The sequence below is a fragment of the Podarcis cretensis genome (genome assembly GCF_951804945.1).
Source record: "Podarcis cretensis genome assembly, chromosome: 1".
Taxonomy (NCBI): Eukaryota; Metazoa; Chordata; class Lepidosauria; order Squamata; family Lacertidae; genus Podarcis; species Podarcis cretensis.
This window is the reverse complement of record NC_137170.1, coordinates 89,864,271-89,920,132: the sequence shown is the minus strand read 5'-3', so window position 1 is coordinate 89,920,132 and position 55,862 is coordinate 89,864,271. Positions and strand designations below refer to the sequence as shown.

The window sequence follows — 55,862 nt, the reverse complement described above, 5'->3', positions numbered from 1 at the left end:
TTCCCCACAAAGGATCCTGGGAACTGTAGTTCACTCCTCACAGAGCTCCAGTTCCCAGCATTCTTGACAAACTGCAGCTTCCTGGATTCTTTGACGGAAGCCATGTGCTTTAGATGTATGTTGTGGATGTGACCAACAGAGCTTACTTCTCGGGAGGTGTGTTTGGACTTGAAGCTTCATTTATCCTCATAAAATCCTGGAAGATTATTCATATTCCATTATTTGCAGATGTGGCTGACTGTAACTTTTTCAAAGCCAGCAAAAGAGTTCCTGGATGAGTAGAGATTTGAAAAAGCCCTCCCTTTGCCTGGCACTAGGAAGGACAGCCTGGTCTGCTTTTGTGTCTCTAATGCAGAAACCAGCAAAAGAAACGTTTCATGGCACAAGGGTAACATGACCATTTACTAATGTCTGCAAATCAAGCTGCTTGAGAAAGGCACAGGAGAAGGGACCACTTTAAAAGTTGGCAGTCCTGCCCTGGGCCTAGGCTTTTGCAATTGACTTGACCCATGTTTTTAAAACAAAGTGACCTTAATTTGCACTTCTAATAAATGGATTGGAATGTAACCATTCCTTGGATTTCATGCTTCTCCAAATTTTGTGTCATGACTCTTGCCCTAAAAAGCTGCATCTTAGGATAGAGTACATTCAGAAATGTGTGCATTGAGATAAAATATGTTTTAAAATGCATATTTTGAGTTATACAGTGGTACCTTGGTTTATGAACTTAATCCGTTCCAGAAGTCCGTTCTTAAACCAAAGCATTCTTAAACCAAGACACGCTTTCCCATAGCAGCAGGGGACTCAATTCACAAATGGAACACACTCAACATGAAGCGAAACATGTTCTTATTCCAAGGCAAAGTTCACAGACCAAAACACCTACTTCTGGGTTTGCAGCTTTCTTAATCCAAGTTGTTCATAAACTAAGCTGTTCTTAAACCAAGGTACCACTGTATATGTGTGTGTGTTTATGTACAACTCTATATATTTCAGTCTGACTTCTCATACAGAGCTTTTTTAAAACACACACATGAATGACAGAACAGACTTGAGAATATCACACAGGTGAAATTGAGATGGACTGGAAGAAACAGACTCGAGTACAATTTGTGGCTAAGTGCTCCTGCTCACCACTAATGATGGAAATGAGCCCATCAGTGCCCATCTGCTCTCTTTGTCAAATTTGCTTCTCTCACCAGTAGCAAAGAAGCAGTTTTGCTTTAAAACAGCAGAAACCAGAAACTGGTTTGCAACCAATTAGCTTCTGTTAGCTGTAATAGAATTTACTCCTAACAAGGATCTTATTTTTCTGGCATTGCTTGTATTCTCTTCGTACCAGCTGCTAAATGATTGTCTTAAGTTCTCTCTCATGCCATTTCCAAAAGGGAGGGGGGAGTAACGGAGAGGAACTATCCAGCTACCACCTTGTTTCCAAATTTCTTCCTCGGGTAAGTTACAGGAGCCTCTGGTGTGGTCCAGCTTCAGAACCTCCTGGATGACCCTGAGCATCTGGATACATTTCAGCCTGGGTTCCAACCAGCTTGAAGGACTGTCTTGGTTGCCCCGGTGTCAAGATTCAGGGAATTGGTTTCCTCCCCGCTTTGGCAGTAAATATGCAGAACAAAGGGAAAGGAGTCCTCTTACCAGTTAGAAACTTTAGCGATCACAGTGAGAGAACAAGGAATCCATTTCCTAGGAATGAAGGTGCTCCCAATTAAGGGTTCCACCCACTTCCTCCCTAGTCACCCACGTCACTTCCACATTTTGCAACCTGATCTGCAACCACTGTGCTTTCTGTGTTGCCACCTTATCTGCTCTTCTTGACCTTGGGCTCAGTGGATGGACACTTTCCAGAGAAAGTGAGTCTGTTAACTCTCTCTCTCCCAGTTCTTCTCTTCCCCATCCAGTACTTCCCAGCTTCTGCCTTCTGAACTATGTCCTCTGCAAACCACTGTTCCAAATCTATACTGTCTTCCTGCTCCTGGGAAGATTCAGGATCCTGATCAGGAGCAGGGGGAGAGGGAGGCTCCCACCATTCCTCCTCAGTGCAGCCCTCCTCAGCACAGTCCCTGACACCCGGTGAATGACCTAAGGCAGCAGAAAGGCATGGGAAACGTGACACTCTTCATGCTCCCGCTTTCAACAGCACTGTCCGTGGCATCTGTGGACAGCTTTCTGGGATGGTTGTCTGGGCTTAGAACTGAAGGCACCATATTGTGTTGGTTCTGTTTCTAGTACCTAGGGGATTTTTCAGAATGCAATGCTGAAATTTTTTTGCTCCACCTGACAACAATTGCTATGTGGCTGTGCCCACATGGTTTCACTTTGCCTCCCATGCTGTTTGAGATTTATATCCAACCACTGAGGGAAGCTCATCGGTGATCACAGCACCATCCCCATCTAATCAAGGTGAGGAGTTATATGTTCTGGAAATGATCAGTAATAGATAGGGCGAGGGCTAACAAACTGAAATGCATTCCAGAGAAGATTGAGGTGTTGTTGCTGCAGTTTACTTTGGAGTTGGTGCTTGGCTTGTCCTAGGTGGAAGTGCACTCCGCTTCCTCTAGAGATCAGGTGGGCAGCCTAGGCATTCCTTTTGGCTCTGCTCCTAGATTCTCAGGTGCCACCCATGATCAGAAGCAGCATGATCCACAATCTGCTTTGGTAAGTGTTCCAGTTGAGCCCATACCTGCAGAAGGATGATCATTTGCCAACATCCATGCATCCATAACAGACAGTAGCCTTTCCATGGGACTCTCTTTGAAAAGTGTTCAGAAACTACAGCTCATCCAGAGTGAGGCAACCAGATAGCTACCTGCGGCTTATTTCAATGAACACAATATGTCTGTGATTAAGAACATCACTGAATTCCATTTGCTTTCTGGGTGCAATTCAGGATTGTCTGCTTGAATATGAATACTCTAATCTGCTGAGATCACCATCAGGAGTCGTACCTGTTCTAGGTTCTCCCACTCATAATAGGGATTTTTCCATACTGGCTTGGGGGTAGGATACCTGAAAGATTGCCTGTCCATCTGTATATATCTGCCCAGACCATGAGATGAAGCCCTTCTCCAGGTGTAAAGCAGGTGGTTACTAAAGAGAAGACTTTTTTGGTGGTGGCACCCTCATAATGGAATGCCTTTCCCAATGATACCCACTTGGTGCCTTCACTAAGATTCTTTATTCACCAGATATAGTCCCTGTTTTCACATATTGTTTCGATAAACACAAATTAGGTGAGTTTGCCTATAAATGTGAAGTTAGTCTAATTTTTCCTCCATCCTTTTTCACTCTTCAGTGGCCTTTGGTCCAAAAAGCGGTATATAAATAAACCATAATGTACCATGAACCACTCAGAGGTCTTGGTTAATTTGGCAGCCAACAAATATTCTCCATAAATACATAATGGTGCCTGGGTTTTGGAATTCTCTCTGCAAAGGGAGCCACATTCTCTTCTTTTTCTGTAGGAAAAAGTGCCAGATATCTTGTTTATGCAACTGCCTTTGAAGGAGGCAGCAGATAAATGGCTTTCAGAGGTTGTTTGCTGCTTTATATTTCTGAGTTTTCATTTATTATATTTCTGATTGGTATATTCTACTTCTGTGATTTGAATGTTTGGCTTCTGCTAGCTAATATGGTCACATTTTAAGTGAGAATTTAGAACAGAAATATTTTGATGACATAGGCAGATAGATGAAATGCCCATGTTGTGGATAGCCAGTATGTTTTAAATCGGCGTTCTGCTACAGCTGGCTTCTAATATATACCATGCTAGTGCACTGTTGTCTTTTAATAGTTTGTTTTAATTGCACGCTGCTTCAAGCATTTCTTTTAATAGAAACGTTGCCCATAAGGTTTTTAAAAATAAAAGATGATGGGTAGGTTTTTTGTTTGTTTGTTCTTGTTGTAAGATAGGCACTTACATTCATAGAATCACTGTATGCCATGGCAGCTTGGTCTTAGCAGACAGCAGCCAAATCGGATGCAATTTAGGGCACCCAATATTTTGCAATTAGCCCCCTCCCCCTGCTGCAAAAGCTGCTCCTGAGCTTTGGGTGGTCACTTAAACATCACCTCCCTCTAAAGAGGTGCAGTGGCTGCCTATTAGCTACCAAGTGAAGATCAATGTTTTTGTTTATATTTAAATCTGTATACAGTTTCAGACCAAGATGCCCAGCAGGCTGTTTCCCAGTACAGAACAAGCCGATCTAAACTCTTCCCAGGAGGCCTCACAGGTTGTCCCAGCAGGACCAGCCAATGACAGTGCAGAAGTGGGCCTTCTCAGCAATAGCACCCACCTTCGGGGATGCCTCCGCCATTGCAACTTGTGAGGCAGAGACAGTAATGACATTTAAATACCTCTGAAAAACACATTTTTCCCCTGTACTCTGACTCTTAATTTTAATGGATTTTTATTTTTTGCTTTAGTTTACAATATAATGTTGGATTTTGTTTTTCATCTCATTTTTGGTTGGGTATTTAGGAAATTGTACTGAATGTTGTGTTTTTATTGTTTTTATGTAAACCACAGAGATTTTTTAAAAAACGTATTAAGCAGTATATTTTTTTAAATAAAAACACACACCACCACCATGCTATAAATAGAAATGCACCACTTCTCACCATAGTGGGGGAAGACTGTGGCTGGGTGACCCACATACCTGCTCAGTCCTCTGTCTAAGTACCATCCATGGATGGGGAACTTCAAGGCCCCTGCACTTTTATCTTTAAACCAGACTTTGACCAAACAGCCTTTCAAAATGGAGGACTGCTTTCCAAAGGAGGACACAGGGCCACCCTGACAATGACCCACTTTTGTGCTATGAGACCCTCCCCTCCTTAGCCCACCCAAGCAGCTAAACCCCAGCAGGGATTGGGTGAGTCACCTCATGGCTCAGAAACCATGGAGATGCCACTGTCATTGTTACCATCATTTGGTCTGAAAGGTCCTGCCTCTCCCTTTCTGAGAGTTCTTTATACCAGATTTGGACCAGCCCACCTTTCAAACTGAAGACTGTTCTCCATAAAGTGGGAAGGACTTGTATAAGCAGAAGCACTTTCCACTAAGGCAAAGCCACCACTGGATACAATCCAAAGGCAACCTTGGCTCCTACTTTTGTTATATTCCCTGCGCCCCTCTCTATCTCTATCTAATTTCCCAGGGGAGAGCATATGGAGTTTGCGTTCAAATTAGCCACAGGCTTCAAGTGCAGCCTAGATGCTTCCACAATTCTTAACCTTGCTTGCCACCTTGACAAGCATGAGCAAGGAAGGCAGGACTCTCTCTGCAAGGGACCAGAGGGAATGTTGAGGTGGTGGTGGTGGAATGGGTGCACAGCGCAGAGGGCTACAGACCAATCCAAAATTTGTCTCATTTTAAATCGGTTCAATTTTGAAATCCTAACTGCGAGCCCATTCTTCCACCCAGATGCCTGAGCTCCACCACCTAGGTCATAAGTCCAGATGCTGTGTACCTAAATACAGCTCTGAACTCACTCTCTCACTATCATCTATCATCTATCTATCTATCTATCTATCTAGGAACTGGGAAGGAAGTGAGAGATATCCTGTTTGTTGAAGCACCTATTGTCCATTGACTGTTTCCAGTTTATAGAAAGTTGAAACTGCTAATATGGGCTGCATACACAAGTAATGAAACCCAAGACTGCTGATCCAGGGTGCACAGCCCCATAGTTTCCACTTCGACCTTCCTGAGCAGAAGAAACAAGCTAGAAAGCCACAATTAAGCTCAGCTTGCTGTGATATCCAAAGGAGGGCTTGTGCTTGTCAAACAAGCCAGGATCCATAAGCCAACAACAAACCATGGTGACCTGGGCTTGTTAGGGAGAAACAACCCAGGATCCTGGGCTGGGATGTCACAACAAGCCACGTTTAATTGCTGCTTCTCATTTTGCTTCCCCCATTCACTCTGCGGAAGGAACAAATCTGGAGTAAGCAGGCTGCAACCATCAGTACGCTGCTCTTTCCTGATAAATGGCGATAAGCCAGCAACACAAGGCTATAGTGACATGAGAATGTGGCCTCCGTTCACCATTATTTTCCCCACGACAACAATTTATTCCTCTTGTGACCATAAAAAGGTAGATTCGTGAGGTTCTTGGGACAAGGTATGAGATTCTGCATTTGATATCACATTCAGCATACTCTGTATCACAGATGGTCTGTTCATTGCTGTAGCTATGGGTAAATGGCTGATGTTCAGTACACCTCATCTGCTCTGGGCTCCACAACTAACTCCAGGCTGTAATGCATGAAAGTGTCAGCTTTCCAAACTTGAGATGAAGGGCTAGAGCACATGTCTTCTAGACTGTTTGGCCTGGTTTGTGTACTCTGCTGCCACTGGACACATCACACTCATTGCGGGGCACCCAGACAGGCCAATGGATGACTCACGGATAAAGAACTGGCTTTATTTGGAAGGGATTCTGTCCAGTTAGCTTGGTAAATGGAAAAAATAATAATAAATCCATATTTTAAAAGGTTTTGCTAAGGAAACTTAAATTTTACAAGCTCAAAGAAAAAGAAAGAATAAGTTTTCGTGCAATTAGAAAGAATGGCAAGGATTAAAGTTCCCTGGGGATTTATATTTCTCCACCCTGAAATGCCAGAGCAGAATGCCAGTGTGTGCTGGTGAAAGAGGGGATGAGGACAGGAGAAAATAAATAAGAAAATGGCTTGGCCAACTGGAATCATTTAGCTAAGCTTGATGAATGGGCAAAAAGAAAGAAAGCAAAATGGTATTTAATTTCTTTCCTTTTGGGATGTTTAATGAATGTTTTAAGGTGTTTCATATATAGAGCATCCTCCTTTTACCCAGAGATGAGCAACAGCTGGAAGGCAGTGTGTTGGCTAGTATCCCTGACCACTGGCCATGCTGGCAGTGGCTGATGGGAGTTGGAGTCTAGCAACATCTGTAGAGCATCACGACGGCCACTCTTGTTCTTACCAGTGAATGCATGTTGTGAGAGATGTAGCCAAAATATAAAGGTCATTCAGTCCAGGTCACATTTAAAGGATATCAAATTAATGTGACCCCCCCACCTGCAAACTAAGGAACACAAATCATGTATTGTTTTGAAGGTCATCAGAAGTGTATGCAGACAGTTATTTATACGAAGCAATGGGAGCAATTTCCTCCTTATCACTACACTGATTGCTGTGATCCAGCATTAGCAGTTGTTTATAACTATACAAGAGTCATGGAAAGGGTGAGGAAATTATATAATTTCCCTGATTGCAGCCACTTCCCCATGTCTCTTGCAAGTCAAGGGAATGGTGAAGATATTTGGACCAGATCACACAAGCAGCTTCTGGCCTAGTCCACTTGAACTCCTAAATGAAAATCTAACAGGGACAACAGCAGATTGGAGCGTGGCTGAAAATGAAAGGTAGCTTTGCATTGTTTTATATGGAGCACCTGAAAGGGTTAACTTGAGGTTTGCGTCAATATGTGAATAATGTCTTACCGCAGTGTACACATGTCTATTGCAAGGCCATGCTTCTTAGGGGCTACTTTTGACTTTCTGGTTATTGCTTCAAGCGCCACAAAAACTGGTTTGACCAGAGATTATAATGGGATTTATACACACAAATGAATGTGTGCTATTGGCAACGACTGCTTTGCAAAGCTGTGTCCAGATCTCTGAAAATGCTTCAGGCTAAGCCATCTGATTAAGAGTGAATAGCTAGTCCTGTTCTAGGAGGAGTAACGGGATGGGAATGTGGGGAGGTGAGAGTCTTGCTGCCAATAGCATGGGATAGTAACTCAGGGAAGAGCTGCATTTCCCAGGTATGCAAATATTACGCATCCAGTCCTGGGAAACTGGAGTGTCAATGCAACAGAAACATAGCTCAGAGGGACATAGCTCTAGACATACAGATGGTTAACACCTTTGCATTTATTGATTGTCTAGAAAGGTCTTAAAATGCATTCTTTGAATTGCACAGATGCACAAAGCAATTTATATGGGCTGTGATGCAAAGCTGAAGAGGTTTTCTGATATGTGCATGGTGCTCCAGGTGTGCAGGGATAACCCTTTGATCTGCACACTTGTTCCAAAATGCATCCTGAGTGAGGGGAGCTGCTTCTGCTTCTTTGGAGCTCTGGGTCCACATATTGTGCCCTTATGTAGGTACCAACCTGCAGGCTGGGTACAAACATCTCCTAAAACTATCATCAGGAATGAGCCTGTTCTTTGCAGAGGAAAAAAAGAGAGAGATAGCTCTACAATTTAGATATGGGATCAATTAAACAATTGCAAAGATGTCTCCAATAATCCTCTTTACACCCTGGTTGAAAAAGCAGCATGCAATTTCCCTGACCATACACATTTTGCTTGCTGTTTAAAAGAGCATAAAGCATTCTTGCATTCTAGAAAGGTCAGTGCCTTTCACTGCCCCCCCCCCTTCTTATTATATGCTTGAAGCAAACTTGAAAATATCTGCCTTCTGCAAGCCTTCCCTTTGCAACACTGGAGCATGAATAGGACTTTCTTAGTGCAATGGTGATGCTGAGAGCTAGGGGGCATAGTGGATTCACAACTGCTGCAGCTGCAGCCCAGTTCTCCTTCAACCTCCCTGCACTATGGTAAATCCAGTTAGGTCTCCACAAAGCTGTGTTCTGCATGGCTACAAGCAGACGCAGCAGAGCAAGCTGTGATGAAGACAGCAACAGTGCTTGGGTTACTTAATGTGTCTCCTGAGAAGTGTCAGCTTTATTGCTACATGCATAATTAGATTCCTCCAATATTCGATCAATGTGTACACACTGATGTTTGTGCTTACTTGCACCATGGGATCACTTCACCCACTGTTCACTGTGCAGTTTGGACACTCACGCAAGTAAATAAAACAAGCAAATCAGTGGGAGTTATTTGATTTCTCTTTTAACTCATTCTTAGAACAAAAGATAGGAAATTGGGATTCTTCTGACCCAGTGCTCTGTTGGTAGAATGTGAGAAGTAACGGTATGCTTCATTGAGAAAAGAGAATACCCATCTTTTCTTGGAGACAATGCCACCATCTTTACTAGATCTATTGTTCAACACACCTATTCCCAATATTATGTTACAGTGCTGCCTTTACTGTGCAAGGGAATCAAATCATGCTCAAACACAAAGGGTGGTAGACAACTAAGTTTTACTTAGTTCCTCCCAATGTGTTCCTCCCAATTTTTAGTAAGAATCTCTTTCTTGTAATTTTGCTTTAAGCCATACCCTCCAGAGCAGGAGAAAACAAGCTTCCTCCAAACCCTTCAGAACTGTGAAGATGCCTGTCATATCTGTTCTCAGTCTCTTTTCCAGACCACAGGTTCCCCAACTCTGATTTAGCTTATTATCATCTCCACCAGGAATGAAGAGCTACCGGCCCATTGGCCCAATTAGGCCCACCAGGCCTCCCCATTTGGCCGAGAGGCCATTTCAGCTCAGCCACGCCCACCTGCTTTACACCAGACATAATATATGATGTCAGGTACGGGGCAGGGAAAGACCTGACTCAGCAGAAAGGAATTTATAGGCTCTGCCAATCGGCTGATCAGTGCTTGCAAACCTTTCTACCAAAGGCTTTGCAACACTCAGCAACTGGCTGATTGTCACATCTTACAGACTGCTTTGCAATGGACTTTGCAGGACCCGAATGGTCAACTTATTACCGTAAGTCCCTTGCTAGTGCTTTGTAAGAAACGGCAAGCACCTGGGTATTGTGGAGTGCTTTGAAAGGTGTTTTGTGGGCTGTGCATTTGCCTACACAGTTTGATTTCAACCACGTATGTAAAAAACGATTTCACTCGATATTATTATGTCAGGTGACTGATGGGTGGGTGGCTCTGCTCACTTGACAGATTTGGGTGGGGGACAGGGAGGCATCCAGTTTACACTGATCAGCAGTGGCTCTCCATATTTTCAGAAGGGGGCCTTTTCCAGCCCTACTTCAGGATACTGGAGATTGAATTTGGGGTGCAACTGTGTTGCAATCCTGTCTCCTTTTCAAGGCACTTTGCTAAAACACACACACACACACACACACAGAGAGAGAGAGAGAGAGAGAGAGAGAGAGAGAGAGAGACCCCATCTAAGGGGGAAATTGTTTTGTGCTTATCTGTATCTCCACTAGGGATGGTAACAAAGTTCATTAAAAGTGAGTAGAAGACTGAGCTTCCATGGACCTTGTACGTTTGTGCATAAACTGGTCACTTGTCTCACATGTGAGAACTTGTGAGCAATTTTTGACATAGATTTGTTTGATAAACTTTTCACCCCCAAATTCTTGTCACTGTTCTCAATCTCCAGGTTTAAGCTTGTAACTCCTTTTGACTCACTGTCGGTTTCTGCTGTTCCTGTACAATACGATGTGATTAAATGTGTATTGGGACTGTCTGTGCTCAGCCTGTTACATTTAGGTGATGATTTATTATCCGGTGCCTTGCACTGGCATTACACTGGCATTTTTTAAATGCAGATCTCTCCACTGGTGATGTGACTGTCAGCAATCAGCAGCATGCATTGTTAAAGACAGAAAATAAATGAGATAAGCAATTTGTCTGAGCAGGGGAGATGGGGTAGGGGCAGTGGGTGGGGTTGATTTGCCATGTAATCCTATCAAAGAAGAAAAGGCAAAATTGAGGAACAATGAATGCTCTTTGTTCTGATGTCTGTGCCCAGTAGGCAAAGGAAGGATCTGCTGGTGAGGTGGCTGGCTGAGGTGAAGGGGACTGGAGAGGCAGGGAATAAAAATAATATACAAATATTGAGTCACATGATCACTTGGTGCTATCAGTATATGCAAATGTCTGGCTCATTTAAGGATGTATAGAATCTTTATTCTCTATAATGATGGAACTCACAGGTGGAGAATACTTTAAATTTTATAAATCTTTATTATTTGTAAAGGAAATCTTTTTATAATATAATATAATATAATATAATATAATATAATATAATATAATATAATACTTTATTATCCCTTCGGATCTGCACTGTACCTTTGTTCTTCCAGGTTGTGATGCTTTATGGTTTAAATTTTTGATTCTTTGTTTTCTTTCTTTTTGTTTGGTTTTCACTTTTGTGATTATTAACAAATCAATAACATTAGATAGATGATAGATAGAGATAGATAGATAGAAAGATAGATAGATGATAGATGATAGATAGATAGATGATAGTGTGTGGGTGACAATAAAACAATACAATTCATTTTTGTGGAGGGGATATTAACAATCTTAAAGCAACTCAATATCATATTATAGAATATACAATATAGAATGAAAATTTAAAAACACACACAATTTGCCTCTGTGCCATTCTAGTGTCCCCTGGGGTTGCGTTAGAGTCAAAATCAGTCACTATATTTTTGAGCTAAAGCCTGACATTTTTGGATCGCTCAGCAGCAAGGTCAAGTTTGCAGTCGATATACCTGCTGTGGACCAAGCCCATACTGCTAAAGCAGATTAATAAACTTAGATGGTGGCATGAGAACTATGAGCGCTAAACAAGCAGAGCCATAGTGCAGAGTCCCATCCCTAATCTCCCCCCTCCTTTTCCCACCATGAATTAGTTCTCTCTTGATTGCTCTCCAAGGCCAGGCAGAAGTGCTCCTTATGTTTTCAACTGGTGGGGAGGGGCTGGGAGAGGCAAAAGCGAGGCAGGTTGAGCGCATCTGCTGAAGCCGCAAAAATCTCCATCATTCTCCAAATCATATTCCAAAAGGTGACCAAGGCACAAACCGGGGTTGGAATTGGCAGTGGAAAAGGGAAAGCGCTTGCAGCTGAAGAACAGAAAACACCTGCAGCTAATAAAAGCAAATGAAAGCCATCATCATCAGCAAACAACAAAGAATTCCAGTAAAAGGGAGGGGGGAGAGAAGTATAAATCCAGCGTTGTCTCATGGAAACACGCTGAGCAGCTGCTGTGCAGTCTTGAATCCTGTAGCTGCTGTGCAATTATTTGCTTTGCAATGCAGTGAAAATACAAGGGACTGGGCATGGGCATGGGCATGGATCTGGGTAGTTTCTGGGCTGCAGGAGAATGGGATATGAGAGGAGGAGAACTGCAGAAACACCAGGATGGACAAACAGTTACTGAATGAGCCCCTGGTAAATGAATAAAGAACCTTCGGGCTCGTACAATGGGCTCCTTTGGCTTCTCAATATTGCTCATTCATTCTTCACAACCTCAATCCCTACCTATCCTGGAGGGATGTAAGACTGGAACAAGGACAATGTGAAATGCATTTGTTAGCCTGAGATCGAAGTGGAGTCAACCACATGCACCATTTTCAAATGCTTTGGGGATTAAAAATAACTCACAGTATTTTGGTGATTTGAAGCTTAACTCCCTCTCTCCCAACATTATATTTATGATATTTATTTACAAAGCAGCTCTCACCACATTACACTCCACATGATGCAATAAAAGCAATGAAATCTATAAAGCTTAATTTCAAAACTTTTGATTCCTCCAAGGCAAAGTGTCCTAACAGTTTGGTTGCACTTGGGAAAACGAAAACCATTAAGAGTTTGTGTGTGTGTGTATGTGTGACACTTAGGTATACATATAGTTCCATATACTTGAATGGCATTAACTGTATTCTACTATATCTTATTTCATTAGTTCTGTAAAAACATTTTTTTTAAAAAAAATAGTCACATGAGCAAACATGAGGCCTCTGCTCCAAGGAGCTCACAATTATATTTCAAACGTGAGGGGAAGAAACAGAGAGAGAGAGATGAATCACATGAGTTTGGGCTATGGGGATGAGGAATAAGTCGTGATCATCTTCTTTGGTGATCACTCATAGCTGAGTAAGATTGTATTGTGGTTTGGGTTTGGGATGGGTTTTTGGAAGACACCTGTGCGTGAATTTGTTTTATGTGTGTAGATCAGTGCACGCTGACCAACACACAGTTTTCACAGTAAGGCTTTGTTCCAATGGGATGAGTAGTCACGACGACCAGTAGATTCTTATCTGCTGCAGCCTTCATCTGCCTTCACAGCCATTTTAACATACCGCTTGTTATCATCCGCTTGTTCTGCCATTGAGGACTTCTTGGATGATTCTTTGTCTAGCTCCTTCCCTTTGACCTTACCGCTTCTCTTACAAGGGACGTAGCATGCAAGCCCACTCACCACAACAAGGTGATGATCTAGCGAGTGATAAGCCATGATAAGAAGGACTCCTGTAAGGCATGGTGTATGTTATGAAAGTCACAAGTCATTGGAACCTTCTTGTTTGTGCAGACACCTGTAAATAGCGAATATTTCAGGGCAATGCCCAGAATTGCTTTGTCACCTCACACATTGTTACTTCTTTCCTCCTGACGGATAAAGGAAGTGAAGCAAAGGAAATGTAATGCCTTGATTATTTGCTTAATTTCTGCGTCCCAAATCTTACTATTTTCCATTACATTCCGGTCATAATAATAATCCCTTATACAACAACTGCAATATTGATAACTTCTATTTGTGCTGACACATTAAATGATTTATAAGACTACAAGTGCGGAACTCAAACGATATCCTTGTTCTTCCTGTATGTGGCAATTATTCTGTCTGCGATGTTTCTTCCTGTCCTTGTAAGATGTTATGCCTTTCTTTCCCCTGGTTGTTGCCCCTCCCTGGGGTGGGAGAGGGGAGGAAATCCTAAAGGGAGAGTAAATCTCCAAACAGTGAATTGAGGCCAGAGTGTACTCAGTGTCCATTATCCTTTTGCCTATATTCCTCATATAATGACAAATATATTTGGGGGAGGGATCAGTTTTGAGTTGATTCATATGCATCTTGGCCTCCACCCTGCCCACTGACCAGACAAAATTAAGTATAGAAAAGGAGGATGCAAGGAAAGTGGTAATAACAAAAGCCAGCTTTTGAATATTTGCTGAAGTGGTGTTGCTATCACAGCATGGACTGAAATCTCTCTTGGTGTCAGCATAATCTGATAAGCATTCCTTACTGCATACTTGCATCAATCCAACTGCATAAACATCTGTCCATCAAGTTTTATAAGGAAGGATGATCTTTCCAGGAGCCAGTGAAAGTGAGGCTTTAGGCAAAAGAAATGTGTACAATAAAAATGTATGGTGGCCCATTTGGAGGCATCCATGTCCACAATGTGGATGACAGGTTCGGTCACATTACTGCATGCATGGCCAAAAGGGTATGGTCCTGCACGTTAGCCCTGCATGTGGAGAATAATTTAGGGATAGGGCCAGTGCTATTAGAATGGCAATGGTGCCCATCTGAGATGTGCCGGAACTGAGTTCTAGTGAGTTCCCACTGGAGAAAAGTTCTGGATAGGGCCAAGTTGACACCTCCTTTATGGGATGAAAGCATCCAAAATACCAATCAAAGGGTTAATGCTCACAATGATGTCATACACCTCCTGCCAGAGGCAGTTATGTCCGTTGGTACAGTCAGAGCAGGTATTAACAGTCTTTTGTGTTAGAGCAGCTGAGCAGTATATCTGTTCTGTTGTGCTGCTGCCTGCCTCAGAGTTGGTTGGTCTGTAACAGTTTTTGTCTTAGATATAATCAGGCCTTTTTCCCCATCTGGAACTCACCAGAACTCAGTTCTGGCACCTCTCAGGTGAGTGCCATTGCCATAAGAGAACAAGGGAGGCGTTCATGGTGAATTCCAGCACCTCTTTTTCTAGAAAAACAGCACTGGATACAACTCTATGTAATATGTATTCGTAACATAAGTAACACCTTTCTGTCTTGTATGTTTAATCTAACAAGTGCAAGTACACTGAGTAAAAGTTATTTGTTATTTAAACTTTAAAAGAGAGTGTCTTGCATAATTTTTATATGAGGCAAAAGGGAACTAATTAAGGGGTTAAATGACCCAGTCTCTTCATTTCGCATAGCTCTGTAAATGGGAACTAGAGTCTAATTTCCACACTTTCAAGGTGTATAACCCCATCAGTTCTGGAAACTTTCCCACAACAAGCTGAAATCAGTGTGTCCCACATTTGAAGTTTCAAACCCTTTGGCCATAACCATGCATCATGGAAATGTGTCAGCACTGCATCCACAAGGAGTTTTGTTAACTGGAAATCTAGAAATTCTAGAATCTGTTGGTAAACGTCACTTAAACATGCAGGTCTGCAGCAAGCGAAGGACCTGTGTGGTCATATAGTAGGTTCAAACGTCAGTCCCTCCCCTTCTGTACTGGGCTTATGGGGTTAGCAGTGGCCCAGCTTTGTGGAGTCATAGAGCCTTCAAGAGTTTAGGCAAGAAGCCATAAGCCTGTAACGTCAACCTGTCATAAAACTGTTTACAGCTACAATCTTTCTTTACTGTAAACCTGCCATGAAGACTCGGCAATTTGGCAGGATAACAAGTGTGGAGGCAGATGTGAAACATCTGCAGCTTTATGCAAGATAATAATGTACATGTCTGGTGCTTTGCACTTGTTGAGGAATCTAGAGAGTTGACTTCTGGATGGATGAATATATACAAGTGAATGGGGAGAAATGACAAACAGGAAGAATGGGAAAGACCTGGATCAAACGTGAGCAGTAAAGGAGTAAGGAAGAGGGCACTATCCAGAAAACTGCATTTCTGAACCAACCAAAGGAACACACCTAAAGCAAAATCGCACATGGCTCTTCTCTGTTTAGGTTCCTGGGATGTTAATAGTTATCTAGCCCATGCCTTCAAGACTGCCAGTTGGTGATGATTAAGGACCTGGGCATTAGGGAGACATGCCCTTACGTTTGAGAGCGGTGCTTTGCAGCTAGGAGCACAGTGGTGTAGTTTTTATTTAATCAAAAAGATTTATTTAATCAAAAAGAAATGCATAGACTATTAAACATATGTTTACTAGGAAGTAAGTCCCACTATGTTCAATGAAGCTTACTCACCAGTTAAGTGTGTTCTGGATCGGAGTCTTTGAGTACAGTCGTATGCATGTCTATTGAGAAGAATGTCTCACTGAGTCCAATGGGGCTTACCCTTATGAATAGAATTGCAGTCTTAGAGAGCCTCAGCAGTGGACTGATCTTCCAGTTTCAATGTATGCCAACTGGCTTTGTCATATAGGAAGATTACACACACACACACACACACACATACACACACACTGTGGCAAAAAGGTAGAGCATCTTTAAGAGTTCCTGGATGACACAAATTATCTAAATTCACTTCAGTCTGGATTTAGGACTGGTTTCAGAATGGAATTAGTCTTAGAATCATAGATTTGTAGGTTTGGAAGGGATTCCAGGGGTCATTTAGTCCACCCACTGCAGTGAAGGAACTGATTGCCCTGATGATGATCTTATGAAGTGAAGACGGGGAAGTGTGACCATGTTACTCATATGGGATCTTTCAATGGCCTTTGATACTACTGACCCTGCAATTCTCCAAGATTGACTGTGTTTGATGGGTATTACAGCGATCCCCTTCCCACCTTTGCTTTTGACTTCCAGGTGTCTCTTGAAGACTTTGTATATGCTGACAGGCCTGTGCAGTTGTTCAAAACACTCCTGATTAGCCAGTCACTTTAATGATTATTTTCAACTGTTTTCAACTGTGTTTTATGTTTTATCATTGCACACCACCACAGTGTTTTATGGCAGTGTATAAATACTTTTTCTCAATCAATCAGTCAGTCAGTCAGTCAAAAAGCTCAATGAAACGCTGGCCCAGAAATCTAGCAGATGATTTTATTTTATTTTTTAAAAGGAAAAGAATAGTATCAATTCAAAACTACTGTTCCAAGAATCTGTTCAACATACGTTAACCCTTTTAGTGTGGGAGTGAAGTGGGCCTCCTCCAGTTTTAATAAACTAAAATAAACATATCAAGAACGTGATCAAAAGTTTGAGAAATACAACCTCTGGCATGTAGCAGGGAGCAAGATGGCATGGAAGCAGGAACAGTGTCTAGGAAAGGTAAGAAATGATGGTGGTGCCAAGCAGAGCTTCCAGAAAACAGTGATTTCAGAATTGTGCACAGCCCACTCTCCCACTCTCAAGGCTGCTATTCTCTCTGCCTCTAGAAAGGTGTTTTGTTTTGTTTTTAATACTATGGAACTGGTTATCCTCATGCATGCAATATTTTTTTACAGCATCCTGACAACATCACTGGCATTAAAATGCCAGGTGATATACCCCCTTCTCAATTTATTTCAGATTTACCCTGTCTGGTGAAATTTTTGCTAAATTAAAAAAACAAACTGTTGTGAATGACGATTTCGCAACACCTGAATGTCTCATTTGCAATATTAAGCCTCTATCTGGAAGCACACTTCCTGGCTGTGGGCACGTTTTGCTGCTTAAAAACACAGCTAGGCCATTCTTTCTCTCAGTCTGAATTGAAGCTGATGGGGGGGGGGATGGCATACCCTCCAACATCCTGCTGATCAAAAGCAGGATGCTCATTTTTTAGTCCCGAGCTTTCACAGGAGCCAGCTGATTTGTGCATGAGCGCAAGACCAAAAACTAAGCGTCTTTTGTTCTGGTGCTCCAGTGCAAGCTAGCTGGCTCGAACCAGAGCACTGGACCAAAAAACACTACGTTCCAGGATCCAATCAGAATTCAGAATGGCTTCTGTAATTCTGGGATGTCCCACTAAACATGGGCACTGGCAGAGGAAGAGGAGTGCGGGGGGAGTGCATCGCCCCCGGCAGCACGATCCCAGTGGTGTGCCATCGTGGCTGCCCCCCCCGCCCATGCTGGGTGCCCCGCCCCCAGGATTCCTGCACCGCCCCGCCCCCGTCTGCTCTCTGCCCCCCAGTGCTGCGACAGTTGAGGGGTATGAAACTGGAGTATTTCATAAGAAATAACAAGACATGCACAGGGCAGATATGGTTTGTGGCTAACCTTGTCTTGTATGCTGTTTTGCAAATGAGCTGTGGGAGTACATTGGGCCTGCAGACCCACTCTTACACCATCAGATGCAGCACACACTTGCCTCTCCACTGGCCTCTTAACCAAACTTCATTCCCTTCTCTCCCAGTCTCCCAGCTGCATCAGACATTTCCGTCCAAATTAATTCTATCTTCCTTTAAAGCCCCAGCTTTAGGAAAGCAGGATAGAATATGCAGAAATTTAAACATGAATGCAAATTGATATTATCTAGAGTCTTCCCTCTGCTACCACTATGGGTGCAGAATTTGGCCCACTTTTGATGCTGTGTGCAGACGTCCTGTAGCTGTGGTTGATCCACCTTCCCCTTCTGCATGCTTAAGAGCCATGTGTAACTCAAAGGCTTGCATGGACTTACAGCACTACAAGAAGCCGATGTCTCCATTTTGAGTGTCTCACCATGCTGAATTTGGTCATTTGTGAGATGGTCTGCTCCTCCCTGACTTGCCTTGCTGCTTCTCTGAGAAAGTCTCTTGTCCTTTTCTCCTACCTGAGGGGCTTTTCCCTCTATAAAAATATTTCCTCTTACTTTCTCCCCCGCCCTTCTGCGATGGTGAAAAGGACGGGGGCTGTATTAGAACACACTGTAACAAACAGAACAGGGCACCAACTGAACTCCTGCATAACTGTGAGCTTGTCAGCACCTTTGAGGCATCTAATCATAGCCTGCATTTTTATTAAGGCTTGATCAGGGCCTGTATTTTAAAATGAGCTTAAAGATTTTCAAATGTTCATGCCAGGCAGAAGACCAGCTGCCTAAGAACCTTGGCAAAATGTTTATTCTCCTGGACAAGGGGGCCCCCTGATTTATAGCAGAAAACAATTCTCAAAGTCGTAAAAAGGGAATTACAGGATGACAGCCAAGGTTACACTGACCCTACATATTACAGAAGATAAAAAAGAGATAAACATAATTAAGAGTTGATAAATAGTAAAATAAAACCATGTGCCTCCCATTAAACTTGAGCCATATTTTCCTAAGGTTGAAAGGTCAAGAGCAGTGAAAAAGGCAACTGGCTTGGCTGGAGAAGATAGGTTTCTTCCTATCTTATTTTGAGGCTGGAAACTGTTCCTTCCTTTTTTACTTTGAAAAGGTTTATTCTTCTAAAAAGCTATCTATGTTATGTATTAAATATATTGGCTTAAATGTAATTATGCAAAGGAATTAGAAGCTAAGAAATGTTAAATCCTTATGCTAGATTCTTATTTCATATAGTTGGAAGAGATCACAGGGGCCATCAGCCATCAGCCCAGCCCCCCTGCCAAGCAGGAAACATCATTAGAGCACACATATGGTTGTCAGGCCTTTGTTTAAAGACCTCCAAGAGAAGGAGATCTTTCAATGATGATGTGAACTCAAGATCCTTGACATCTGTTTAAGATAAAAATTTAAGATTAAACCATCTGTTTTGGAGGGCAATAGGGCGAGGTGAGCTGGTAATTAAGGTTCCTTGTTGAGACACATGTAAGATATATTACTACTTATTTGTCATTTATAGATAGAAGAATATATAGCTTTTTGTTTCCCATAAAAGGGCAAAAGGAAATGGGTGTATCTTTTGTGATTGGTTCTAGCAAACAGCCAATAGGAATTTCAACCAGGCTGATTGGACAGAGGCAGCCACAGGAGGAGCAAGGGGGCTGGATTAAGGAAATATAAGTGCTGGCCAGAATGGCAGGAGGCCAGGCCAGAGCTTGGTAACCATATACCACTGTGCCTCATATTTATTTGTCTGACAAATAAATTATTATTTTAATTTCTCTATTGCTGCGTTGAATATTTCATTCCAGCTAAGCGTTAACCACAAGCAGGGTGCTACACCTTCAGCTGTAAGCCCAGCGCCAACAGGGCCCTGCCTTTGGAAAGAGCCAAGCCAGCTCCTAAAAATCTTTTTGTTGCTTCATTTCATATTTGAGAAAGGTAGAAGTAATTGAACTGAAAAGCAATGCAAGAGGAAGCCCGTGCCAAGCTGAGGAACAGTGGGGCATTAAACACACAATTGCCTCTTAAATTCCAAGACTCTGAGCACACATCAAAGCCTAGAGCTTTGGCTAAGCTGTCATTGGTCTTTTTCCAACTACGCTGCAGAGGCCTACAGAAATAGAGAATTTCACAACCCGGGATGAGCCCATTGCTTTTTAAAGCTGACTTCTGGGATGCAATAAGTTGCTGCCATTCCTTGAACCAGTGCTATTTTTGTAGAAAAAGAGGTTCCGGAACTCACCATGAATACCACCCTTATTATCTTAGAATGGTAATGGCACCCACCTGAGAGGTGCCAGAACTGAGGTCCGGTGAGTTCCCACTGAAAAATGCCCTGTCTTGGACAAATGTACAAATGCGAGTGGTGAGCCTGGTGGACCTACAGAATGAGATTTCATATAGACTTTATAAATGTTGGTAGATAGGGGGAATATTGTATATTTTAGTAGTGATGTAGCTGTGTAGTAGGGCATCTGCTTTGCATGCAAAGGCCACATGTTTAACTCCTGGCATTGCCAGGTAGGAATGGGAATGTACCCTACCTGAAGCTCTGGAGAGCTGTTGCCAGTCAGCACAGAAAATACTGACCTAGATGATTTACTGGTCTGACTTAGTACATGGCAGCTTCCTAGGTTGTTCCTACAAAGGAAAACCCTGCAATTTTGACTTTATTCAATTCCTGGAATAGCCAGACTAGCTTCCTGGTGAGATAATGGCCCTCAATGTATGGGCCATTAAGGCAACAAAGGAAGTGGTTTTGTTCCATATGACAAATGGGTGGGCTCCACTCTCTCAACTCACTGGTAGTTAGAAAGATAAAGGCCAGAGTTGAGAGTTTTGTGTGTGAGTTAGAAGCTGGCAGGAAGCCTGGGAGAGTCAGAGCCATGCATGATTTATGCTGCTAGCCAAGTCTGTGGGTGTGGGTGTAGACTCAAGTTGTATATATGTGTAAATAAGCCATGTAGCCTGAAGACACCACAGTCTCTGTTGTCCCTCATTCTGAACCCTAGACTCTCACATCACTGTGAAATTGGGGCGGAGTGCAACATTATGTGGGCAATGTGATTGGCTACCAAGGGCACAAACTGTATCGGCTCATCAAGAGGATTTGTCCTGGAGTGTCAACACAAGGGGCTTGTGAAGAAGGCTCAGCAGAGACTGTACTTTTTGAGAATCCTAAGGAAAAACCACCTTCCGCAGAAACTGCTGCTTGCCTTCTATCACTGTGCCATTGAGAGTGTGCTCACTTATGGCTTATGTGTGTGGTACAGAAGCTGTACTACCCAGGACAGGATGGGGTTGTGCAGAGTTGTTAAGGCAGCAGAGAGCATTGTTGGCTGCCCACTCTCCACCTTAGAGCAGATTTATGCCACAAGGTGCCATAGGAAGGCACTGGACATAGTAAAAGATCCATCGCATCCTGGTCACTATCTCTTCGAGCTCCTGCCGTCGGGATGGAGATACAGGACGATGAAGACAAGAACGAGCCGTCTCAAGAACCGCTTCTTCTCCAGAGCGATCTCGGCCCTGAATGGGAAACCTGGACTTTGAAAGTCATCTAATCTCCCTTGCTGTATTATACTGTATTAATTAGTGTTTTTATAGTTGTTCTGATTTTGTGTGGAGTGCCCTACCTGGGTAGATGGAGCAGCCAAGTAATTTTCGTTGTCCCCGAGAGGGGGCAATGACAATAAAGATATTATTATTATTATTATTATTACAACAGCACGAAGGAGGAGCACCACTTACCTTCCCAAGTAATTTGGCAATTTTAGTCATACCAGCAAAATTGGCCAGCTTTCTTTTGCTGCTTTAGTTAGCATTAACGGTGCGGGGGTGGAGGCACCTTCGCACAAAATGCCTTTCCACATAGTTACTGTAAGTGTATGGTGGCCAGATGCAAAAGAGAAGGTAAAGCAGAGGAGGAAGGAGGACATCAATATGAAATCAACCACAGAGGAAGTCTCCATGGTGAACTGTTGTTTATTAGGCCCAGCACATTTGCAGTGCAGGCCGTCCATCAAGCATTAAGCCCTCATAGAGTGTAATTAAATAAATATACAGTTTTGTTCCAGAAGTGCCACCACATACTTTGAATCTCTGGGTGGAGAGTGAATGGGCACTGGGCAGCCCTCACAGAAATGAAATACCTTGCTGCTGTTAAACACTACCAACACACAGTTAATGCTAGACCTCTTCTGTGCAATAATAAGTAGATATTTATCTAGTAGCACACTCATGATATTGGTCACATCACCCGTCACCTATCTTCAGTGGGGGTACCCGTCACGGGCACCTCCAAATTCTCACTATTTTGCAGGTGGGATTCATACACTTACCAGAACCTTAGGTGTCCACATTTGACAGTGGATTCAAGTGTTCTGTCGCCTTTGCACAACAAATCCACTTTTAAAAGAACCAGACTTTTTGCGGTTTGGAAAGTGACAGGGAAATACATTAAAGAGCGTAGAAAGAACAAATGAGTAACAGAAAGATATATAAACATTTCACAAGCCAGTCAGGATGAATGCGGAGTGAATGCTCATTTTCAAATAACCACCCTGTAAACAAATCAGAACAAATCCTCAGGAAAGACCTGACATAGGCTAAGTACCAAAAAGCTTTGTGCAAACACATCAGTATGAATGTTCAGTAAATAGGTCAACCGGAAGGGCCCAAAGAGTCATTACTTAAAATGTGTTCATCATAATAAACATTTCTCTTCCTTAGCAAACATGGGGCAGCCATATCTCTACTGCAAATGAGGGGAATTTGGCTGATATAACTTGTCATGCTGGGAAAAACTGATACCCAAACTCCCTCACCCACTCCTAATATACAACTTTTAAAGTTACCAGAACCTTATTTTTCTTTACCACTTATCACCCTGTGTGATGAGTAAAAAAAGAAAGAAGGATCTCATTGTATGATGACAGACTGCCCATACAGCCACACCATCAGAGGAGCATGCAATGCATTTGCTATGTGCTGATTTTTGACCATGTGGTTCAGTCTCGACAGGTTAACATGGGACCGGCAAATTGGGTGGGATGTGTGTCTCTTTATATAAGGAAGGGCAGCAGAAGGCGTGTGCCACAATTGGTTAGAGCTGCATGGAGTTTCAGCCGCTGAATTTGGCTCCCAGTTCACCTGGCACCCCCTCGTCTTTTAACGCAGCACCACTATTCCCCGACGCATCACGCTGCAATTTCCGCATGTTCTGAGATGACATAACCACATCCCAAATGAGTTCCGGATTACATTTCATCCAGCAAATGCTTCAGAGACTGAGAACATTGTGTGCATTTCATTAAAGGGAAGGACTGCCTTTTCAAGACCACCGTCACCCTCACACATTGTATTCCCTGTCTTCTTCCAAGTGACTCCATTGAGCTGGACTCCGTACAACATAACACATTGCAGTCACGTTAGAATGCAAAACATATGAGGAGATACTGGAGGAATTAGGCATCTTTAGCCTAGAGGAGAGATTATGAAGGGTGGGGTGGTGATGGGACATGTGATAACAGCTTTCAGATGCTGACAAAGCTGCTATGCCCAGGAGACAGAACACCTCTTCTCTGCTCAGAACTTCTCTGCAACAAGCAAGGGACAGGGCTGGACTGGAATGGTTTTTGATCCACGCCTCAGACATAGAAGAGGACCAAGTGTCTATAAGGGTTGCTTTGCCAGCCCATCTATACCAGAGGGGCAAAACTGTGTGTGATGTTGTTCACATTTTTAAGACCTTGTATGACTGCTGTTCTTTTTAATTAAACTGTGGTTATTTAAGAAAAGAAAAGAAAGTGAATATGTGGTACAGCCTCTTTTGGCAAGTTTATCTTTGTATGCTTCCCTGAGTATACATTATTGAACTTACTTCTGAATAAATGTGCAATAGGCTTGAATTGAAAGCGATTTACTAGAAATACGTTATTCATATGTGTACTTGAATGCACAATGGCAAGACTGAAGTGTAACAAAGATTCTGGACTTCCAGTGTCATAAATGCACATGTAAAATCTGCCCAGATCACCAACAGAGCTGTGAAGAGCCAGGTGAATTAACATGAAATGCTCCATAGAAGTTTTCATCAGAGTAAGGAAGGAATGCATAAGAACTACACTTATTAAAAAGGGAAAAAGAAGAATTCACAATGCTTTTCTTACTAAGCATCTAGCTGAAACTGAAGGGAGATAAGAGAGAAGGCTGCCCCAAAACTCTGAATTATTCTCTACTATCTGGGCAAGTTAATGACCACTTTCATTGGACTTTAACAAAACAAAACCAGATGAAATGTGCATTGAATTGCAGCAGCCTGAGTCTTCTTTGCTTTCTCTAGTTCAGTTAAAGGTAAAGGTAAAGGTAAAGGTACCCCTGCCCGTACGGGCCAGTCTTGACAGACTCTGGGGTTGTGCGCCCATCTCACTTTAAGAGGCCAGGGGCCAGCGCTGTCCGGAGACACTTCCGGGTCACGTGGCCAGCGTGACATCGCTGCTCTGGCCAGAGCCAGAGCCAGAGCCAGAGCCAGAGCCGCACACGGAAACGCCGTTTACCTTCCCGCTGGTAAGCGGTCCCTATTTATCTACTTGCACCCGGAGGTGCTTTCGAACTGCTAGGTTGGCAGGCGCTGGGACCGAGCAGCGGGAGCGCACCCCGCCGCAGGGATTTGAACCGCCGACCTTTCGATCGGCAAGCCCTAGGCGCTGAGGCTTTAACCCACAGCGCCACCTGCGCCCCTAGTTCAGTTAGAGACCAGCAAAAAAGCATTTGCTAATGAGATACTTTGTAGTATCTGCTAATGTGGACAAGAAGTGAGGGAAGCTCACTTTTATGAACATTTTCATGCCTCCAGAAAGAGACTTCTTCTTGGAGAGAATATCTCAGAAGGGGCAGAGCTCTGAAGGCCACAAACTTTTTCATTATAATGCAGCATATCCTACTGCCAAGGTCAGTGGACCCTCTTTTCCCACAGTGCACTGCAAGAAAGCTGTCATGGTGTACCCCAGGTACAGCAGAGCAATTCAGGCAATGCTGCTATTGCAAAGGCTGCATAGTTGTCTCAACCTCCCCCACCCCCATGTAATATAAGGACAAATAATTAGTTTTAATTTAATTGTCTATGTGGCATTGTGGCATCATGACTTTCAATATGTGATCCCTGATAGGTTGAGGTCAAGTATTCCTTAAAAATGGTGTTGAAGCATCAGAATATTGGAGATGGAAAACTAGGCCTTGCATCTGTTTCTCAATGACTTCATTCAGGTTGCGAATTCTGACCAGGTTTTGCAAGAGCTAAGGGTTTTACTTTTCTTTTTAATTTTTCTATGGTAGAAGAACAAAGAATTATTTTTTTAAAAAATAAAATAAAATAAAAACATATATGGCTTTTGCAGCTTGCTTCCCCACCCCTCTAGCCAAGTCTTAGGTCAAAGCAAATTCATTTTTCCTTTGCTAGTTGGAGGCCTTCTTGTCATCCATAGAAGTGACACTAGCAGTGATGGTGCTGGGGGTTTAGGTGGATGGTTGGGACCCCCGTACCCCTCTCTACTTGAGTCCAGAATTCTCTGAAGTTCAGGTATGATTTGGAATGGCCCTGTTTTTAGCCTTCCATTGTGTGCCTCCCCTGCTGTCTTTTTCCCCAAGCTTACAGAGGAAGTAGTCTTGTAGAAACCACAGGCCTTAGGCTGGATACTTGTTAAGTTTGAAATGAGGTACTGGTAGCAGAGGAGCTGGTCCACTCATGAGGCAGACTGAGGCAGCTGCCTCAGGCAGCAGAATCCAGGGGGTCGCAGCTATGGGCACCACCACTGGAGAAGCAAGGTAAAGAGGTAGCAGCCTCTGGGTTGTGGTGGGATAGCACAATAGCCCCACGGAATCTTGTGAAATTTTGGGGGGATCTTGCAGGTTCTCATGGGACTCTTGCAAGATCATGATGGAACCCTGAAGTCACCACCACACAAGCTAGGTAAGTGGGGCTTTACCAGGGACACAGGTCAGCACTTACCCATTTTGCCTCAGGTGGTAAAATAGGCTGGCCCACCCCTGAGCTGCCCGCAATACATGCATGCAGGATAGGCTTTGATGCTGCTATAAGGATGGTGGTCACTTATTGAATCAAGGGTTTGAAGAGATAGAAATAGGAGCCCTTTCGTTCCACATGCAGAATGAATGTGTGAGGGGTGAAGCTGAAAAAGAGCGCCTGGCCCTTTGCACATAGGCAGTGTCCAAGAAATAAAATATTATTTGTAATAACAATCATAACTAGATCTGTGCAAGATTGTTGTCATGTCCCCAGAACTGTTTTGCATCGCACTTACTTTATCCATTCAGCAAATTTATGAAATTCCTTACACTCTGCCATGGAAAATGTCGTATTTGCAAAATGCTGACAAACAGGGAATTCGGAGCCATGCAGCCCAGCCCTTAGGCAAAGCCCATCACCATATAAAATGGAACTATATTAACGCAAGTAACAAGGACAGCTGGGTTTGTATTATAGTCGTTTAGATGTGGTGTGCATTAAAAAAAAAAAGGGCTTTCCAACAGAAATCATACTGAAATAAAAAACATTCTATAAGAACAAGTGTGACAATAGCCTCCAAGTGTAAAATACAAACAAAGAACAGACCCACAACCACACAAGTTTGGCTCCCAACTACCCAAGCTGATGTACAGTATGGATCTAAGCATACTTACTCAAGAAGTGAGTCCCGTTGAGTTCAGAGGGGCTTACCCCACCAGTAAGCATGCTTAGAATTGTAGCCCATGCTTGTTTAACTTAGAAATAAGTTCCACATTAGCCCATCTCATACACAGATGATTTGTGATCATGAAGGAAATTAACCCCTTCCTCCATGTCCAATTCCTCTAACAGCAAAGTTCTGCAAAGACTTTATATGTTCAGAGGAAGGAACACAAATTGGGTTGGATGACAGGAGATGCCATAATGAGATCCATGTTGATGGCAGAGCTGTTGTTTCCAGGGTGTGGTTTGGGGAGTGCAAGTAACTGTGGCTATGCGTTCAAGTCTCTGGGCTGTTGTTGCCCATGAGAGAGGCTGCAAACATCAATATATATGAACCCAGCAGTAGATTTGAGATCACTGCATATCCGGGTCATCCTGTGATTCATTTCTTAGTAGTTATTCCTTAGAATATTAGCAAGTTTAGGAAAGGTGTGGTGTGTTTGTGTGTGTGTGTTTGTTTGTGTTTGTTTGTGTGTGTGTGTGTGTGAGAGAGAGAGAGAGAGAAGGAGGCTTTGTGTATGGTTTTGTTCGGGGAGCTTAACTGAAGGCAGTAGTCATAGGTGTGAGACTGAATCGCCTGAGTCAATAAAGAGGCACAGAATGCCTTGAGATAGGTATATAAAAAGCCAATTTATTTCCTGGTTTCCTTGTCTTAACCTGTTCGTATTGCACAACCCTTTTGTTTTCATGATGTTTGAATTGCCTATTACTGTAATTAATTGTTTTTGAAGTCTGTTTTGTAAGCTAATATGAATTTATATATATAAAAAGTGGGATAGAAATGTCTAAGTAATACAGTAGTGGAATTCTATTCATGTCTACTTAGTAGAACTAAGTGCAACTAAATTTAGTGGGACTTACTCCAGGGAAGGGTGCAAAGGACTGCAGCCTAGAAAAGCATCAGATCCAGGCAATCATCTCTCTCCATCCCCTCCCTTTTTGGGTTGCAGATGAGGAACCTGTGGCCCTATGCATGTTGTGGGTCTCCATCAGCTTCAGCTTGTCCAACAACATCTGGCAGTCCATGTATACAATTTCCCCATTCCTGTTTCAGACCAGCCACAGTATGGGTGAGCAGAGTTGCAGGTCAGATTACCTGTGCCATTAAGCTTAGATTTATATGTACACTGATTTAGTTACTTATTTACGTGTGTGTGTGTGTGTGTGTATACAGCCTTTCAGTAGACAACTCCGTCATGGTGGCTTGCATAATAACAATATAAAATTACAGCTTCAACAATGGTAAAATGAAAAATAGAATAAAATTAATGGAATAAACATACAAAACAGAACAGTTTCTCTACAGCATCATCAGCATTAATAAGGCAACAATACTGAAAAGCTCACACCCAGCCCTGAATCATTAGCTAAAAGAAATACAAAGAAGGAAATATTCTTCATGCACAGATCACCTGAAACAATAAATATGTCTATAAGGATCTTCTAAAGGGCTGGTATGTGGTAGCTTTCCAGAGGTCAGTAGACAATGAATTCCATAGTCATGGGGCCACCACAAAAAAGGCCTTCTCCCCAGCAGTTCTGCTGATATTAATGTGTGGCCGGGCCTGCACTCCTTCATATAACTCAGACCTAGGGATGTGCAAACCTGTTATCTTTGGTTTCTCTCAATTTCTCATGTTTCATTGATCCACATTCCCAAATCAGTTTGTGATTTCTTTTTTATTTCTTTTTGAACTGTTCCCGAGATGATTCATTTGTTGTTCACCCTCATTGATCCCCAAATCATATAATTTAAAGAAGCAACATCCCAGGCTCTCTCTTTTTAAATGCCAACCTCAAAGCTTGATATTTGAAAAGGGAAACATCACAAAAGCAATGGCCCTTTTGGCACAACTGTCTGAGCTCGCAGCATTCAAGACACCAGCTGCCTCGACAGAGTTAAGGCAGTTCCAGATAAGTTCATTGCCATCTGCGTGGCTCCAAAGAGTGGCTTTAAATATTTCTAATGATACGGAGTGCCAGACTCGCTGGAGCCAGCTTTTCCAGAAAATCCTGCTGCATGCAGACTGCATGAACTATATAATTTGCTACTAGTCTTTTTTAATCTGAAGTCAATATCTACAAAGCCAGTGGCGTGGGGCATGGGCGGGGGGGAAGGAGTGGGAAGGAAGTCCTTTGGAGTCAATATGAAATCAGTTGGCTTGCTTGAACTGCCACTTTAAAGAACAGATTTCTAAAGAATAAAGGTCAGAAGGGAAGAAACAGCCTGAACGTTCAGAATTAATTTTATTAGTTTAACAGAATTTGTACAGCGCTTCACTATAAATAAAACCTCTAAGTGGTTTGCAAAGGACAGAATGACCCTACTGATGAGGCTGCAATGATTCTCTCCTAACCCCACATCTTTTAACATTTGATAGTAGTTGGACGCTGGGTATATTTGGGTATATTTATGTGGGTTTTTATTTACGTTATTTCCCCCCTGCACACTTGAATAGGAAAAGAACCCAGCATGGAAATAATAGGGCATATGCAAAACCATTGCTTTGTTGGCTCTGAAAGTGTGCTGGATCCATATGGTCCCAGGAGAACCGCAGAGATAAGCTTGAAACCACTGCTCTTGGAGAAGAAAATAATGCCATCCCTGCAGAGGGTGGCCTGCCTTGATTACAGGGCTCAAAACATCCCCTTAACAGAGGATGATTCTTGCACCAAGTTCAAAGTTGTTGAATTCAGTGTAAGGAACAGGATTCTTCTGTTTTAAATGGCTGGGAGAACTCTGGCAGGCATAGTCCTTTCTGCTGCCGTGCCAGAAAATAAAGGGGTTTCAGAAAGCTCAGGCTTTGTCCCCTCACTCTCAATATCTGCAACCATGCTACCAAAGGGAAAGGAGGATCCAGTTTAATTTTTGGTTTTCAGCTACTTCAGGATACCCACCTCTTGCCCACACCTGGTGCAGCAAGTTGCCCATCCCTGTGTGATTGGTGTCCAGGACTTGGACTAAAAATATCCATATTAAAAATCTGCACAAGTGAAAAATCTCTTCTCCATTCCAAGCCACAGATGAGCTTTGAAGGGAATAATTTCAGTTCGTATTGCTTCTGAGCCAGGCAGATTGGTATTCAGAATACCATAATTAAGAGTTTGGGCATCATGACTGCTTCAGATCCATATACACATTCCCATTCTCATCAGCAATGCATACAGGAGTCTGCTTTATACCTGTTGACCTCTCTTGCTGAACTGATGCAAGATACAGGTAGGTAGCTGTGATGGTCTGCCGTAGTCAAAACAAAATAAAAAAAATTCCTTCCAGTATCACCTTAGAGACCAACTAAGTTTGTTATTGGTATGAGCTTTTGTGTGCATGCACACTTCTTCAGATACCTTGCACACGAAAGCTCATACCAATAACAAATTTAGTTGGTCTCTAAGGTGCTACTGGAATGATTTTTTTTATTTTGATGCAAAATAGTCATTAAAAGCCAGTAGCACTTATTTCCTATCGTTTTAAATTTAAATAATGAGGTCATCATAAAAATCTGGAAAACCTTAAAATTCAGCCCTCTTCTTAATTCTGCTTTGTAGAAAAGAATTAGTACATCCGTTTCAATACATGTTTTCATGAGCATTTTAGATGATTAGCCTACATTTTCTCAAGCACCCACAGTATCGTAAGGAGCAAAGAGGGCTGCACCACCATGCTGTCAAAGACAGAGGTACTTATCCCATCCTTGCAATATATGTAACCAATTTATGTAAACCAACATTTGCCCCACTGCTTTTCTCTGGGAAAACTAGCTCTGAATTGGAACAAGCTGCAATTGAGTTAAACCTATTAAATCATAGGTTCTTCTGGGGAAAGTGGTGAGGCAAAGGGAATACCACTCAGACCTGTGCCTAAAAAGCAGGGTGCAAGCAGAAAACTACTAGAGAAGTTTCTAGAGAAGTATGGGCGAGCCCTAAGTTTTTAATGAATAATGTAGCAAGAGTATCCAATGCATTTCAAGCCAACCAAAGAGCCTCTCCATCATCAGGGCATTTTAGAATGTGTACAATAGCTATGAGACTGCTGACCAGTTGAGATGTAAATTTCTTCACAGTCATTCTTATTTTTACTTTATGTTAGCGGTTTTCCCCAGTTCTGCTACTTGAGACCCTTTTAAATTGAGATGTTAGGGTCTGAACCTGAAGCTTCCTACATTTAGGCACATTGAGCAGATCAGCACCACACATTTAAAGTACTGTATCTTATTCCTCCACCCCACCCTGAATCCTGGGAATGGTAGTTTGTTAAGAATGCTGGGAATCATAGCCCTGTGAGATGAAAACTACAGCTCCCAAGGTTCTTGCAAGGGAAGTCAGGTGCTTTAAATGTGCACAGGATGTGCTTTCAATGTATGGTGTGGCTCTGCTCTGAGTTATGGGTCCTGCTGCCCTTCCATATTTTCCTTCTCTCCATTTGTTCTTGATAAACTATTCCAAATGTTATCAAAAGCACAGGCCATGGCGAATGGTGCAAACGAAATGAATTTGTGTCAGTTGCCAGAATTTGGCCCAGAAAGCCATATTCGAAACTTTATGCTGTATGGTAGAACACACTGAAATTTTCCTGAATGACTAGCTTGCTTTCTTTCTTTCTTTCTTTCTTTCTTTCTTTCTTTCTTTCTTTCTTTCTGGCAAGGGCATATAAATGCATCAGCCAAAGCAAAACCAGAACTCAGATGCACAGAGTAAGCTTCCGAAAGCCTGTCTCTGTTGCCGCCATTGGCGGTGTGGGCCATGTGTTTATTAATGGTATTGATCTTGGCAGGATCTGGGAAGACGCCCTTGTGAAGAAATGATGTGGCTGGGGCCTTGCACCTGGGACTATAACAAGTCACAGTTGGATGGCCTTGTGCTTTCAAAACCAGCCTGCTGAAAGCCAGTTAAACACATCCTCCAGGCAATTTAAATGTTCCTGGAAAGTTCTCCCAATAACAATCACATCATCCAGATAAACCCAACATGTGGCCCACTGAATATCTGCCAAAATCAAATCCATTAGCCTTTGAAAAGTGCAGGGGGAATTGCGGAGACTAAAAGGCGTCATGCTGAACTCATGGAACGAGACAAGGAATCTTTGGACAACCCTTTGGATGTCTCTCTACTTTCCGGAAGCCAATGGCTAAGTCCAAGGTAAAATAATCACACATCTATATAACTGAGCGTGTGTCATAGATGCAGAGTAATGGGGCATGCAGCTCCCTGGTGAGTATGTCACTATTTGTATGGCTTTTGCATGGATCCAATTTAACATTCTGTGCAAACCTTAGATCTGCAAATCAGGTATAGTCTAGCAACAGCAGTGCACATGCTCTTTACATCATTAAGCCATTTTATTTGAGACATTAAACTAGGCTAATCAAAAGGATATTTTCACTTAAAGATGCAAATTGATACATGTTTATTGTTTGGAAAGTATTAATACAGTGGTACCTCTGGTTACAGACACTCCAGGTTACAAACTCCTCTAACCCGGAAGTAGTATCTCAGGATGAGAACGGAAATCATGCGGCAGCAGGAGGCCCCATCAGCTAAAGTGGTACCTCAGGTTAAGAACGGTTTCAGGTTAAGGACAGACCTCTGGAACGAATTAAGTTCTTAACCCAAGGTACCACTGCAATTTCATGTAATATTGAGGTCACATACAAATGGTCTCTGCACGAATATTTCCATTACCCTCTCATCTCCTGTGAGTGTCTGAGGGCCCTGCTCTTGCCACTCCCCTGTGAGTGTCTGAGGGCCCTGCTCTTGCCACTTACCATCTGGCCTGGGGTGGGGCCTGAAGCCTCAAAAGGACTGCTCTGCTGCCCAGGAGGACTCCCCTGTGAGTGCCTGAGGGCCCTGCTCTTGCCACTTCCACCTGGCCCAGGGCGGGGCCTGAAGCCTCACAAGGACTGCTCCTGCCACTTACTATCTGGCCCAGGTGGGGCCTCACAGGGACGGTTGTTGCCACTGAAGTTGCTACTGCCCAGGAGGACCCGGAGGGGTGCAGAGTTCTTTTTAACATGTTTTAAAATGTTCCTTTCCCTTTAGATTTTTATATATGGTGGTGGGATGGATGTTTGGGTGGGCTTGGGAATTTGTTAGATTTTGATGAATTTGTAATTTTTGCAGTTTTTATTTGTATTGTTTTATTGTTTTCTGGGTTGTTTTTGTTTTTTGTTTTTATTGTTTTAAGGTTTTATTGTTTCAGGCTGTGAAAGAATAACATTAATTGCCATCAATGGAGGCTACTATGAGGCTTGGGATTGCTACCGTGGAGGGGCGAGGGAGGTATGGCTGTGGGGGCAGATGTTATAGGTGAAGGGGATCGAGATATGGATATGCTCATACCCCTTCCAATCTGCGCCTCATCCCGAGGGACGATGGTAGGGTGAGCAAGGATTACTCACCTCCGTCACTGGTGCTGTGCAATGCCAGGTCTATAGGCAACAAAACCGCCACCCTGCGAGATTTCTTTATCTCGCAGGGGGTCGACCTGGCTTGTGTGATGGAGACCTGGGTGCGCGAAGGGACAACAGTTACCTTATGAGAGATGGTGCCCCCGGGTTTCTCCGTCCTCCACCAGTCCCGGACTGTGGGCCAGAGGGGAGGGGTGGCATTATTAATCCGGGAAGATTGTCCTTTCAGGGCTCTACCATCGCCGTCGATCCCCGACATTGAATGTGTTGGCCTAGTGTGGGGCTCCGAGGAGAGCTTGGCTGTCTGACTGGTGTACCGGCCACCTAGCGCACCAGCAGCTACCCTGTCAGGCCTATTGGAGGCGGTGGCCGGCTGGGCCTTGGAGTTCCCTAACCTATTGGTATTGGGGGACTTCAACATCCATGCTGATGCCACTCCCTCCTCACAGGCTCTGGACCTGGTGTCTTCCATGGCGACACTAGGGCTCTCCCAGTTTGTTTCGGGCCCCACATATCAAGCAGGCCACACGCTGGATTTGATCTTTGGCGTAGGTATAGATGTGATCATGTCTCCTTCGATGAAGGTGCCATGGGCTGATCACTATGCTCTGAAAGCCAGGATTGACTTTCCACCCCCACCCTGCTTAGGTGGCGAGCCGATTTGGGCTCGCCCGCAGAGGCTGATGGACCCTGATAGATTCCGCCAAGCCTTGCGGGACCTTGCTCCCCCTGGCGACTCATTGACTGAGCTTGTTGAGGGCTGGAATATCCAGCTCCTGGCAGCCATCGATGAGATCACACCGAAGCGCCCTCTGCGACCCCGCAGAAACCGGGCTCCCTGGTTTACCGAGGAGCTCCGGAAAATGAAGCAGGACCTCAGACGGCTAGAGCGAGTATGGCGGGGTGCCCGTGACGGAGCCTCAAGAACATCTTATAGGGCTTTTATGAAAACCTACGAGATGGTGGTGAAGGCTGCTAAGAAGTCTTACTTCTCGGCCTCCATTGCATCCGCTAGCTCTCGCCCGGTGCAATTATTTAGTATAATCAGGTCTTTAACGTCCCTTGAGGGACAGCCAAATTTAAATAACAATTTGTCACACAGCTGTGAGGCATTTGCGAGCTTTTTTGCGGAGAAGGTCTTGTTGCTCCGCCATGACCTCCCTGCCAATTTGGATACAATAAAGGAACTGGAGGCCCCTCGACTGTCCTCGGGTCCAGTATTGGACCACTTCGACTGGATATCCCCAGCCGATGTGGACAGACTCCTCCGAGCTGGAAAGCCCACCACCTGTCCTCTCGTCCCGTGCCCGTCTTGGCTGATTAGAGCGTGTCCAGACGAGGTGCGGGCCCTCCTGGGGGATATCATCAATTTGTCCCTTGGCACGGGGACATTCCCAGGGGAACTGAAGGAGGCAGTGGTGCACCCACTCTTAAAGAAAACATCATTAGATCTTTTAGATCTATCCAATTACCGCCCAGTTTCAAATCTTCCGTTCCTGGGTAAGGTGATTGAGAGAGCGGTTGCTGAACAGCTTGGTGGGTTTCTGGATGAAACATAGGCTCTGGATCCATTCCAGTCCGGCTTCCGTGCTGGTCATGGGACCGAGACGGCTCTGGTTGCCCTAACAGATGATCTTCGTAGACAGCTGGATCGAGGTGGGTCGGGGCTGCTGATTCTTCTAGATTTGTCAGCAGCTTTTGACATGGTCGATCACGAACTTCTGGACCACCGCCTTGCTGACGTGGGGATCCAGGGCACAGTCCTTCAATGGCTGCGCTCGTTTCTCTCTGGTCGGGGACAGAGGGTGGCGCTTGGGGGGGAATTGTCATCACGCCACTCCTTGGTCTGTGGAATATCTCAGGGTGCTTTTCAACATCTTTATGCGCCCCCTCGCCCAGCTTGTCCGGAGTTTTGGGCTGGGTTGCCATCAGTATGCCAATGACACCCAACTCTATCTGTTGATGGATGGCCATCCTGACTCGGCCCCAGACACACTGACCAGATGTCTGGAAGCTGTGGCTGGATGGTTACATGGGAGCCAGTTGGAGCTAAATCCTTCAAAGACGGAGGTCCTGTGGCTGGGATGGGACAATATGGGATTGGGGGGGCAACTCCCATCTCTTGTGGGGGCGCAATTAGTGCCAGCACCGTCCGTTAAGAGTTTGGGTGTAATCTTCGACACCTCCCTTTCCATGGAGGCGCAGATTACAGCTATAACAAAGGCGGCATTTTTCCATCTCCGCCAAGCTAAGCAGTTGGCTCCCTACCTCTCTTGCCCTGACCTAGCCACTGTGATCCACGCGACAGTCACCTCCAGACTGGATTATTGTAACTCGCTCTATGTGGGGCTGCCCTTGAGACTGACCCAGAAACTCCAGCGGGTGCAGAATGCTGCAGCGAGACTCCTTACGGGGTCTTTGTTGCGAGATCACATTCACCCGGTGCTATACCAGCTGCACTGGCTCCCGGTGGAGTACAGGATCAGGTTTAAGGTGCTGGTTTTAACCTTTAAAGCCCTATACGGCCTAGGACCCTCGTACCTACGGGACTGCCTCTCCTGGTATGCCCCACAGAGAAACTTACGGTCTTCAAATAAAAACATCTTGAAGGTCCCAGGCCACAGAGAAGTTAGGCTGGCCTCAACTAGAGCCAGGGCTTTTTCGGCTGTGGCTCCGACCTGGTGGAACACTCTGTCACAAGAGACTAGGGCCCTGCGGGACTTGACATCTTTCTGCAGGGCCTGCAAAACAGAGCTGTTCCGCCAGGCCTTTGGCCAGGGCACAGCCTGACTTCCTCCCTCGGCAATCTTCGCGGAGCTCTGGCCCAATGGTGGCCAGTGGCTTGAATTTAATTAATTTTATAATGAATGATTTTAGAGTGTTGTTTGTGTTGTACTTTTGTACTGTTTTATTGTTGTTAGCCGCCCTGAGCCCGGCTGGGGAGGGCGGGATATAAATAAATTATTATTATTATTATTATTATTATTATTATTATTATTATTATCTGGTTTTCCAGATGAGTTTAGTACATTCATCAAGAATGTGGCTTCTTATAAATAATGGTATTGGTGAAGCTAATAATCTTCTTTCCAATTCTAAAAGAGCCATCTTTCCTTCTCCTCGTATCGTAGCACCTACATGGAATGTTTGGGGTACTGTGATGGCTCTAACACTATGATATCCAGGGTGGAGCCCTCTCAGGCTAGGAATGGGGGGCGGGAAATATGATTGCATAAATTTGTTTCTTTGTTTCAGTTCTCCCAATTACGTTTAAACTCAGACTTGAACCGGCATTCTCATAGGGGGAGCGGAATCAGATGACTCAGGCTACCTTGTCTCCCCTTAGAATGTAGTCAAACAAGTTCCTCATCCTCCCTCATATTTATTTCTTTAAAACTGTTGAATACCACTTTCCATCACTAGCTGACCTCCAAGGCAATTTCCTTCTATCAAAAAAGCAATAATAAAAAGTCATAGTAATTCAATTTAAATAATAAAATGAAATGACGATGGTATTATAGTTAGAGTTCAACAAGCAATACAACTATATGGGAAGGAAGCCCAAACGTTGTCCTTGGAATTCCAGCTACCTATTGGCTGCTGGTAGACCCTCCCGTCTCTTCCTGCAAGGGAAAAACCCAGTAGCTGCCTCATGGCTGAGAGAAGGTAGTCCGCCATGTTGCAATGTGAAAGGGAAGCTCCCTGAGTTTTTCTCCTGCCCAGGCTTGTGAGGCCTTATCTCAGGCTGGCTGGGTGGTTTGGCCCTGTGCTCCATTATACACAGGCATTGAAAGTTCAAATTCTCACTGCTCTTCCTATTCTCTTCTCATTGTAGCCCAAAGTTAATATATAGCCAAGTAAATAAAGGATTATTTATTGCTTATTTAACCATCCAATTACTCAAACCTTGGGAAATTTGGAAGGCCCCAGGGAATTTGGATGAGAGTGTTCAATAGCTTGTTAAGTGGCACATAATGTCCTCCATCTCATATAGTTTATGAATCTGTTGCCCCACACAGGTTATTAAAAAAGGAGAAATGCTAATGTACCTAACTTTCTAAAGCACATCACATTTGCAATAAATTTAGAATAATGGCATATATAGCACAACAAAAGTCCTTTGAACAAGCAGCCTTTCCACCTCCTTCCATTTTGGTAGCAATGATTTGGAAACTTTCACTATGTTTTGAGAAAAATAAACTACCCAAAAAGCAACCACACACATACTCACCTGACAGTTCTCTGTAATAACTTACCTGATAAAAATCTCCCTCTGTCGCCAGCTTGTCAGGCATTCAAACACAACGGAATGTTGGCACAACTAAAAATGGACAAGATGTCATTCTCCATGCCCTCCCTCCTTCTCTCTCTCCCTCCTACATCTTTTCTAATATCTGCCAGTGCAAGGAAGCTGGTTTCAGAAAAAATGAAATGCTGATCTCTGCCAGTCAACTGACTGTTAGGGGAGCCATGATCAAGCACACACAAAGGAATACTTGACAGCAGCTTCAAAACTGGTTCCAGTACAGACTTCATGATAGCAGACCTCATGTGGTGGTTCCTGATTTCAGCACAAGGGATGGGACGTTCTGTCCAAAAACTCCATCATGTGATATTTTGAGCTCCTACCACATGTCTTTGTCTTGTGTGCATTTGAGAGTCTTTCACATCCTAAGTTAGGTGTAGGGAAGCTGTGACCCTCTAGATGTTGTCACATTACAGCACCCCCAGCCCTAACCATAAGTCATGCTGACAGTGGGTGTTAGGAGCTGGAGTTCCCAACAGCACTTGGAGGACTAACAGGCGTACATAGATAGGATGCTATGATGATTGCCTTAGGAAGGGCCATAGCTTAGTGCTACAGCAAAAGGCCTCCAAGCAGGTCAAGGAAACTCTTTTGAAAACACTGCCAGTCAGGGTAGACAATGCTGCGTTAGAAGGACCATTTTTATTCGACTGAGTATAAGGCAGAAAACATTGTGGAGAACATTTAACCCAGAGTAAGTGAGGCTACTGGCTACCTAAATCCATTAGAAGTGGTGAAATAAAGCGATACAGCAATGGCTCTCATTTGATGACTTACTGTGTTGTTTGTTAAACTTGGAACCCCAGAAACCACTTGAATAGTACTAATGTTGTTCAATGTTAATGCATCATCATCAAAGGCACCATCCTCTACTGCTGACTGGAGATTCATTGGAAAGTGTGAGGTTAGTGAAGGTCTTCACAAAGTTGGATTTGAGAGGGACATAGAACTTAATCCACATCAGAGAAGGAGGTATGGCAGCTTTGAGTATCTGGTCATGCCCTTTGGACTCCAGTCAGAAACAGCAGTGTTCCAAGCCTTCATCAACTACATACTCAGAGGCGTGGTGGACGGTTTCATGGTGGTTTTCCTCAATGACGTCTTGATGTATTCAGAGAACCAAGAACAGTATGTATGTCACATGAAAATGGTGCTGAAGAGGCTGTGAGAACAGTAGCTGTATGCCAAGTTGAAAAAATGTTGGTTCTGCATCTCAATGGTAGATTTCCTGGGTTGCTGCCTCATGCCAGGGGGTGTGTGTGTGTGCAGATGGATCCTGCTAAGGTGCAGAGCGTAGTTTCGTGGCAGGTGCCCAAGATGAAGAAAGATCTGCAGAGGTTCAAAGGGTTTGCCAACTATTACCACAAGTTTGTGTTGGCCTATTCGAGACTCACTATGCCCCTCACAGATTCTTGGAAGGGCAAGAAGCCATTCCAGTGGACTGCAGAGGTGCAAAAGGCATTTGGGCATCTCAAAACACACAGGCCTGGCCAGGACGGTTTTCCTGTTATACCTTTTGGGCTTGATGAGGCATGTGACCCTCACCTGTCCCGACCCTACTCCAGCTGACAAATCACACGCCTTCTCCCTGAGCTAGCAAGCCACACCTGAGCTGTGGATCATTGCCTGCCTTCCCTTAGAACTGACAACTGTAAGTTCTGGAATCCCGATTTCAGGGACTAGGCAGGGGAGGAGGAGTGGTGGAGACTGCTTCCCCATCCTGACCCTTCCAGGGAAGAGGAAGAGGAAGACAGTATAGATTTACAACAGGGGTTTGTGGGAGGTCACAGCTCACAGGCAGATGAGTGGAAAAGTTGGGAAATAATGGGAGACCCAGAGCAGCTGGCTGACACTTTGTCAATAGAAAGCATTCCGGACCCTCCATTTCCCAGAACCTGGTGAGCCTTAAAGGTAGGAGAGCAAAGAGCTCCAAGACAGAGGGTATTTAGTGGCACCCGTGGAGGAAATGATGACGATGAATGAAGAAGTGGAAGAGACGGGGAGGGGTGGAGATTCACTCGGGACAATGTCATTATCCAAGAGGCTGGGTTCCATAGACTCCCCCTTAGTGACTCAGCATGAGGCTTTGCCAGAAAATGTCTGTGGCAGGCTGACATGTTGAAAATAAAGCCCTTTCAAACATATAAGCTATTTTCATTCTTCCATTTTTTAAGAAGCCAGGAAAGAATATCCACAGTGCATTCCACCAGTAAAAATCACGGCCCAGGCCTCTCAGACTTAAAGCATTCAGCTGTCTGCTTCCTTAATCTAGTCTAATATAACATAGCGTGGCCTCTACCAACGGCCCACATGGGGGAAGGAGAGGGGGAGTGAGAGGGAAGTATTAAGAAATATTGTTCCCAGTTTGTTTGTAACTCTGGTGCAGTACATCAGTTAATCACTATCATGTTTGGCATACCTGCCCTGTAAAGAACACATGTAGAGTGTTAGACTGGCAGAAGGTGCAATAACATTGGGCTGTGTGTTTGTGTGCAGGAGAGCTGGAAGCTTTTAACTCTTTCACTCCTCCTCACCTTGTCGTATCTTGCCTACCTTGCCACTCTTTTTAGCACTGTATTGAAAAACATCAATAGACACTAAATGGAGCATCTCCTGGAAAGTATTTAAGTGCTCAGTGGCCATATTAAACATGTGTCCCTTGATTTGGCAAGACCAGTTTGATCTGTAGACCTGAAGTGGTAACAAAGTGACAGTCTCTTGCAATCTATGGTGGATATGCAGGGATGCAGAACTTGGAAGCAGAGGAACGGAATATATAAATATACTAATTGTATGGGTCATAAGCTGGAGTCTGTAGATGTAGAGGAGAGGAGATAGTGAGGGAGGATGGGGACATCTTTTAACTGCTGTTTGCCTCTCATTTTATTTTCTAGTCTGCTTCAGTTTAGAGAATAGAACAGTTTGTGGCTATTTAATGAGTGGTCTGAATTAAATGGCCTTGTACACTGTGCTTTCCACTCATGGATTTCAAAACGCTTTTGGGTGGAATGATGTCTTTTATTAGCATCTTTCTGATTTGACAAATGCAAGGGGCCAAAGCTGATCTCACACTGATTTATCTGTATCAATAAACTTACTTCCGCTTTATCATTACCAGAGATAAAGGAGATAAACCCTTCAAAGTGCATTCTATAATGAGGGCAGGGGGTGGGGAGAGGAAGGCTGTTCTGATCTCAATGAAATTCATTGTACATAGTACCAGATACAATCCGTCTCATATTCTCCATCATGATAACTGAAAACCTGTGCCTGGGAATGCCAGATTCGGTTATTATAATGAATTAAGCAAAGTGGGCAATTTGTAGATTATGACAACATTTTATAACTATCTCACCAAGTTTTAATGGTACCTAAACTATTTGACAGACTGGTGTGTATGGCCTGCATTTTCTATATGAGTTATTTAACCCCATTTCTAATAATTCTTGAATATCTTGAAGAGGTGCCACTGCCTGCATCTCAGTGCATAGGCTGCACACATATCTACACAACCCTCTTGCTTGAGTTCCTGCCTACTCATTTGCACCTTGGCGTAATGTCAGAAGTCACTCCTGAGTTCTTGGGTCATCCTTAAGAAACAACATGATAAAATGGGAATGATAGGTATCTCGTTAGAGCCTTGAAGTGTGATAAAGAGAGAGACAATATGTCTGTTTATGGGCTGATGGTGGTTATACAGTGGTACCTCGGGTTACAAATGCTTCAGGTTACAGATGCTTCAGGTTACAGACTCCGCTAACCTGGAAGTAGTACCTCGGGTTAAGAACTTTGCTTCAGGATGAGAACAGAAATCGTGCTCTGGCGGTGCGGCAGCGGGAGGCCCCATTAGCTAAAGTAGTACCTCAGGTTAAGAACAGTTTCAGGTTAAGAACGGACCTCTGGAATGAATTAAGTTCTTAACCCGAGGTACCACTGTATAGTATTTCCAGTACTTTACTTCTAGAAAAGAAAGATGCTGATACATGAAGTTGTTACAGTAGGTGCCACACTTTTAATCAGTGCTTTCCTTCTAAAAAAGGAGGAACGTGCCAGTACTGAGTACCCCCTGAGTACCCCCAGAAAAAGTGCACTGATATTTCAATGTACAGATTGTTTTATATGTGTTGTTGTTTTGTCCATCCCATTTATGATCTCCAGACGGCCCTGTGAAGCAAATTAAATCCCCTCTGGCAGTACAGTGAGCTTCATGGAAATGAGACTTTGACGGCCTTCCCACAATGAACCTACTACATCAACCTTTAACCTCTTTGTAAAGACGGCAGTGGCTTTTCTACAACTCAGAAATATCCCAAGACTTGATGATTGGGACCGAAAGCTAAAATGGTGAGGGGAATAATGACAATTCTTTCCCTTTTGAGGTACCCACAAATCTGCCATCTGAGGGGTGACAGATCCTGCTACTCCAACTGCACTCACAAATAAAAGGAATTGTTGTTTCTGAATTGCGTTTTTCCTAGAGGTTTGAGACCACAAAACAGATTCATTAGTTTGATCCCTCTCTCTTTCCTGCATGGAACAACTTAGGAGAGAATGAGGCTTGTGAGGGAGGGGTAGTCTTTTTCTTGCTTACTTCCATTGCTCAGTTTTTATAGGACCTCTTTCAGGAACTCTGTACTCTGACTCAGTCAGATTAGGTTATAGAGTCTCTGAGGGGATGAGATGAGGTATTTGGTCAGTGACAGACGATATTGACGCAGAAAGTTTTAAAATAATACAATCAATCTCTCTGACTTAGGCTGTGCACACACTTACTTGGAAGTAAGCTCCAATGAAATCAACGACATTTACTTCCAAGTAAATGTTGCCAAGGTTCAGGGTGTTAAAGTATATATAATATATATATGCACACATCCAATTGGCACTACCCGTGGATACCTTTCCAGCCATCCACAACAGGACCCAAATAAAAACCTCTCCCTGTACCTTATTGTTTCTACAGACTTATGGATTTTTACATGGATCATTAAGACTGAGTCAGTTCGTGGAAGCCTATTATGATGATTAGGGGGAATGCTGGCTTTTCGACAGAATCATATGAGAAATGGGGTGTACCACATTTTTTATTAAAAAAAAATCTCCCAGCAATGTCAGCTCAGATGACCAGGAGGCTGAGCTATTTTCTCTATTAATAAAGGCAAAAGCATCTGGGGTTTCTTTTAGCTTAGGTGGAGAAATGTTGTCTAAGATCAGACACACAAAAAATTATGGGAGTACCAACAGTATGGAGACAGGAGAGAGAATTCCTGTCTTGGAATACTGTAATAGCATCATTCAATAAAGGTGACTGGTGGTAGGTTGAACCATTGGTGGAGGAAGAGCAGTGAGGGGGGAGCGCACCACCCCTGGCAGCACAATCCCGGCGGGGTGCCATTGCGGCTGCCCCTCTGCCTGCGCTGAGCACCACACCCCCTCAGGAGGCGCACCACACCCCCAGGATGTGCACCCCACCCTCGGTATGTGTGCCAGCCCCGCCCCACCTGCTCTCCACCCCCCGGTGCCAGAGCACGAAGCTCCGCCACTGGGTTCAACACCAATGCAAGTGGGTCTGCTGCCAGTGTTCAGCAAGGTTGGGCACTAGTTGAAGACCCCAGGGACTCAGGAAGGTTCATAACTTGCCTCACCCAGCCATGCTGTCACTCACCATTGGACCCACGGCTTGCTATTTTAGTGGTGGACATTCCTATCTATCTATAATTTCATAGAAAACCCAGCCTATAGATATATGAAATCTATTGACTACACAGATCTATAAGCTGTGTCACTGTCTTTGGGGCACATTAAGAAGATGGGTGGGCACTGCAGATGGGAGCCATACTTGGATTCTTTTCAAAAGGGGCACTTGTGCTCCTCCATGGCAAAAATGACATCCAGGGCAAAGAGGGCACTGAGTGCTTTTGCTATTGGGGCTGCAGAAGTAACAAAAAATGCTGTGCAATCATAGCTGTGGGAAGGGAGCCCATTGGTAGCACCATGCTGAAGGTTCCCTGAAGTCGGCGACTGATCCAGAACATAAGCTAGCATTCTTCAAGCAATGCTTAATTAAATTAAAGACTTCATTGTCCCAAGGTGTGTTCCCATGAGCCCTGGCCCCGTTTGCCTGCATCCATTGTTGTGTGTGAACTGCTTCCTTGTCATGTTAGTCTACACAGTGGAGGTATGAGTGCCAGGTTTTCTCCATTTAATTACTGACCTTTGGGCAATAGCGTTATCAGGCCCAACAACACAACAAAGCCAGGAGGCTGCTTGGAGACAGCAGTGTTACAGGGGCACCAGAGAGGCTGTGTCAGATATGAAGATTTACCCCCGAGTTCCTTGAAATATTTTAATGGATGCTGGGGCCAGAGTGCTATACTCCAGCATTCTACCCACATGCCATCTCAAGTGACCCTGGTTGAATCGCAATGCACAGCACATCTTGTTTGGGTGGGAGAGGGCAACAGAACGTGATGGGCCAGCCCTGGTGATCAGCTTTGCTCGCTTGGTTGTGGAATTCACGCACACTTGGAACACCCTATGTCATGCCTTCCACTCAGCAGTGAGTATGTGCAAAGGGGATTTCAGTATCCTTAAGAGAGGAGTGGAGAAATCAATGAAGGACAGCTCAGTTTCATGACTGTGAGCTGCCAGAAGAGATCATCCATCTACAGAAGGCAGCATGCTTCTGAGTATCAGGTAATTCCAATGAATATGTGGGGACAGCAAAGCATCACATTCATGACCTATTTGAGAGCTTCCAGGGGGCACCTGGCTCACAACTGTTGAAAACTGATTGCTGGACTAAATGAGCCTTTGGCTTGAGCCAGCATTTCTTGGGTCAGGGTGGGGAAATTTTTGGGCCCTCCAGACTCTGCTGGGCTGCAACATCCACTATTGGCCCATTGGCCCTACTGGCTGGGGCTGATGGGAGTTGAAGTCCAACAACACCTGGAGGGCCACAGACTTTCCCTCTCTTAAGTCGGTTTGTCGTTTCCTTTCCAAACACCCTAGTTTTAATCTGATTATATTGGGAGGGGGGAGGAATCCTTCTTTGCTGTAGATGGTAATGTGTTTTTCAGACCTACTGTTAGGTGACCCAGGTACGTGACTGTTTTGCAGCCAAGCCAGAAAGAAACAAGGGTGTGGAGGAAAAAGAAAGAGTAATGTTTGTTCAATAGAAAACAATGCTAAAAACCCCTGAGGAGGTGGAATGTAAATATAGCTGACTGGATATCATTGCACTGACATCATGAGATTCTTTCATTCAAGTGCTTTGCTCCCAAAGAGATAAATTAATTAAAATAACTTTAGGCATCCCTCCCAATCACCCTTACTATTTAATTAAAATTGGGTGGCTATTGCTTTCTGGAGAGGCTTCAGCTGAACGTTAGAGAAGTGATCTAAACACTTGCGTACAAGGGAATGGTGATGTGGGGTGCTGCTGCAGTCAAAGTTTCACAGGCAGGGAAGAAGGAGAGAGAGAGAGAGAGAGAGAGAGAGAGAGAGAGAGAGAGAAGGAGGTAGTGTCAATTTCTTTTTGCAGTGAGTTCGTGGGACACTTTTGGCTAATCCCGAAAAGGCTCCAACCAGAATGTCGGCAACACATGGGTCATCTGAGCATGTGAGTAGCTGATGCGTAAGTCAGCCAAATTGCGCATTCTGGTTTGTTTGTTTGGGACTGGGGCGGTTGTTTTTCCCCAGCCTTTCTGTTCTTGGCATAGTGGTTTTGATTTTCTCCTTTTTGTTGCTGTCTGTGGCACCTGTCTTTGTAATAAATTAAGTGCCCAGCCGCCTTTGATGAACCCCAGGGGAAGGAGTTGGAAGGTTATTGTATGATGACATGCCCTTTTGACAACAGCTATGCGCATGAAACAGGCACTCATTAAAATCTATTAGTTTTTATGGTGAAAACTGATCCATGATTCCCAGCCAGTGCTTTTCTCTCTCTTTTAAACAGATCTTTGCATTTTCCATACAGCCACATACAAAATAAAATTTAAGGGAGTTCAGGGAATCACAAAACCCCCACTGTACAGGAGCAGGTCTGTAAAAGCATAAATACATTTTTATTTCAATATTTTTATACCACCTTTCAGGGCCAAAGCAACCGTCTCAGAAGGCAGTTTGCAACATAAAATCATTATACACCAGGTTAAAAGTCAAATACAAAATTCACAATAATAACCATCTAAAACCATTTCCTTCTGAAATCAGCAGTAAGATTGCAGCAATAGTTAAAACTATGACTGAGCAGCAGAAAACAGAATCATAATCAGTTCAAAGTGGGTGTAAATAGTCAGGTCTTTGGAGATTGTTTACAATCAGTCACCATGGGAGCCAATTGAACCTTCTATGGGAAGGAGTTAAGAACAGAAGAGTCTAAGTCTTGCTGGATCAGGCCAGAGACCTATTCAGTCCAGCATTCTGTTCTCCCAGTGGCCATCTAGAGTTACACAATGATGGGGCTGCTACTGAGAAGGCCCTTTTGTGTCTACCAGCCTGAAGGACTCATGGCCCAGGCCTTTGTGCTCAATTTTAGTTTACTAAATGACTTATGCTTATGAAACTGAAAACAAATTTCAAGTGTCCTGCTATGGTCATCTCCACTGCAGAAAGTCTCCCAATTTCCATTTTTTCACATGTCTGCACCCAAAAAGCCACAGTTCATTTTCTATTTCTGGAAAAGTTTAAATGACAGATTTCTGCTGGGGTAGGAATGAATAAGGGGTTCACAGTTCACAAATGAAGTGGCAAAAGGAAATTTGTACTTTGGTCTCAACAGTTTTGCAATGAAAATAGGAGGTACAAGAACAAAAAAACTTGTTCTGAAATAGCCACGCATCATCTGCTTCCATTAATTATGTAATTGGAACGTGTGGCTTGATAAAATAGTGCTCAAAAAAGACAAAAGTGGCTGGGAATGAGAAGAGATTCCCCCCCCCCCCCTGTAACCTTTCTCTTTTGCCTTTCAAGCCATCCTCAGGGTGGCTTAAACTTTGCAATTGCTTCCCCGTTGTTCTCAAGTGTTTGCTTGAACTCTGTGAACCACATCACGTGTGCTGGTGTTTATATTTACACAGGCTGCTCTGCAAGTTCTCTGTTTGTCTTGCCACCACATCTATATGGCTTGGCAGGAGCCCGGCAGCTTGGTTTCGACTGCATATAAATCAGCTCCCCCTCTCTGCCACCCCAATCCATCAGTGTTTCCATGAGCTGATCTTTCCTGATTTTAATTTCTTTTCTTTTCTGAAGAGCCTAGGGGCACACCAGTGTCAATCTGCTATTGAACTTTTGCTTCCTAGGATGTCATAGGCTCCTTGCCAATCTCACAAGTTATTAGTCATGCTTCATAATGCAGTCCAGAGTTCAGCAAAGCTTGCTCTCAAGTAAGTGTGCATAGGAGTGTCTCCTAACTGTGTAATGGGACTTACATCCAGGCCAGGTAACTGTATATAGGACAGCAGTCTAAGGATGTTTGGACACAAAGGGGTCATTCAGATAAGAACGTTGGAGGATTCTGTTGAAAATGGACCATCAAGCCAATTTCCTTCTATCTGACTTCTGTTTGACTTCCATCATGACACAGACTCTTGTTATGAATGTTTCCTACCTTAGTTTTCTATAGGTTTTTTAGTTTGTTTATTTTTTTAAAGAAAGAAATATGCATGCAATGGGGCATATACAACTTACCCATGGTGCCAAAGCCAAAGACTGAAAGTAAAGTTTCATATATTGATGGGAATCTTAGGGCTGGATTCAACTAACCTGGTGCACTAGTGGAAGCCAGCCCAAAGCACAATGGGATCATCCCCCCACTCCTCCCCTCTCCATGTCGCCCCAACCTCTCCTCAGGGAAAACTGGGAGAACCCCCAGAACAGGCAAGGGGGGGGGAAGAGCCAGTGTGGTGGTGCGGTTAAGAGCGGTAGATCCGTAATCTGGGGAACCGGGTTCGATTCCCTGCTCCTCCACATGCAGCTGCTGGATGACCTTGGGCCAGTCACACTTCTCTGAAGTCTTTCAGGCCCACTCACCTCACAGAGTGTTTGTTGTGGGGGAGGAAGGGAAAGGAGAATGTTAGCCGCTTTGAGACTCCTTCGGGTAGTGATAAAGCGGGATATCAAATCCAAAATAATAATAATAAAAAAGAGAGCAGAGATCATTCCTTCGGGCAAGCAGAAATGCTTGCACTGACAGAACAATCTCTTTAGCATGTCAGTTAATTACAGGTAAATGGAGGTGTAAATTGCTTTGCGAGTTACGTTATATACATTTTATTCATTGATGCATAATGCTGTCAAGAAAGGGACCACATTGCTTTTCTTTTTCTCTGAAGCGTTGTTTGTTTACTTTGTGTGTGTATAAGTTGTATGTTGCCAGAGGCAGTGCATATGCACTAAAATTCCAATCCTAATCATATCTACTCAGAAGTAAGTATCTGAAGAAGTATGCGTGCACACGAAAGCTTATACTCAGAACAAACTTAGTTGGTGCTACTGGACATTTTTTATTTATTTTTATTTGTTTTGACTGCATCAGACCAACACAGCTACCTACCTGAATCTGTACTCAGAAGTAAGTACAGTGGTACTTCGGGTTACAGACGCTTCAGGTTACAGACTCCGCTAACTCAGAAATAGTACCTCGGGTTAAGAACTTTGCTTCAGGATGAGAACAGAAATCGTGCTCCGGCGGCGCGGCGGCAGCAGGAGGCCCCATTAGCTAAAGTGATGCTTCAGGTTAAGAACAGTTTCAGGTTAAGAACGGACCTCCAGAACGAATTAAGTACTTAACCCGAGGTACGACTGTAGTACTGAATTCAGTGGGGTTTACTCGCAGGTAAGTGGGATTATGATTGCAGTCTCAATCTGCTTCCTACGGTAAGTTTCAAATGCATTATTCAGCATTGTTCTTTTCAGGTGAAAGGCAGTTGTCTCTTTTGTTGCCTGTTGACTTTTATCTGTTCGTCTCAGTTAAGGCCTGGGGATTTCAGGCTGTCAAGCACAAACTCATGTTTAATACAAGCATTCAAAACATAAATCATCTTGAGTGTTACATTTCAGCAGATGCACACACATGGCCGTTTTCTGCATAGAATATGAAATTATGAAATAAAAAGTTGCATTGCAAACAGCTTATGTAAGTAGAAGTGGCACTATCCTGAGTGAAGGAGTGCATAGTTAAGCTGTGGAACTCACTCCCACAGGAGGCAGTGATGACCACCAATCTAGATAGCTTTAAACAAGGATTAGCTAAATTCATGGAGGAGAGGGCTGTGCTCTGCCTCAACAGTCGGAGGCAGCTGTGCTTCTGACTCCTGGTTGTTGGAAACCACAGAAAGGGGGGGTGCTTTTGGATTTCCCACAGGCATCTGGCTGGTCACTGTGAGAACAGGATACTGGACTAGATGGGCCATTGGCCTGACCCAGGAGGCTCTTTTTATTGTCTTATGCTCCTGTAAAATGTTTAATATGCCCACAGGAATTCATACAACCCAGGACAGAAAGACCGGACTATATCAGCAAGATGCTAAACTGTCTTTCCCTGATGCCTGGATGAGGAAAATGAAACAGGGTTATATTCATACTGAACTTTGAAATCAAGATAGGAGGACTACATTCAGTAGAAACAGCTGCTGCCAAAAAAATAAAAAAAAAGCTAGGTTGTGCTCAGGTGAGGTGCAAAAGGAAATAAGAGTGTGATGATGATGATGATTCAGACGATAATTTCCCTAGCCACTCTGGGCAGCTTCTAACAGAATATTAAAATACAATAATCTATTAAACATTAAAAGCTTCCCCAAACAGGGCTGCCTTCAGATGTCTTCTAAAAGTCTGGTAGTTGTTTTTCTCTTTGACATCTGGTGGGAGGGTGTTCCACAGGGCGGGTGCTACTACCAAGAAGGCCCTCTGCCTGGTTCCCTGTCACTTGGCTTCTTGAAGTGAGGGAACCACCAGAAGGCCCTCGGCGCTGGACCTCAGTGTCTGGGCAGAACGATGGGGGTGGAGATGCTCCCTCATGTATACTGGACCGCGGCCGTTTAGGGCTTTAAAGGTCAGCACCAACACTTTAAATTGTGCTCAGAAATGTACTGGGAGCCAGTGTGGTTTTTCAAGACTGGTGTTATGTGGTCTCGGCAGCCGCTCCCAGTTACCAGTCTAGCTGCCGCATCCTATCGACCAAAACATCACTACTACAAATGGCAAAAAGATGCCAATGAGTTTCAACACTAGGAGTGACTTTGGTATACTGTGAGTTATTTATTTTCACTTAAAACAATTTTCTGAAGATGATCAATCGGCTGAGCAAAGGATAAGAGAGACCTGTATCTTGATTCTGGCTGCTCACTCTCTCCTTTGTTATTTGCCAGCGTCACTCACTTTCCATCACTCTGTGGCAGCTGTCATTGGCCACACTGGTTAGCACAAAGCTGGGCCAAAGAGGTATGATCTCCAAGAAATGATGTAAAATGGAAGTGCTCCTGAATGAGGAAGCAGCAGGTAGTTCTCAGAACTGGTGTTGACTTGGGGGGGCGGCGGCTTCAGAACATTTCAGAACACTATCTGGTCTATGTCCAGGCATCTTCCCAGAGGTGTGTGTGTAGGGGGGCTCTTCACTTGTGGGAGGCAGCTCCAGAGTCCTGTCCGTCGGCTGTGATGTGGTGCTTGGGATGTCTGGTGGCACTGAGGTGGGCTTCTCTCCTGACTGTCTCCTCAGCCTCTGACCCTGGCTCCAGATTGGTGCTTCCTTGTCCGCTGGGCCACCCCCCAAAATCTGGTTCCACCACTTCCACATTCTCATTTCAGTCCTCCTCCTGCTCTGATCCAGCCAACCAAGATGTCTCCATAGGACACATGACACTGCCAGAGGGAGTGCTTCATCACTGCATCTAAGCTGCCAAGCCTATGAGAAACCATTGTTTTGAACGGGGTGTGTGTGTGGCGGGCTGCCATCACATTAAAAAGTTTCTCTCTGCAATCATGAAGATTGCAGATTTGTAGAATCATCAATGCAGAAGGGAATTCTTCTGTTTTATGTTTATGCAGCCATTTTAATTATTCCCTCTCCCAAAGAGACAGGTGGATTTTATGCAGATTACACCCATCAAGATCTCATAGCTTTGGGTGGCAGTTCCCTCCTGTTCCTTGTCCCTCCCCCCCCCCCAAATATGGAAATATGTCAATCTGATGTTCAGATCAGAGGTGCTTTCCCAATGGGAACCAAAGTGTCCTCTCCTGATCCTTGCAAGCTTGGACCAAGTTGGTCATCAGTCATCTACTTCCACTGGAACAAAGAGAGAGAGAAAAGAAGAGGGACTGTTATCTCTGAAATAGTGATATGTGCACATTTCATAAAGCCAATGAAACAGTTTAAAAGCTGGCCTAAAGTCAGGATTCCTATAAAATGTTATATGACGCAGAAGTCGAGAAAGATTTTTCTTTTTTGGTTAAGAGCTACCGGATGTGGCAAAACAATTAGCTAGCCACAAAACAGAGAGGGTGTCATGGACCATCTGCATGAACTCCCTGTGTCTGACTGGAAAAGCCTCTTTCTGTTGAATTCCTAGGAATCCCATTGAGACCCCTTTGGACCTTTTGACACTTAAACTTGCAGTCTTGCTGTTGCCTTCCACCCCCACCCCCATTAAAGGTTTCCAACCATCGTCCAACTCTGCTCACAATGGAGCCAGAGCTGCCACTTTAGGAACCAGCTAACCACAAAGAAGCAAACTTGTAAAGGTCAAACAAATCATGAGAATGCTGGATAAGATTTTGCTTGCTTTTTTTTTGAAGCTATATCTGGAGGGAAATATGATATACTTACATGAATGCACATCTATTAAATGTCTGGGAACTTTTTGATGGCTGCAGTTTGTTGGCACTGAAATAAAAACTCGGGGAGGAAACAAATGCCGGCTTCAGAACAGGCCAGGCAAGCTCATGGTTCAGCATATTAGGAAAAGGAATTTTACAGGGCTGGTGCCGGAAATTTCCGTCCAACAATTCTCTGTGTTGGGTCTGTTCCTTATTTATTGATTACACATTCATCACACCCTCCCTCTACTAAGCTCAGGGTAGCGCACACCCTCCCCATTTTATCCTCACAACAACTGTGTGAGGTAAGTTGAGTTATCACCTGAGACCAACCAGTGAGCTTCATGGCTGAGTCGGAATTTGAACCATACATTACACAAGCTTGCTGTGTTGTCATCTCAGGCTTGTAGTGTGTGAAATGGAAACTGAGACTGGGTGTAGGAAGTGTTTGTTTGAACCAGGATATATTTACAAATGGCCATGCTTTCCACAGTATAGCATTTGCTAGTGAAATCCACAGCCACCTCCAACCCAATTTGGGGGCTCTTATTGGCCCTGATAATATCCAGGCTGACCAGGAGAACACCCGGCCCAGAGTCACACACAAAGCAGTTTTGGGTGGGTCTTATGTTTGGTTAATGTTTTTAAAACTCTAATATATTTCTTAATTAATAGCTATTTAAAAATAGTATTTTCCAAAAAGAAACCAAAAGGAAAGCAGTCAAACAATACAAACTATACCATAAGAAACCAAGACAACTTGTTATGTGCATATAAGTAATGGAGAGGAAGGGAAGAAAGGGAAGTGGGGGAACAGGATGGCTGGTGGTCCAGTCTGACCCAGTGCTCAGACATTTAAGTAAACAGATCAGTATAAAGGTAAAGGTAAAGGGACCCCTGACTGTTAAGTCCAGTTGCGGACAACTCTGGGATTGCGGCGCTCATCTCGCTTTATTGGCTGAGAGAGCTGGCGTACAGCTTCCGGGTCATGTGGCCAGCATGACTAAGCCGCTTCTGGTGAACCAGAGCAGCGCATGGAAACGCTGTTTACCTTCCCGCTGGAGCGGTACCTATTTATCTACTTGCACTTTGACGTGCTTTCGAACTGCTAGGTAGGCAGGAGCTGGGACTGAGCAACGGGAGCTCACCCCATCGTGGGGATTCAAACCGCCGACCTTCTGATCGGCAAGCCCTAGGCTCTGTAGTTTAGACCACAGTGCCACCCGCATCCAAATACCAAATAATTCCACACCTTTCTTTTCAATCCTATTTAAACATAAAGTCAGGAGGGGGGAGCAGGGGAAGAAGGAACTGATGCCTCTCCTTTCCCCACCCTCCTGTTTCAGAGCAGAAGGGTTCCATCCTGCTGGGGGTCCCTCTGCAAGCTCGTTTCCCTGTGGTGAACACTCAGGTGAAGTAGACCCCTGTAGCCTTTCTGCCTGATGCCCTACTTCCTGACAATGCTGGGTCACTCTGGGTGGCCCGATCCACCCAGGATGAGTCTGAGCCCAATTCGGCTCAAGCCCTGATCCCCACATAATGACCTGATTTGGTTTGGTATTCAGCTGAATCTAGTGTTTATTTACTCTTTTTATTAATATGACTATTAGAGTGCACCAGATGAAATTATCAGGCAACAATTTTGCAAGTGGAAACATTTCTCTTAATAGGTTGCAGCTGTGTGGCCAAGGACAGCAATGTGGCTGGGTTTACACTCAGTCTCTATGCACTGCAGTGGGGTAAGTCCATGAAACTGAGTGGACTTCCAAGTAACCATGCAAAGAATAGACTAGGAGACAAATTGAAGACAGAAGGCGCTGCCTGTAAATAGCAAACTGATGGAAGATGGAATTTTGTAATCAACAGAGCATGGCGTGCTCTTTATTAGCTTGGTCCTCCCCTCCTTTCTAGATCTTGGCCATGGTGATGACTCTGCAATGGTGTCTCTGTAGTTCACAGGCCAAACTAGCAGAAATAAAACCAGTGTAAGGGGCACCAACCCAAAACAAGTGGTGTATCTACACCTGGCATTGCTTCCTGCCTTTCTTGTTGGGTGCTCGCTAGTGAACTTGTCTGATGTGGACACGCCTTACATTCTTACTTAGACTTACCCCGAACAAGTTGCCATTAGGGACAGTCCGGTGAGTTAGATGGACATTTGATCTCATCCATTTAAGCTATTTTGATCTGATCCATTCCAGCTCTTTATCCTACCTCCCTGACCCAAACTTAAATGTACCCTCTTTCCAGAAGCAAGGCTCCTGTTGTGTCCAGAAGGAATCGGAAGCTTTGCAAAATGGCACAACAGTTTGCAACCCACTTCTTCTAACCATGTGTGGAAACCTCTTTCAAGCATTCACTGGAGTGCAGGGCTGTTCATCTCAACCCTAACAGCAGGAAACATGTTTATGGCTTTCTGTTGTTCCTGTTTGTGCATTTTATACAGCCTCTATCATATTTTATTAGAACAGTTTAACAAGGCCTTTGGGGATTAGTCCAAAAAATAAAAATAAAATCCAGCTGAGTGAGTGAGAGAGGAAGAGGCTATGTCTGCCTTATCTACCTGTTGTTCATATTTTTTTAATGTGCTTTTAGATTCTAGACTCTCTTCTTTGTTACATTTATTTAGCAGCTTTTATTTTACATTTATTTAACAGCTGGAGCATCTATATTTCCAAAGATATAATGTGCTGCATGCAGATTGGAAAGAACACGTCTGCGATGGGAATAAAAATATCTTAGAATAGCTTTCTGTGCACATGTTGTTAAGTTAATTAAATGCAGTGGATGGCCTAGAAAAAATTACAATCTTATAGTGATGGTTCCCTATCAAGGAATTGGAATAATAATGAGCTATGTTAGGAGTACTCATGTACATAATAATTATCCATATGCTGGGAGTGTGCACTGGCCACAAGGGTTGATCTTTATCTGTAGCTTTGAGAAGTAGCCTGAAGTGCTTCAGAGCTACTCCGCGCCTTTCCAATTTGACTCGCTATTCAGGACCAGATTAGTTCTGTTAAAAACAAAACTTTGGTTTCTCCCCATTTACTATACTGGAGAAACAAAAAACAGTTATAACATTTTCCCTTTCTACAGAAGCGGAAGAAATTTGCAGGTATAGCAGTCCCTGCAAAGTAACCTAAGGTTGACAAATCGTTGGCAGGTATATCCAGGAGTTTTCATGTAGAGCCCCTTTAAAGTTTGATTTTTTTTGGTGAACAAATGAAAATTTAATGAGCAGGGTTCACTTAACCAGCCCTGCAGTGGAAGCTCTGCACATGGTATTATGTTTCCACAATGGTTTTTTGTCTGTTTGTTTTTTACCCTCTCTCCTTCCCCTGTGCACTCCCTGAAATTGGCTTAAAGTATCAGAGGAAAAACATGTGATGGGAGTGGGAGATTGGGCGGGATCATGCTATCTGGCAAGTGCAATACTTGTGCAGACAGAATGACTGGAAGAGCATGACATTGAATTCCATCTTATAACTTTTTCAGCCCTGAGAAGTAAAAGGTAAAGGGACCTCTGACCGTTAAGTCCAGTCACGGACAACTCTAGGGTTGCGGCGCTCATCTTGCTTTACTGGCCGAGGAAGCCGACGTACAGCTTCAGGGTCATGTGGCCAGCATGACTAAGCTGCTTCTGGCGAACCGGAGCAGCACATGGAAATGCCGTTTACCTTCCCGCTGGAGCAGTACCTATTTATCTACTTGCACTTTAACGTGCTTTTGAACTGCTAGGTTGGCAGGAGCAAGAACCGAGCAACAGGAGCTCACCCCCGTTGCGGGAATTCGAACTGCTGCCCTTCCGATCAGCAAGCCCTAGGCTCTGTGGTTTAGACCACAGCACCACCCACATTCCTGAGAGGTAGGTCAGTATTATTCCTATACTGCAGATGGGGGTGGAGGGGATGGAAGATAGTGGGACTCCCACTCTGTTCATAGCTAAGATATGTGTGAATTTCCTACTTCACATGGGATTGCCAGATCACCAACCTGGAGAACTGCATTCTGTTGAAAGCTAACAATGCAACCCAAAGAGGGAACCTGCAGGTGTTCACTGCATAGGACATAAGGTTAGGAAGCAGAAGACCAAGAAGGAAGAAGGAATGGGGGGGGAGGGCAATAGTTTTCTTTGTTTTCATTGGAGAGGCTGTAGCTCAGTTGTTCAGTAGGAGCTTTGCATAAAAATGGTCCTAGGTTAAGTCCTGATTGGAAGGCTGTGATGAAAGAAATTCATTTACAATAGCCCTTGCAATGTAGTCCACAGTTAATATTGCAGATCAGAGGATGGACTGAGGCTGGTTTGGATTTCCACTCCTCAGTCCCCCATGCAAAATACCCCTCAGGTTACAGCAAAGATATGTCTGCTTAAATTGCTCATGCAGACAAACTCCTAAGACAAATCCAGCACAAATGCATGCAGAAGCGCTCAGCTGTTTGTGCTAGTTGTGGAAGAGGGGTGTTTGTGTGTGGCTTAGTCAGTATGAGGTTTGAGAAAAATCTACTGCTGGAGAGATGCAAAATTAAGCCTAACCAGTATGATAAATAAGAGACAGTGAAAGCAAATGGTGGATTGGAGGCAACGGGGGAGAGAGTCAGTGTGAGAAAAACCTGGGACTGGGTAGGGAAAGGAGGCTGACTTATCAAGAAAAAGAGACAGAAACTCAGCCAGCCAGCATCTGGGAGATACAAAGGGGCAAAGCAGGCCAAACTGCA

The 55,862-nt window shown here is 44.0% G+C and overlaps 1 long non-coding RNA gene across 2 annotated transcripts; it reads left to right on the top strand.

The window, feature by feature from the left end:
* The first annotated feature begins 14,439 nt into the window (after positions 1-14,439).
* Positions 14,440-41,756, top strand: LOC307212455. Of its 2 annotated transcripts, XR_013836999.1 has the most exons (4): positions 14,440-14,606; positions 27,572-27,691; positions 30,220-31,760; positions 41,493-41,756. It is a non-coding gene; the product is annotated as an uncharacterized lncRNA (long non-coding RNA). The 2 variants fall into 2 exon arrangements; XR_013837000.1 differs by lacking the exons at positions 14,440-14,606; positions 41,493-41,756 and adding an exon at positions 27,078-27,235 and having other exon boundaries at positions 30,220-32,292.
* Positions 41,757-55,862: the final 14,106 nt, after the last annotated feature.